The sequence below is a fragment of the Perca fluviatilis genome, chromosome 11, assembly GCF_010015445.1.
Source record: "Perca fluviatilis chromosome 11, GENO_Pfluv_1.0, whole genome shotgun sequence".
Lineage (NCBI taxonomy): Eukaryota > Metazoa > Chordata > Actinopteri > Perciformes > Percidae > Perca > Perca fluviatilis.
The window spans coordinates 16,751,243-16,812,190 of record NC_053122.1 but is presented as its reverse complement, the minus strand read 5'-3'; the positions used below and the strand labels follow the sequence as shown (position 1 = coordinate 16,812,190).

General features: G+C 40.7%; 2 protein-coding genes across 28 annotated transcripts; both read left to right on the top strand.

Annotated features, from left to right (window-relative positions):
* Positions 1–272: 272 nt before the first annotated feature.
* On the top strand, positions 273–55,860 carry epb41l3b (erythrocyte membrane protein band 4.1-like 3b). Of its 27 annotated transcripts, XR_005640632.1 has the most exons (28): positions 9,927–10,062; positions 18,655–18,824; positions 25,171–25,314; positions 31,917–32,021; positions 32,236–32,278; positions 32,362–32,437; positions 32,730–32,948; positions 33,664–33,751; positions 36,083–36,127; positions 36,707–36,859; positions 37,464–37,561; positions 37,995–38,170; positions 39,730–39,935; positions 40,418–41,002; positions 42,332–42,385; positions 43,535–43,570; positions 44,051–44,116; positions 44,832–45,017; positions 45,672–45,734; positions 46,345–47,073; positions 47,886–47,918; positions 48,172–48,249; positions 49,845–49,928; positions 50,395–50,493; positions 50,819–50,899; positions 51,230–51,345; positions 54,564–54,615; positions 54,856–55,860. XR_005640632.1 is itself a non-coding variant. In XM_039814995.1 (27 exons), exons 3-26 carry the CDS (start codon positions 25,261–25,263, stop codon positions 51,338–51,340), a joined length of 3,468 nt encoding a protein of 1,155 aa, XP_039670929.1. In that variant the 5' UTR covers positions 273–436; positions 18,682–18,824; positions 25,171–25,260; the 3' UTR covers positions 51,341–51,345; positions 54,856–55,860. The 27 variants fall into 27 exon arrangements, 26 of the variants coding, with proteins under 26 accessions (XP_039670929.1, XP_039670920.1, XP_039670928.1 ...); XM_039814995.1 differs by lacking the exons at positions 9,927–10,062; positions 54,564–54,615 and adding an exon at positions 273–436 and having other exon boundaries at positions 18,682–18,824; XM_039814986.1 differs by lacking the exons at positions 9,927–10,062; positions 54,564–54,615 and adding an exon at positions 490–691.
* A 1,564-nt stretch (positions 55,861–57,424) lies between these two features.
* LOC120568957 (zinc finger and BTB domain-containing protein 14-like) lies at positions 57,425–60,198 on the top strand. Its single transcript, XM_039816723.1, has 2 exons — positions 57,425–57,552; positions 58,180–60,198. Exon 2 carries the CDS (start codon positions 58,203–58,205, stop codon positions 59,373–59,375), a length of 1,173 nt encoding a protein of 390 aa, XP_039672657.1. The 5' UTR covers positions 57,425–57,552; positions 58,180–58,202; the 3' UTR covers positions 59,376–60,198.
* The last annotated feature ends 750 nt before the right edge of the window (positions 60,199–60,948 follow it).

Below are 60,948 nucleotides of genomic sequence, written 5' to 3'. Positions count from 1 at the left end.
ACAGGCCTATATGTTATCAACATTACCTATCGAAGTTCAGTCATCTTTCAGGGACATTGTCTTTGGTTCGCAGACTTTATCAAGAAGTATGTTGCTCAGCCTAACGAGGCCATCTAGTGTTCATGTACGTGACACAGATGATTATCTAACACGCCGCTCTTCCTGCAGGCTTCCACCAGGTGGCACTGTGACTATGCTGTCTGCGTCGTCATCGTGGGCGTGCCCGTTTAGGAGTACTATGGGGGCCGTTTTTCAAGGCAGGAGGGGCGGGGTTAGCTCGGTCCAGTCTCTGTGACGGTTTGCCAGAGCAAGCGCTTACAGGTGTCTGGTCCTTTCCACCCGGACGAGCCCCGCGTCGGAATTCCTTGGTCTCCGGTAACACGTACACAAGTGTCAGTTGGTGTTTACGGAGTTTGTTCCTTCTCATAAGAATCAGGTAAAGTGTTTATTTCAGTTGTTTGTGCGCTGCTGAACTTCACTACCTATCAATACGGTTACTGGGCAGTAGCACATTAACTAAGTTTTGCATGATTTGGGCAGCGTTGATATTGTTTTAAGGGTATTTTCCAGAACCTGACACGTGTATATCCACTCAGTTAATGTTTTGTTTCATTTTTCATTTGTTTCTCTGCTTCAAACACCGGGGGTTCCAACACACTGTGACCTGCTGCTTTTCTTGGAATGTGAAATGGTGAGTACTAGCTTTCATTCACAAAAAAACGGGAAGTGTGACACATAAACACTGAGACAGGTCAGACATAATAGACAAAGACATGTCTGCATATTAAAAGAGAAATCAGTTTTAGCGGCTCTAAGGCTATATAGGGTCAAACAGAAGGCCGACGTGTCATTTTGAGGGTTAAGGGTTACTAGAGGCATTATGAATGTTTCATTACCTCATTTTTTTTTAACTACCGGGTTCTACAAAGCGGTTAGTGAAGCAGCTCTTTACATGTGAACATATTTTAAAACTACTACTTCCTTGGCTTTTCTGGTGTTAACATTACTTGAGAATGAATTCTCTGCAACATTTGCTCTGAGACCCTTTCCAACATGCTAATTGAGTTCTTTATCAAAGTTTTTCTTATGCGGTTTCTTAACTAATGCCTTCCTTTTTTGCTGAGCAAGCAAACACACACACACACACACACACACACACACACACACACACACACACACACACACACACACACACCTGATAAAAAAATCTGCTGGGCACAGACAGAGAGTTCGGAAATAGGAAGTCATCACAACATGTGGTTCCACTTATAATCTCCCCAAAATAGAAATGTGCATGAATCAATGAAGGAAACGCTCTTTGTTTTGATAATCTCTTAACTGTACATGTAGACTAAGGAGTTACTTAAACTTTACTGCATGGTCATTTTGTAATGTCGCCGAGGTCCATATGTTTATGAAGCTGAATGATAAAGGTGAATGTACAGAACCAGGAAGATAAGGCTGGGCAAAGTCCATGGGACTTGTCTGTGTCATGTTCATTGGCTGGTGGTTGCGTGTACAATCCTGCAATTTCCACTGTGAAGCATTTGCTGAGCTGGTACTTTTGATGTCACCATGACTGACTTACTTGTCTTTAAGAGACCTTAGTAGGCAAAATGTACTTGCTATATGTCACGCCATATAAGCAAGGGAGGTAGTGTAATTCCCTTTCAGATTAATCTTGTATCATTTGAAATTGTCTGTATTTAGAGCTGGGGCATAAGGTTTAAACTAAAGACTAATAATAAATGATAATGGATTCCCTAAAAGAAGAGTGTTTCTCCTTCAAATTGTACTTGAATTTATTTAAAACTCTCTCACAACGAAAGCCAGAAACCAAAGCTCATATGCTGCTTTATAGAGATATATCAAAGTCAGAAATGTACAAGTGAACAGCCCCTAAACACCCCTAAAAATTGTGACTTCAAATCTCATTTGTTTGGCCTCTTGGGAGCAGCAGAAACAATTAGACATATAATCACCTTTCAAACTTGTTAGCAAACAGTTGCTTATTTACCCATCCAGCAGTGTGCAGCATTATAATTCATCTAGAGTCGTTTTGGTCTCAACCAACTCCTGAGGGAGATATGTGTCTTTAGCTGCAAAATGCTCCACAAAGTTCACCAGCTAATCTCTTAACTGTGAGCAACTGCCTGATGCTGCCAAAAACATCACTATTAGAGCAGTGAGAGTGAACCGTAGAACAGTAATGAACAGTAAAGTTGCGGTATAATAGTATTGATTATAGTCGCTTTAGATATTCATGGCATCCTTAGGTATTATTTGTTAAAAGTTTGACCTCAAAACTCAGTTAATATTCTTCAGGACTGTGAAACTGCAGTTTGATTAGATTTGATTGACAGTGGCCAAACACCCCACCAACTGTCATCAGATTCTGATTGCTACTGTATATCCTGATTGGTGCAACTGAGCCAGTGAGAAAAAGAAATGGAAAGTTGCACTCACAGATTACAGCGAGTAAACACTGTCATATATACTGTAAATTACGCGATACCAGCTGTAACTTGAGGACAGTGTATTAAAATGTTGTGGGTGACCATGTTTCTTGCCTGGTTTTTCCAAGCTGGGACACTTAAATGCAGGAAGGTTGTAATTATGGGCAAGCAGCAGGGAAATTCCAAACGGACTGAAATGCAGCATAATGTACAAAAACTGTCTGTTTCATCAGGTATTACATCTGAAGATGTTGTTTAGGTGCTACGATTGAAAGGGCAGTTTTGGGGACCTACAGTAGAGAACATCTTGTGACCCCAATTACCTTTGCTCAGAATCAGGAATGTATTCCCCTTAGAAATTCCCTTTTGTAATGCTATTTCATTCCTTGCCTAGTGTGAGGATGACATAACAAGATTAAATCTTCTTTCTGTGGCTCAAGGTCATTCATTCGTTCATGTTCATAATTATTGCTCATTCTGCTGCAGACATCTCTCCACAGGAGAGATTTCCTACTGCTGTTTTGATGTAATGTTGCCAGTGATAAAGACTATCTCCACCTATTCATCTTGGGAATTTAAATCAATTCTATTGGCAGATCAGTTCATGATCAATGGCCCTGGCATTGTACTGGAGGAGAAGACATTCTTTTACCTGATGCTCTTTGATGCTATGACTTATTGAGCTGTGTTTGATGAAATTAAGGTTATGGAAGGGCAATTGTGTGTGAGTCAGAAATTGGAGTTGAAGGTTAAAAGAAACAGTCTGCAAATCTCTGGTATTATCACAATTTAGTGATAAGACATGCAAAGGTTGGAGTAAAGTAATTTCTGTATGAATAAAAGGGCCGAGCCAACAATTGAATTATTACATTATACAACCTTCCGGATGGTGGGTCAATTATTATACTTCCAGTGGAATGAAAATTACCTCCTATGACACTTTAAAAGTGACATGAGCCGGGGAGCCTGGTTAGCTCACCTGGTTAGCTCACCTGGTTAGCTCACCTGGTTAGCTCACCTGGTTAGCTCACCTGGTTAGCTCACCTGGTTGAGCGTGCGCCCCATGTACAGATCACAGCGGCCGTAGGTTCGGTTCCGACCTGCAGCCCTTTGCTGCATGTCATTCCCCCTCTCTCTCCCACTTTCCTGTCTTAATCTGTCCTATAAATACAGGCAATAAAAGCAAAAAAAAAAATAATCTTTAAAAAGAAAAAAACAAACAGAATTAGAGCATTCAGCAAAAATTGTTAATTGTTTCAGTTTTTCTTTTCAAACAAAGAGGCCAAACATTTGCGGGATCCAGCTTCTCAAATGTAAGAACTGTCTGCTTTTCTTTGCCATATTTCATTGTAGATTGAATATATTTGAGTTTGTTGGTCGAACAAAACAAGCAATTTAGAACTCCATTGTTGAAAACACACACATAGCCCCGAAATAAACACCTGCACACACAGGACTTATAGACATGCCTTATTGTTATGGAGAGATGTCGGAGTGAGGGGACTGCCTTAGTCAAGCGCTCCAAGCAGTTCCCCAGGAGGTGCCTGGTCCCCAAGCCAAGTCCCTACGGACTAAGCTACTGCTGCCCATAATCCATAGTTGCTGCCCGAGAGAGACTTTTTGAACTTGAAAGCACTGAATAGTCACACAGAATTGAAAATTGAACTAAATTGTGATAGAAAACAACAGGATTGCTCCTGTGCTACCAGAAATTCCACCGGATCACGCTTTTTTCGCCCTGATGTCCGTTACCTTCTGCTTTCTTTGTGTTGGAATTTTAAACTGCGGTCCATTTCTGAGGACTATGGTTAACTGCTCCTCAGATCTCTGCAGGGTAAATCAAGACAGCTATCTAGACTATCTGTCCAATCTGAGTTTTGTGTTGCACGACTAAAACAACTTTTGAACGTACACGTTCCACCAAAACAAGTTCCTTCCCGAGGCTATTTTGCAGCGGCATTGTGGCTTAGCACCGCCCATGACAATTGTGATTGGATTAAAGAAATGCTAAGGAACCACAGCACGTTTTTCTCCCATACCGGAATGCTGTGTGGACTAGCCAGACCTTCCTCCGCAGCGCTGTGGAGGAAGGTCTGGCAATGCGAGACTAGGATCACTTCTACCTGCTCACTTGTTGTTTTTACTATAAAATCAAGAGCAGCAGCATAAAGTGCAAAATGCAAATGAAACCATCGACACAGATGTCTTGCCCTCAGGTGTGCAGTCATTCAGTCAGTTGAAGTGAGCTGAACTCGACACGTGAGTGCAGTGCTGCTTACGATCACCAAGGCCTTCGGAAGGCTGGCAGAGATAACATGTAGGCCTCAATCTTGTTGAGTGGAGAGATAAGCTTGTTGGGTGTTTCGTTATCTCCCAGTGTTGCCTGATCACTTGAGAGCAGCATGGGGCTGTCTTTGCCTTATAAAGCTACAGCTCCTGGGATGACAGAGTATTTATAGTGGAGAGTAAGGGTTGGACTGGGCTCTCTTTAAAGTCCTCCTCAAATGTGCTATTGTAAAGGAACTTTTGTTTCCTCTCAAAAAACTCCATTGCAGTGGTTTGCTATTTTGCTATGAACATTCAAGCACTGAATTTCCATTTGTCCTTGCTTAATGTTATCCGAACTACCATCTGTCCCACATTTTGTTTCTTTTTTTATTTATTATCTAACTAAACACCGAAAACATCAAATTGTTTACAGAAAAAAAAATATCGGCCAATATCGGTATTTTGGAGTGTGGTCCATATTGCGTGATATTTTATTTTTTTACATACATAACAAAACAAACAATCCACAAAAATGTTTTAAACTGTGACCAAGATATAAACTTTGTAAAGGTTTACCTCAAATCTTATCGGCCAACGTTTACACCAATACAATATACCTGCAATAAGCTAATATCCGCCAAATTTAGCACATTTTATCATGCTAACGTTAAACTAAGATGGACAGCTTGACATCGGCATGTTAACATTTAGCTCAAACCGGCGCTTTGCAGTAAAGCCTCATAGCCGCTTGCATGGCTGTAGACTCTTGTGTTGTTTTACTTTCTGTACATACTGAAGTGATTATTGTAATTTATTAAGGTTTATAAGATAAAAGTAAAAGTCTAGATGAAAACTGCACATAACAAGATTCATAAAAAAACAACCTGATTTAACATATTGTTTGATTTTACACAGAAAAGAGACCTCCAACTTGGACTATGTTGTCAAAATGAAATCAATTAAGTGAAGTTACTACCTCAACCACTACACTTCTGCTTGGACGTCAGGCTATTTAGATAGTTCTTCCAAGCTGAAATGCTGATATCCATAAAAAGGAAAGAATAATTCTAAATTTTGCTGCAGTTTTATTTTTTTCAAACCACACGTGCTGCCCCTCCCTTTCTCTAAAAAATGCCTGGTCTGCAATCACTTGACAGGCATAATCATTAGCCTGCTGCTTTCCAAAGGTTACAAATGCAGAGCACATTCACAATTCCTCGAGATAAGATGTGCTTCCTACATGTGAAAAACAAGAAGGGAGTGTCTTCCCCATTGTAGTAATAATCCGTTTTTACATTAATCTGCAGTATGTAACTTTGGCTTTACATGAAAGGGAGTCAAGATGAAAGACTTTTCTAATAGGCGGGTGTAGCGTCATATGAGTGTTCTCAAGATAGGGGGTCTATTTGGGGGTGTCAAAATCTGACTCTAATTTGGCATGTTTGCTTGCTGACCTGCATACAGCAAATAACATGATAACCATACATTCTCCATGCTCATTAGTACATTCATATATTAGACAATGGAGGGTTTTTAAGATTGAAACATCAGCCTGAGAATGCTCTAACTAGAAATTACTTTATTTCAAGACAACATAGGTTGACATACATTTAATATACATCATAAAGTGTAGAAAGGGCCCAGTAAAGTCACTGTTGTGGTGTCTCTGTGTCCACAAGCCCAAAGACAAAATGGAGATGTAATTCTGTGTTTGGGCAGAGACCCTTTAAGACCAGCAATTATTTTCCTCCAGACCCCGGGGATGGTAGAAAATGCTGGCTTTGACTATTTCTTTTTTATTTTTATTTTTTTTGATAAGATCACACAGCTGATTCGCCATGTATTGTAAGGAACATGCTTCAGTATAATTATGTATTGATGAAGTGCCAGGTTGCTCGATCTGACCGCAGCTCTGGAAATTGGATTGCTGTAATGCGGTTCATTAGATTACTAATTTTAGAGACGGAGTATATACACATTGCCATACACACTAGGATTTGCTGATTCAAATTTTATGTTGTTCCCCCCCAAAACTTGGTCTCAAAGATTTACATAAAAAAAAAAAAAACTGATTTCAGATTAATTGATTTCATATGCTTCAGTTGACTTTAACCTTTAGCACTTCATCATCAAGTGCCAACTTGCTGCGTAAGCAGGAGATCAATATAATGCAACTTCCTTCCTGTAAGATTTGAATCATGTAAATTAAAAGAGACAGTGGCAGTATTGCTAGTTAGTTTTGTGTGAGAAGGAAAACGTACTGTAACCTTATGTTCCCCAATTATGCTAATACTTGAGAGAAAACACATTGGAATTCAAGGCTACCCAAGTTCAAGGTCAGGCTTCGGAGCAGAGGAACTAAGTGTCTGTACGCAGCAGAAAAAAGTGAAGAGTTAAGCAGCCACATAAGCTCAGTAGAGTCCAGAGATCACATGTTGTCTGTCTTGTGTGGTATTAATCATTCTGCTGACCAAGGGCTGTTCTGGAGGCTCTGAGGAGTCATAGATTTGCCCTCACACTTATCTGCAAGTCACTATACATACAGAGAGTGAGAACTTGTAGACCGTAAAATACTCAGAATGTCAGTTATCTCTATGGAGGTGTGGGCCTGATTTGAATTATTATGAATCTTTGTGCGGCAAACATTTTCTTAAAGGGTCAGTTATCTGTAAGAGTGTTTCCATTTAATCTAAACTTCCCATAGATCATTTGTCAATTCCAGCACAGTGAACACTAAAAAGAAAGCATGCTTCTTGTTTTATATTACACATTGATCAAAAGATTTGTAAATAGAAATGAAATCTGCTTAAATATTTTCTGCTTTGAGTGCTATGTTACATTGGTTGTGTCAGGTTGGCTAGATAAGCCTGTGCTGCCTTGTGTCTTGTGTTTTTGTCCTGACTTGATATCTGCAGAAGTCAGAAAAATACATCCAACTACCAGAAAGATTCATAAATTAAAGCTCCATTGCAGTTAGCCGTTTGCCAGTCTGAGTATTGATATTTCCTTTGGAGACAAGCTAATCCTTCATTTCCAATGTAAGATTGTTTACTGCATTAGAGGCGCACAGTCACCACCCACTGGCCAGACGGACCATGATGAGCAATGTCTGATGACAATACTGTGCCAGACTCCACATGCTTTAAATGTAGATAGCTATTGTTTGGCTGTGCAGAGAGCAGACATTCTAGATAGTTGTTACTGCTTAATGTACTGTGTGTATTCTCAGAGAGACATATTGTGGTAATGCTCTAAGCAAGGTTTTTAATTGCAGTCATGTGACAGTGCTTTAAAAACAAGAAATTAAGGGGGAAGTGAAAGAACCTTTATAGAGTAAACTAACTAAATTATAGAGTTACAGTATGTGGTATTGGTATTAAATAGTCACAACTACTTTTATCATAATGGTCGTTGAACCTGTAAGGCTGTCTCTCCTTATATCGTCACTTAAGTAAAAGCACACTCATCCACCTTTTATGGTCACAGGAGCTATCACATTAGACTCAGCAAAGACACTGCCATGACTTATTACAGTGTCACATTGAAAAAACTATCGTCCTGACTGTCCTCCTCAGCTATTATTTCTCTTCCGAGTATTGAGGGTTGCAGGAATATTTTGTCACATCTATTGTTAAGCTACTGCAGCTCTATACCTCACTCTCCTTACTGATGGTGGCTTGTAAAGTTGGTGTTTTAGGAATTAAAATTTGCATACAAAGTAGCTCAATCACCTCGGATTGTGATGTGAATTATGTCTTCAACGTAAAACATTCATTGGTGGAGCCAAGTAGCCAGATGTCTAGCTGCTGTACAAAAGAGTTGCACTGTGTGTGTCATTACATGTACCCTCTATCTGCAAAACAGGCTTGCTATGTGTCAGTCACTATTTAGGGAATTCATGTACGACTGCAGCAAAAAATTCTTTAAAGTCGTAATGTGCTTGACTGTGTGTTTATATTTGCATAGTGTACTGTACTGTAAGTGTTGGCATGTGGTATACTTCTTGAGCATGAGTGCAATTAGATGAAATAAAAGTTAAATGGGTGACCGAGTTGGGTCAAGTTCCCACTGGGAGGCAGGAGGCAAAACCCTCAAATCCCCCAGAGGGAACAACCCAGACACTAATTAAAAACTTGCTTTTATGTCTGTATTTGTGCATGCACAACCACATGTATGAACTTCGAGGAGGGGTGTGCGTGTGTTCACTATATTGGCTTGTTTTGTTATGTCTTGGATTATGTTTTTCAATTTGGAGAATATTATAAAGTGCTCCAGGCTGGGTGCATACAGTCAGTAAGTCTTTGAGAAGCATTTGTATGTTGTGGCTGGTCCAGGATTAGCTCATTTTAACTACTTTAACATACTACTGAGTAGCTTAATCTTTAGCAACTATATGCATATGCTATATGTTTAATTGTATGTGTGATGATGGACTATTCAATTAGTATTCTTCTAATTTCTGCAGTTTTATACATTGTGATTGTGAAATTATTTTTTTTTTTGACTTTTTTGTCACATCATTTGAAAATACAGTATATTCATATAATTATTGTTGCGGTTTACATGAATTTGTGCCATCTAGGGCTGCAGATAATAATTATTTTCATTATCGATTAATCTGCTGATTAACTTTCTCGATCGTTTGGTCTATAGAATCTAGGACAATACTAAAAAATTCCGAGGGGGATGTCATATTATGTCCAACCAATTGTCCAAAATCCAAAGATCTTCAGTTTACTGTTACATGAGACACAAAAGCCTCACAATCAAGAAGCTGGAACCAGAGAAGTTTTGTATTTTTAGCTTGAAAAATGACATTAACAATGAATCAATTATTATAACAGTGGGCAACTATTTAGTCCTCAAATCAATATATCAGTTGACTCATTGTTAGCGCTGTGCTGTAAGTGGTGCATTGTAAACATGGCGTATATTAATGAATAAAGCTAATTCATCCATATGCAGTAGCATACAGTTGGATTACTCAATTAAGTACAACAAATTTAAAATTGTACTGGAGTACTGTAGCCTATGTGTTACATTCCACCACTGATTCAGTTTCATGTAACTACATTTCGCTGCCTTTTCCCAGTAAAACAACACATCTCGTGCCATCAATTGCCATGCTCTGCGTGTGTGTTCGTGTTATGTGTTGGGGGGGGCTGCTAAAAGAATGCCCCGGCTGTCCAGATATCCCACAATTCTACTCAGCTGCATAGTGGAGTTTGATAGGCTGGTGGAGAGGGGGAACTGCAGCAGAGTAGCACCGCTGTCAGGAAACAGAAGCCCACTACGAATGCAACTCGCATGAACCAGCTGAACGAGGACGGTTTACCTGGTAATAAGCCTTTCTTTTGCTGCTTTTCTCTTCTGATCATACACTGAAGCAACTTACAAGGGATGCACGATTCCCGGTTTGTTCAAATCTGTCTATTATTTCCACTCTTGCCATATTCGGGTCGTCTGACCACAACACCCGGGGCCGATGACAGATAATTAACGTTAAGATACACTTCTAATGTATACACTCAGGCGGAAAAGTCGAGTGGACCAGGCTAACCGTGTCAGAAACGTTGGTCGTAACCTTTTGTCGCGCTGTTTTTGCATTGTAGCCTTTTGGTGCGTAACATTGTAGCGTCATGTTGGTTTTGGTTGCTGAATGTGCTGCGGCCGTTATTTTGTACTAAAAGTCGGATATTTCAAAGCAACAAGCCGCTTAAGGTAGCCTACTGTAGGCTAACGTGCTCCAGTTTCGATGCAGAAAATGGGTGAAAACTAAACAGTAGAGATGCTTTTCCAACCTTGAATCCCCCGTGTTGTAGGCTACATAAGTGAATGACAGCGCTGAGTCACTGGTAGACACTGTAACATTTGAGTACAGTTAAATTGATAAAAATCCTTAAATAGTCGGGGGTTAAGATGACATACTTGGATGTTTTTGATCTGCAGTGCGGTAGGCGTGGTAAGGGGCAGGATGACACGTTATGGGTCCTTTTTTAGCATCCTCACATCCTTGTAAGCAGGGAATGCAATGGCCGGAGTCTGACTTGACAATTTAATTAAGATGCACAGTAAGCTGTTGTTGCAGTAGCATTGAAAGGCAGCCACATCGTCGGCCTTGTTTGGAGGCTTTCGTTGTTGATACATTGACAGTGTACCTTTTGATCACAGCCTAAATTTACTTTAACCTGTTTACACAGTGTGTTAGAATATTGAGATAATTGTCTTTCTGTCTCACATTTCCCCCAAAAAAACTGCTGACATTGTTTGATATTCTGTGTGTTTGTGTGTGTGTGTATATATATATATATATATAATATGTTTATATATATATATATATGTTTATATATATATATATATGTATATATATATATATGTATGTGTGTGTGTATATATATATATATGTTTATATATATATATATATGTTTATATATATATATATATATATGTAAAAATAAATATATATATAATATTTTTTTTTTTTTATTATATATATATATGTGTGTGTGTATGTATATATATAATAAATATGTTTATATATAATAAATATATGTGTGTGTGTGTATATATGTAAATATTCGATGATGATCAAGATATATCTGCAAAACCCAAATTCTGTAGGAATAGTGTAGCTTCACAGGCATGAACCACCAAGTCAATGCATATGAGCTATATTTATACGACTCAAAATCACAAATTTGTCTAAGAGGGTTTTAAGATTTCTAAAACATACAACACTCTCTGTCCTTATCCCTTATCCATACAGTAGATAAGAAAAAAATTACAAATAACGTGATTCGGTCACAGCAAACTTACTACTAAGCATCACAGAGACACAATGGGGTCATGTAAAGGTAAACATGGCCTCTTTTAATTGTTTTCGTCTGTAAAAGGTCAACAAGGGTGATTCGATTTTTTATTTTTTTTTATATAGCTTAAAATGCCATAAACTTAAACATTGTCTAGTTCCAGCTTCTCAAATGTAATAATTTGCTGCTTTTCTGTGTTTTATATACAGTAATTGTAAACTTAATATTTTGGGCTTTTGGACTGCTCATCCGACAAAACAAGCAAATGATTGTCTTTTGACTGTTTTCTGATAAAATGTAGGCAAAATGATGAAATGATTATTTGAGAATCAGCTGATTAACTCAATGCAAATGGCATTTGTTTGTCTGTAAAAGGTCAACAAGGGTGATTTGATTTTATACTAATATCTTATCTATACATTTTATCTGTATTTGGATTTTGCAATGTTGGATTGACTAAACAAGCATGTCAACTTGGGCTCTGGGAAATTGTAATAATGATTAGTTGCTGCCCTATTTCAATATCATATATCCTTCACGCTAAGCTGAAATATTTCCCAAAATAACTACAAAGTTGTGTCGTGTAGGCATGTCACATCTGATGTCAACAACCCATTTTAACATTGTGCTTTCCTGTGGACATTATTGGTAATCAAGTCCCAGCTAATTTACTGATTACCTATAGCTAATCTCATAAAATGCTAACTACCGAGATTTGATTTTAATCTTTTACATTGGAGGATTTTCCCCTTTGTCAAAGGAGCTATACAACTGGATTGAGTGCTCCTAACTCCAGCATACATGTATTTCAGGTATTTCCCCTGTCAGACTCATTGGTAATAGGTGTGCCGGGCTTTCAAAGGAAACCAACGATGGCCTTGAGGGCCAGCACGGCAACAAAGATGCACTGATCGTGTCGAATAATGAAGTGCACAGTCAAGTTGAGATAACAATAAGTTAGCTGGTCTGTCTGTTGTATCCCTAAGTGCCTTTCTGCTAGTGACTGTAATGCTAAGAATGTAAACGCAGCAAGCTGACAGGATTTATGGCGTCCTCAGCAAAAAAATGCTCTCAGCTCGGAGTCACCTTCATGTGACCAGTCTGCCTTCCGCAACTTCTGCTGTTGAGTTGTCTAGTTTGGTTCAGTCTGTAAGGGTTCAGTTAAAAGATTTTTGAAAATTAATATCAGGACTGGATAAAAAGCCTCTGAAACGGCTACTTAATTAAAAAATCAAATATGCAAAGACATTTTTGTTTCAGCTCTTATGAGACTGTTTTCATGGAAGTCTCATTTTAGCAGTGGATGATATGAATGGCTTAAACTTGCCAGTTTATTAGGTACACCTAGCTAAAACGAATGCAGTCTAACACACACATCCTGCCTTCATGAAGATTATAATGTTCTGTTTTTGTTGAAACTGTTTTAGAGAGGTGTTATCTTCTTCTTAATGATATTTGTTTAGGATATAGTTTGTTTGTGGTGCTGTTAAGTTGTATTGCGTTCTATTCAGAGCTGCAACGATTAGTCGGTAGACTGAAAAATAAGTGCTAACTATTTTTATAATCTATTAATCGTTAAGTAACTTTTCATGCAAAAATGGCAGAAAATGCTATTTTCAGCCTTAAATATGCAGGTTTCCTGCTTTTCTCTGTTTTAGCTAGGTGTACCTAATAAACTGGCCCCTGAGTGTATATGCCAAATGTGTATGTACAGTACACACTACTTCAGTGATAAGTAAAAACAAAAGCCAATGTCACAAAGCATCAGTCTTTACATGTTTTGCTGAGTCACTGATGTAACATTTCATAGCTTGGTAGGAACTTTTAGAGAGGGTTGTTTTATGGATTGGTTGACCGTTGGCTCTATAAATTAAATATTAGTTGCCAGAACTGCCTCTACCCTTAGTGCTGCACCAGAGCTGGAGAATGTTTTGGCTGAACCCACTGAGGTAGAAAACAGATCTGGGTTGTTTAGATTTCTTGAATTGTTGAAGGCAAAAGTAATACCGACCTCTGTTATTGTGACAGTACAACTTCTCACCACGAGTTACCATTAATAGTCTATTTGCATGCAGAGCTAATGTAACGTCTATTATAAGTCACTGTGGTCAAAAGTATTTACTGAATGCCACAAATGTAATGTAAATGTTAAATGACAATACATATTGAAAGTGGGCATGGTTGGCCTGGAATAGAACATCACATTCAGGACAAGACATATAAATACTTTTGTTTGTTGTTTTGAAGTCAGGACAGTTCAAAACACTTTGGGGATCTGGATCAGAGGTGTCTCACTTGAGTGGCCACATGGCATCGTGTGTGTGTATGTGTGTGTGTGTGTGTGTGTGTGTGTGAGAGACAGCTGTCTGCCCTGTAGTCATGTAGAGGGGTCTCATCATATACTGCAAGCCCACTGGGGATGGGCCTGGACGTGTCAAAAACGCCAACCATTCCCCTCCATGTTACCTCCACAAGCCCCAAGGGGATTATGGGTGTGGGGGCAGGGGTGACAGGGATGGGCCCAGCTGTGGTGTACTCCGGGTAATTGCACTCAGTACAGATGGCAGTCCCTCATCCTAGTGTGTGTGTGTGTGTGTGTGTGTGTGTGTGTGTGTGTGTGTGTGTGTGTGTGTGTGTGTGTGTGTGTGTGTGTGTGTGTGTGTGTGTGTGTGTGTGTGTGTGTGTGTGTGTGTGTGTGTGTGTGTGTGTGTGTGTGTGTGTGTGTGTGTGTGTGTGTGTGTGTGTGTGTGTGAGAGAGATTTGGACTCCATGTGCACAGGCCACTTTCCAACAGTGTGCATTACAATCACAAATGGACTTTCAAATGGAAGTTTGCATGCATGGGGCAGCACTAGGGGTGGGGGGGGGAAATGATTTGTAGATGCATCATGATTAGAGATTATGTCTCAATGCATATATGTTAAATATAAAATCCAATTCTCTACATCATGATCGGCTGCTAAGTGTGAGCATCCACAGATGGATTCAATCCGATAGGCACCCCCTGGCTTAAAAGCTAGTTTATAGAAGCATTTTGGCTTATATGAAGTTGAGGTGAATAGGGACTTGGAGAAGAGCCACACTGGATGCAAGTTGTCTTTTGATGCATCATCGATGATCGCATCGTAGCCCCCCGTTTTGGAATCAAATTATAAGGTTGCTAGAGATTCCCACCCACCCCTAGGCAGCACCACAGCATTTAGGGCCGGTGATCAATTATGCAATGTAGCTACATACCGATAAACCTCTGCTGAACTTTTGGCATAGACATGCATTTCTAATGCAATCGGTTGCCTTATTAGTTTAACTGATTAGTATAGTTTTTTTTATCTGCAAGTACAACTGAGAAAAACATGTGCTTTCCATCAGGTGACAGTTGATTTAAAAAAACAACAACCTCTGTTTAATGTGGTAATCTGGGAGATCAATTTGATGACATATTTGACACTAAGTGCTCATGGCTGTAGTGTTGTTTTGAGTTTCTCAATAGTCTTGTCATGGTGGCTGTCACTGTTCATTCAAGTGCAGAGTTCCTCTTTTTATTATTTTCTGAGATTTACTTCTGCAAGAAACATACACTCCAATAGCAGGTTCCATTTTGGATCCAGTTCCCAGTTGGCAAAATACCCGGATTCGCTAACAAATCTCTTATTAAACCTTTTGAATCTCCTCAATCTTTTTTTATTAGCAAAGAGCAATGGAAAACACATAGGTTGTAGGTACATGTTGTGAACATTAATTAGGCTGCCACTAAAAACCGTAGCGTTTCTGCCTTCTGAGCCAACAAAAGGTGATTAGACAACTTTGAGTTGTGGCTATTTTAGCATGCCTACTTTCAAATGTTGAAATGTAAACCCCATAAGGTATTTAAAATGATTCACATTTGATAAGTGGATTCAATATTTGATTTAAATCCATCCCTACTTTCTCTGTGCCTTCTGGATTTTTGCTGTTAAAATCCTTACCAAACACCAGCTGTCTCTGACAGCAAATGTAAAGCTTTCCATCACCTGAGAGGTTGAATCTGTTACACAAGATTACTCGGCAATAGAGCAGCAAAGAACATGTATAATTTATTTGAAAGCATGACAGATGATTAGATTTAAAAGGCTTTGTCTTTAGCTGAACCCTAAACTCAATATGATAAGGCTATATTGGTGCAATCATCAATCGCCCCTGTATGCTAGCAGTAGTCCAGGACACTACATGAGTTGTGAATACAGCTTTCTGAATGCATAATGTATGTGCCAGTCCATGGTGAGGGCCACACACAAGGCTACTGTGTGAGCTGTTGTGTGGCCCTGTGAAGAGTGCCTGTCACCAGTGACTGAACGTATTCTTCCTCCATTTCTATGGTGCGAAGATGTTCCTTTCCTCCCCTCCTGCCATAGTTCCTGTTTCATATAGGGGTTAAGAGAAGCAAAGGTTAGCTGTGCAGCCATCATCTGTTAGCTAATTACCGAGCCACTCCTCAACTCTGCCACACATGGCACAACAAAGTAGTAGAGAGGTTTTGAAAGGACTCTGGTTGAATTTGTCTTAGAGGTCTTTTATCATTAGTTATCCTCATTTGGAGAAAAAAAAAAAAACTTTTAAAAGCCAGGGTTGGAATTTGGATCTTGTGACTTTATCATTTCATTCACATTTCTGCTACTCAGGTCTGTAATCAAGATTTGAGATAATACTGTATGATATTGAATGATTGAAGATGTTTTTCTCGTTTGTGGAGTCTACACACTGTTAATCACACCACCGACGCTTTATCGGAGACAACAAAACCTTAATTTCCGTTCAGCTCAAAGTATTTTCAAGTAATGCATCTGTCACGGAGTGTAAGATGAACAGAAAAACACGGAGGCATGCTGAGGACATGGACTCCAACTGTTAATAAATCCAGCTATGTGCCTGCCAGTGGTGCTCACAGCAGGACACGTGGAGGTAGGCATATGGGCCGAATTCTCTGACTGAAGGTTTCTTATAACAAATTGTAAAATAGCTTTACTTTCAAAAGCAAATTCTTGCTTGTGGCAAATTAAAAATAATTAATACCTAGTGTTTTTTGTTGTTGTTTTTAGAGCAATTAGTTCTCCGTTGTTGTTGCAGTTTTTCATTCAGCATGTCAAACATTTTGGGGATCACCTCATCCCACAGTGTTGCTGTTGTTGATCCAGTGGCTGCTGTCCCCGGCTGGAAGCCAGAGGTCCTCCCACCCCGGAGTAAACACAGCCCTATAAATAGAGCTCCGAGAGAAGCAGGCCAACGGCAGAATGACAAGCATCCATACTACAAACCCCAGACTACCTAGAGCAGAGGCCCAGTGTGCTCCAAACCCCACATCCCAATGTCAAAGCCTGTGTTTACGGTTAGCACAGGGCCCACCAGTGGGATCCGTAATATCTGTCATCTTCATTTGGCAAAACTGACCGTTGGGGGTTTTCTCTTATCATTACCTACTCTTAGGACCTTGGGATGGCATCTGTTGCTGATATTCTGCTATTCACGGACATTCCAAGGAAGACGTGTACTGGTGCAGTTCAGATACTTTGGATGGTTGTGTGTAAATACTCACAAACGGGGGTGCCCATGAAAGAAATTATGCAATGTTTAGGAAAAGAAAATGCTGTTCTTAGTATTTTTATTAATATATATATATATATATATATATATATATATATATATATATATATATATATATATATATATATATATATATATATATATATATGACAAGTGACAATATAACACAAATTATTTTGCTGCTGTCTGTTTTAAACTATTGTAAACTGAATATCTTTGTGTTTTGGACAAAACAAAAGGTGAGCTTTAGAGTTGTGTATGAGGCTAAACCGGTTTGATTTTGTGTTAACTAACCGGTTGAAGCAGTTTCACTGACCCTTTCATGCAAATTTAAAAAGTAGCCCACATTAGCAACCCGTGTCGATTGTGTCACTAAATCCAACATGTATTGCAAGCAGTATTGGGCAGTAGCGATGCTAGTTTAACTTCTTCTCAATAGTGTCACTGTTTTCTGAATCAAATAGTTTTTCAGTAGCTTAGCTCTTTCATAAGCAGTGTGGTAGCGTCCACACAAGCTACATTTCCTCAAGCATTTCTGATGCGGTCTGAAATAAAACCGCTGAAGATCAGTGACGCCACTGCTAAACACGGGCACGCATGTCGTGTACATGGATGTATCAAAAAATACCTGTTGATCCTCTTAGTCTCACATTGCCAGACCTATCCCCTGTATGTCCTGGCTACACCACCTATCTATTCTGGGCTAGGGGAAAAAAAACACTCTGGCATGTTTGTAATTTCTTTAAACCATTCACAACTGTCCTGGGCGGCGCTAAGCCCCGATATCTGAGCTAGCGAGAGGGTAGGAACATCAGGCACGTGGGAGACGCGCCAAGTGGACTGGAGTCGCTACACTCTCATTATGGGCTTTCTCATCAGTCTCTCTCGGTAGTGGCTGAGTCAAGTGCAACACCCTATTGGTAAAATCCAGTATACCGGTGCGGTGTTTGGCTAGCCTGGATGCCAGCTGAACTTAGCCCCGCCCACAAGATTCGATGTGAGGTCGGGAAGTTCACATTCTGACTAGAATCTGAGTATGACGACGTCAGGCTAGTGTTTGGCTTGATATCAAACCAGTTTGAAAATGTTTACACCCGCTCAAGCCTAGTAAGCTTGCATTGGGGGAAATTGTGATGTACATGTTATACTATTTTCTGACATTTTACAGACCAAACGAATAATATAGAAAAGTGATAATGAAAATAATCCATAGTCCCTTTTTGAACCAGTTTGTATGAAAAGATGCATACAGTATATTGCAGAAGTTGTGGACGTCAGGGCACCAGCAGTCTAAGCCCTTTCCATTACATCCAGCTGCTGACACTTCTGAGATGGTTGAGAACAGGACTTCAGTGCACCTAAGCCACTTCAAATTAATATCACTCTTTATTCTGCTGACAAACAATATCCACAGCTCTGCATTTGCATCATAAAGGAGCTTACAGTATCATTACAAAGGGAAAAAAAATGACAGTAGATCAATTCATAATAAGTCAGCTGACTCATCCAGTTTCCCCTTTACCCTCCCCTTTCCCCCACTATAGCGTGATTTACCATGACAACTGAATCAGGCACCGACTCGGAGGCCAAGCAGCCACAGGAGAACAAGGAAACTGGGAAAGCTAAAGCAGCAGCCGAACCCACCTCACCTCAGAACCAGCCAGAGCAGCTTCCCGCAGCCGCTGGACACAGCACCCCGGCCAGGACAGAACAGGTCAGCCTCTTCATAACCACAGTCATCCCTTCATTTCTGTGTGAACTGGGCCTACAAAATAAGGATCCAGCAATTTTTCATTGATAGCTTGAATTCAGTGAAATTCATTCACCTTTTAACTTACTGCTCCATATTTTATTTTTGTAAAAAAAACACTTTAGTAATTTAATTGAGGTGTTTTTTATGATGTAAACACTGTATATATCCCTTTTTTGATTAGCTTGAATTTTAGAAAGCATACATACCATTCAACCCACTGCTTAATGAATTGTGTCTTTGTGTGAAAAGTGGATACAGACTAAATCAATTCTGACGACATGATGTTAGTGTTTACGGCCCCGCATCAGATGCATCTGTTGACAAGGGAACTTGTCTTTCAGTCGGTACGCTGTGCTGTCATTTTGGAAATTGGGTGAAACACAGATCCACGACATAGTGTGGATGTTTTTATTCCCTGAATTCCGTCAGCTGATTGTACCGAGTCACTTCACACAACTGTGGGAAGAATGCATAAACAGAGCTACTAAAGGGAAAACCTCATGGTTTTTAGCGGTTCTTGGTTTGAGACCCCTGGTTTAGGGCAATGAAATGAACACAGAAAACTGGGGCTGCAAGGATGACAGAAAATGAATTGTCAACAAGTATGATAATCGATTAATTGTCAAAGTAATTTATCAAGAAAAAAAGGCAAAATATTTTCCGCTGCTCAAAATATGAAGATTTGCAGCTTTTGAAAGCCGAAGGTCTTTGGGTTTTTTGACTGTTCGGTCAAACCAAACAAGTCATTTGAAGATGTCCCTTTGGTTTGTAAAGCAAATTAGTACAAGTCTTATTTTTCTTGTAAGTTAGTCAGTCTTACAATTTTCACCACATTGACACATAAACAACTATGATTTATGATTATTTGCTGTTAAATTTATTACAACATAAAACATGATCCACCTGCAGGCTTGAGGATTATATAGGCATTATAATATTCTTGTGTAGAAGAGTCAAAAAACTCCAGTTCAGTGTCTTTTTAAAACCGTGATCTCTGTTATGATGAAGAGTGTAGCCTGCAGCCTTTCCATTTTATGTCTAAGACAGCCCAAGTAGCCACTGATGTTATCTGAACACTAAGTGCTTGGCCCAAACATCCTTCTGGGCTCACTATCTAATTACTCCACAGATTGAATTTCTAGTGCTTCCAAACTGCAGGGCAACGGTCTCTGACTTGAGTCAGATTCCTGCTTATTCCCTAATTTACTAGTTGAAAGAAGACCGTGTCACTAGCTGTAGATGCAAACGGATTTGGTCTTCAATATGTGGCAGAAGACCAAATCGTTGGCAGTTTACCTGCACTAGCTTGAAGCCGCACCACCACTGGTCTGTCCATGGATATAACCTAGAGAGGAGAAAATCGCTTCACAATCCAAATGAAGAAAGGTTGTAGGAGGTTTGACAGATGTTTAGGGCTGTGGATGAGATTTCATGTCGTTTATGGAGAAGGAGAACCAGGAAATGAGTAGGGGGAAATGCAACGCTACCAAGCCACGGCCGAGCAACATGCGTGCACCTCTCGAAAAATGTTACTACACGTCGTAGCGACGCATGTCGCTCTGCTGTGGCTCTACCACACACTTCAGGCCACTTACGTAGGCTACAGCGAAATCTCTGCGTGGATCCTCCACATCACTATAAATCACGCTGACCATTGGTGATGTTTTTTAGCTGCCTTCCTCTATTCTGATGCACGTTATGCAAATTGACGTATTTTTGTAATCGATTACGTCACTGAATCGTCCCAGCCCTACCGATGTTCAGTATGTGAAGGTTCTCAGACCGAATTAGAGTGGGGATTAGCTCTGAGTAGGGGTGGGAATCACCAGAGGCCTCACGATACGATATCATCACGATATTTATGTCACGATACAATATTATTGCGATTTTAAACATATTGCAATATTCTGCGATATATTGCAATTTATTACCTTTTTTCCAACTTCAAATTTTTCCCAGTTTCAAATGATGTCCCCAAAGGAAAATTTTGTCAACATCGGTTTTATCTAAAGAGATACATTTCTCTGTCTGTTCATCTCACTTCAATTTTATTGCTGCAAAATGGGATCGTCAAGCAGACAGACTGACCAACACATATATCATAAAAGATCGATACTTGGCGTCTGTGTATCGATACAGTATTGCCACTAAAAAATATCGCGATACTATGCTGTATCGATATTTTCCCCCACCCCTAGCTCTGAGCTGTGCTGTCTTTGTTATTTTTACATTTATGTGATATTTTAGGCAAGTAGCCGGTGGTCTTATCTTAGAATTTAGAAAGAGACCAACACTGGATTAAGTTTTAAACTTGTAGATTTCTGTCATTTATAAGCAGCCAATATTAAGAAGTCAAAAGGCCAACTGTTCAAAAGTCACCACAGCCAGAATATAATATAGCTGTAGACAGGAAGAAAAAAAGCAGTGTTCGTTTTGAGATGTTTTTTCTTCTTATGATCTGCTGTTTGTTTAAGCATGTAACTGCAATTTGAGCATGCTCAGGCTCACAGCCCCACTGACCTAACAGTGTGGCTTTTATCATGGTGTGGAAAAATTGAAGTATGGAAATGTTTGATGTGTTCGATGAGGAGATGAAATAGAGCATGATTTGACGCGTGAATCATAACGGGCTGTAATGAAAGAGCAGCAGAAGCAGGGCGAGGTGATGAATAGATTCATTATGGGCTGGGCAATGAAGCAAAAAATTGTAACAAAATTTTAATGAAAGTTTTAATGTTTGTTCACAAAGCTGCACATGCATGACTTCAGCTGGCTGACATGATAATACATACCCTTGAGATGATAGACATTTTTGAAATGTTTTGCCATACTGTGTATACTGAGGTAACTACTTGATTAATGGCTCTGGTTGTATCAGGTCTCCATTGCCTTAGGATATTATTTGTTTACTGGATTAGCCAAAAACAGACATTCCTGTCTAATTGTTTTATTTACAGACATCTTTCTCCATTTAGGTTCCAGAAAGGTACTATATCAAGATAAATGTTGACGTTTGATATGAAATTACTCCTCCTATAAATTATCTACAGTACAGGCCAAAAGTTTGTACACACCTTCTCATTCAAATGCGTTTCCTTTTATTTTCATGACTATTTACATTGTAGATTCTCACTGAAGGCATCAAAACTACGAATGAACACATATGGAATTATGTACTTTACAACAAAGTGTGAAATAACTGAAAACATGTCTTATATTTTAGATTCTTCAAAGTAGCCACCCTTTGTTTTTTTTATTAATAAGGGGGGGGAAAAATCCACTAATTAACCCTGACAAAGCACACCTGTGAAGTGAAAACCATTTCAGGTGACTACCTCATGAAGCTCATTGAGAGAACACAAAGGGTTTGCAGAGTTATCAAAAAAGCAAAGGGTGGCTACTTTGAAGAATCTAAAATATAAGACATGTTTTCAGTTATTTCACACTTTTTTGTTAAGTACATAATTCCATATGTGTTCATTCATAGTTTTGATGCATTCAGTGAGAATCTACAATGTAAATAGTCATGAAAATAAAGAAACACATTGAATGAGAAGGTTTGTCCAAACTTTTGGCCTGTACTGTATATGGCCCACTCATTTACTTTAGAATGATAGCCAAATAGCTCACATTTCTCCTTGATTAACATATGTTATGTAGTGTTTCCAAAAACAAAAGCAAGACAAGGAGTCTACCGCCATGCTCGCCATGCTCTGTGAGGCTGTACTTAGACACTTGGTACTCGGCGATATCAAGGAACCATGATTGGACAATAGGGTTGGGCGATGTCCCCTAAATTGGCAGTTGACGATGTTTACAGTAAAACATCGTGATGGACGATGATATCGTCGTCGGGGACGGGGGGGGGTAGCTCATATCTCTTTACATAAATATTTTTAAAAAGGGGGAAAAACAAAAAAAAAAAAAAAAAAAAAAAAAAAAAAAAAACAAAGGGGAAAAGGGGGGGGGGGGGGGGGGATCAAAAAAAAAACAAAAAACAAAAAGAGAAGGAGAGAAAAGAAAAAAAAAAAGGGGGGGAGAAAAAAACAAAAAAAAAAAAAAAAGGGGGGGGGGGAAAAAAAGAGAAAAAAAAAAAAAAAAAAAAAAAAAATAAAAATAAAAAAAAAAATTAAAGTGTATGGGGGGGGAAAAAAAAAAAAAAAAAAAAAAAAAAAAAAAAAAAAAACAAGAGAACAAAAAAAAAAAAAAAAAAAAAAAAAAAAAAAAAAAAAAACCGGCGTGAATTAGCCTACTGTTGCTAACGTACATTCATAAATCCTGCGTAACATCGTCCCGTACCTACAGGACCTCAGACTTACTTATTGATGCACGCACAGAGTAGTGTCAAACTTTGTCCAATGAGGGGAGAAAGGAAAGTGTGATAGCGTTCCACGTTAACGTTTTTTTCTCTCTCACTCGTTTTTTTCTCTCTCACTCGAGACCGCTGCGTCCAACGTTATTAGAAGGTAGAGCAAGCTACAACTGAGAGAGAGAGAGAGAGAGAGAGAGAGAGAGAGAGAGAAAAAAAGAGAGAGAGAGAGAGAGAGAGAGAGAGAGAGAGAGAGAGAGAGAGAGAGAGAGAGAGAGAGAAAAAAAAGAGAGAGAGAGAGAGAGAGAGAGAGAGAATCACTACAGCCAATCCAGTCTGCTCAAAGCGATGGTCTTTTTCACAAATAGGTTGCACGTAAAGGGGGAAAAGTAGCTTCCACTTCAGGAGCCCTATGTCTTGTCTTTGTGTCTTTGCTAGTTTAAGACCGACGCACTTGTCAATTTCCCGTCCAGCGCCCGCAACTAGGATTAGTGTGTTTGACAGGGTGGGGGGCGTGGCATCACGATGGTGGCTCTCCATTGTGATGTCGGCCAGCCATCACGATGGACGATGATATCGTCCATCGGCACAACCCTATTGGACAATTTGAAAATATTAGCGATCGCCCAAGCCTAGTATAATGTTTATTGTGTTCACCATGCTAATATCAGTATGCTAACATTTGCTAAATGGTACTAAACACAAAGTAGAACTGATGGGAATGTCATTAGTTTTGCAGGTATTTGATCTGACCTGATAATGGCACTACAGTATGTGACTGGTCAGTGGATCAATGTTATTACAATTCATCCACTGGAGACCATGAATATATGTACCCAATTTAATGGCAATCCTTGCAGTAGATGTTTTAGGTGAACCAACTGTCTGACCGACATTCCCCTTCCTAGAGCAATGCCACTACCCCCCTCCCCCCTCCCTCCCTCCCTCCATAGCAGAATGATAATGGGTGCAGCCAGACCATTCTCCCACACTGTGGAGATAGGTCTGGCTATGCGTGACTACCTATTTAGTGGATCCATACCAGTATCCCTTTCAAATGTATCCACATTAAACAGCCCTCATCGTGTCACACTGAGGATGATGGATGATGCTGTGCCATTGTCGGAGCTGTATGAATTGGCAAGAACAAGGCTGAGACATATCACAGCAGTCTGACACAACACTATCAGTGTTTCCTGTGAGACATGCTCAGGCTGAGATATTTCTCCGGTCCAGCAGGGTGCATATATGAATAAAGTGGCATCAGTTCATAGTTTCAGTACTATGATTTAATTTTTTACATCTGCGGTGCTTAAATGTATCCTAATTCTTGTAATTTCTAACTAAATTAAATCTAAATTATACTGTTACTTTAATTCTCATGCTCTCTAAAGGTGACTAACTTGTTTTTGTTTAGATAAACTCTACATCTGAATGGGTCCACGGAAAGAAACTGGTCTGCATTAGCTACAATGTGATGGATACATAGACTGTATAAAACTGTATAAAAAAAATGAAAAAGGGCATTAAATCCTGTGTGTGGGTAAGAAAGAAAAATGTCTTGAAACCAAAGGCTTCTTCAGCATAAAGTCAGGAAGGGCTTTGTTTCCAGCGAAGTGGAAAATTGGATTTTCTCAGGTTATGACAAAATGTCAGAACACCTCTAGCTCTTCTCAGTGGGACCCGATTACATTAGCTCAGGGTCCAAGTCTCTATATTTAGGTTTTGGACAAGTGACAGAACCGGTGGGTTTGTCAAAGACAACTACAAGTCATTGACATTTAGGGCAGTTGGAGTCAGTCCGGTAAGGAAACGATGAGCAGGAGGTCTTTCATTTCTGGTCTGTGAACACTTTCAACCTAAAATCAGAATTCCATACATACAATGCAATACATGCAGAGACATCTCAATGAAGAAACATGTGGAAAAGTGTAATTATACATATAAATTCATCATTCAACTAATTACTGTGAAGTGACACTGTTTTCTTCCTCTCAGGAGCGGCAGGAGGAGGACCAGGTGTCCCACAGGTCATCCACAAGTCGTCTGTCCAGGTCTCCGTTGCGAGGAGTGAAGAAGGTGAAGATCATGCAGTGTAAAGTCACCCTGCTGGATGGCTCCGACTTTACACTCAATGTGGAGGTGAGATAAAACGCCTAACCTTTTGGTACAGGGTGCCCAGTGTTTCCCCTTTAATTGTACAAGACTGGTGGGCCAACAGGAGCCACAGGCAATTTTTAATGCCAACATTAATGGTATATATCTGTTGTGTTTCCTCTGTATTCATTCTGCAACCTAATACTGCACGGCTCATTTTGGCAGCCGTCGGTTTTAAACAGGAGATGGGAGCACCGCAAAGCACAGCCGCTTCCCTGTGGCACCCATGTTAACCATAGACTGTATGTGTATTAGGCTGTACAGACAGCGGCGCAGTGATCATGTCTAATCTATTTTCTGGTCTATTTTTTCCGTAAGCGATCTGGCAACACAATAAAACCCACTGTTAATCTATTCTAAACAATATAAATATATGATGTAACTGATTGGATTCGACACTTTTGCTTTTCACTTTGACACCAAATCGTCCGCTATCTTCTCGTCAGGTGATGAGTGAAGTCGGACTCCTGCTACTCTGTGCTGCGACGCTGCTGATGTACGGAGCGAAGCAGACACTTTTGCGTTGCCGCTGATACACAAAAATGAACTAAATGGGTTTCTTCCTATATAAAATATTAAGCTGAAAACAGTGGGTGCTGTGGGCAAGAAATTTTATTCCCAACCACCGTTAACACCAACCAACTACCACGGCAAGCCTATAAAAATAGAACATAACTGGGCTGTTCTGTCAGCCCTTCTTAGAAGTAAGGATTTAATGGATTTCACAGCACATTTACATTTGCATTGTGTCAAATTGCTTCGTGGGATTTGTTTCCCCAGCAAAGCTTCTCTATGTAGTCGAGAGAGAGAGAGAGAGAGAGAGAGAGAGAGAGAGAGAGAGAGAGAGAGAGAGAGAGAGAGAGAGAGAGAGAGAGAGAGAGAGAGAGAGAGAGAGAGAGAGAGAGAGAGAGAGAGAGAGAGAGAGAGAGAGAGAGAGAGAGAGACTATTTGTCGGCCTGGATAGAGCTGTGCTATTTTAATAATTTGTTCCAGGAGTCTCAACCTCTATTTTCTTTTTTTCTCTGATTATCTATAATTTTGAGTATTCAGAAATAACCCCAATCACCCCTTGAGCCCATCAAGGAAACATTTATTTTTGGTGTAAATGGGAGTGTCAGAGCTCATTTTTGATCTGAATAGTGAAATTATTTGACATTTCACTTTTACATATTTCCCTCTTAACAATAGGAAATTGAGCCTTTTCTCAAAGTTATAAGATGTTCAATTTTGTACATTCCCAAAATGTGTTCAGGCTGAACAGGGAGTACCGGCCCTTCCTCCCCCTAAAATCTCCTCTGAGCAGATTCCTCCCCATCAGGGGTTTGGAAAGAGGGATTAGCGGTCTGTTTTTGTGGTGGTGAGGTGAGGGGTTCAGACCGTGAAATGGGAGCATTTGTTGGAGGGAATCAGTGTCATTGACTCTCTGTGTTGACATAATTACTGGATGTCCCGCTGTGGCAAAGGAAGGATTCTTAAGGACAGGGATCTGGAAATGGGTGCGAGTCTGGACTTCTTGCCCTACGAGAAGGTGGCAGAAAGGGTTTCTGAGGTGCCGTTAATTTAGATGCTTTAGAAGCGGACAAAACAAGCCATAACCTTCGGCAGTGTTAAATTTTGATTCACATTTTTGTCTGAATTGCAATCATGTCTGCTTATTTCACATGGTCGTGACAGGATCAGCCACCGTTTCATAAAGAGTAATAATATAGCTGTGCTGGAAGATGCAGTTGGCATGAGTCACACCTGGATGACGCTGGCAGTTGGACAATACTCGCAATCACAGTAACCATAATGGTGTCTTTACACAGATATATTTTATACAATGGTCACACTAACTGAAAAGGTTTCTTTAAAAGAAACATTCATTACAATAAAAAAGCAAGAGACAACAAAAAGATAATTAGCTAATTAGTTGCTTGCTTACCACAGGAGTTGCCATAGCAACCAATAAGTCACAGTCATGACCAGTCGGGAGTGCTTGCATGAAACAAAACGCACACAAAAACAGTTGTCTGAAAGTGTCCTAACAGCTGAGGGTGAAACTGAGCAGACATAAGCTAAGTCAGCTCGTGGTGTCTGACACAGTGATACAATTGAGGTCAAAGGATCCTCGGGTAATTGCCAGGGAGTCCTCTTCCTCCTCCCTATCCCATTTGAAGTTAGTCCAGTGTGTCAAGATTTGACATTTTTATCCCCCTGACCTTGTAGTTTTCCAGCTCAACTCAATTTCAGCTTTCCTGTGGGAAAAACCTCGTTTCCTATCATCATTTGCTGTGTCACAGAACTGCTGAACTTCCTCTGCTTCACGTCAGAGGGTGTTAGTCTCAGTGGAGGGGGATACAAATCCCATATCTCACGGTGTTGTTGTTGTTGTTGTTATAAATCATAGGCATATTTTTGAAAATCCCTCTAGTTCAGAAGTACGTCTTTATCCTACCCCTAAAGTACATCGCAATGCATGCTAAAATTTGTCTTTTATTTAGACCTGCAACAATTAGTCGATTAGTTTATAGACCGCAAATTAATCTGTAACTATTTTGATAATTAGTTAATTGCTTTTTTCTTTTTTCTTTTTTCTTTTTTAAAGCAAAAAGCCAAACATTTTCTGGTTGCAGCTTCTCCAATGTGAGGATTTTCTGGTTTTCTCTGTTTTTATATACACTACCGGTCAAAAGTTTTAGAACACCCCAATTTTTCTAGTTTTTTTATTTAAATTTTAGCAGTTCAAGTCCAATGAATAGCTGAAATGGTACAAAGGTAAGTGGTGAACTGCCTGAGGTTAAAAAAAAAAGTAAGGTTACCCAAAACTGAAAAATAATGTACATTTCAGTATTTTACAAAAAGGCCTTTTTCAGGGAACAAGAAATGGGTTAACAAGGTAAAGCTGTTCTACAGCAATGGAGGTTGATCAAGCTTTGAAAGTTGGTGCTACCAATTCCCAATTGTCTGGATTACTTACAACCCCCTCGGTTTGTATAAAAGTATTGTTGGAACACACTGTGGTACCGTACCCTCGTGAGCATTATTTGAACAGTACTGTACTGCAGAAAGTAGTGTGTTGCTATAAAAAGGGTGGGAAAAAGGCAATTAACAATGGAAGAGAGACAGAACATCATAACACTTAAGAATGTTGGTCTTTCCTACAGAGAAATTGCGAAGAAAGTCAAGGTGTCAGTGAGTACAGTATTCTTCACCATCAAAAGACACTTAGAAACTGGGGGAAACTCTGACAGGAAGAGGTCTGGCAGACCCAAAGCCACAACCGAATCAGAAGACAAGTTTCTGAGAGTCAACAGCTTGCGTGATAGGCGGCTCACAGGACAACAGCTTCAAGCACAGCTTAATAGTGGTCGTAATAAGCAAGTCTCAGTCTCAACTGTAAAGAGAAGACTTCGAGCTGCAGGTTTGATGGGTCGAGTTGCAGCAAAAAAGCCATTGCTAAGACGTCAGAATAAGAAAACGAGGCTTGTCTGGGCCAAGAAACATCGTCAATGGACTACTGAAGACTGGAAGAAGGTGCTATGGACTGATGAATCAAAATTTGAAATCTTCGGTTCATCGCGCAGGATTTTTGTACGTGGTCGAGTAGGCGAAAGGATGGTTCCTCAGTGTGTGACATCAACTGTCAAACATGGAGGAGGAAGCGTGATGGTCTGGGGCTGTTTTGCTGGATCCAGGGTCTGTGATTTGTACAGAGTGAAAGGCACCCTGAACCAAAACGGCTATTTTACAAACAGCATTTTGCAGCGCCATGCAGTACCCTCTGGTATGCACCTAGTTGGTCAGGGGTTCATCCTACAGCAAGATAATGACCCAAAACATAAGTCCAAGCTATGCCAGAACTACCTTAGCAAAAAAGAACAAGATTGTAAGCTTAAAAACATGGAGTGGCCAGCACAGTCACCAGACTTAAACCCCATTGAGCTGGTTTGGGATGAACTGGACAGAAACGTGAAAGCAAAGCAACCTACAAGTGCCACACATTTATAGGAACTTCTGCAACAGAGTTGAGAAGAACTTTCTGAAGAATATTTGATTTCCATTGTAGAAAGAATGCCACGAGTGTGTTCAGCTGTTATATCTGCCAAAGGGGGCTACTTTGATGAGTCAAAAATGTAGAATACATTTTGGTTTATAAATTGATTCCATGATTTCTTTTTTAACTTAAATTGTTCATTTGTTCTATTCTTTCATTTCAGAGTACAATAAGACATTGAACTGCATGAATTTCAATAAAATCCTGGAAAAATTGGGGTGTTCTAAAACTTTTGACCGGGAGTGTAAGTGTAAACTGAATATCTTTGAGTTTTGGACTGTTAGTCTGACAAAACAAGACATCTGACAAAGTCAACAAGGACCCTCGGAAAATGTTCAGGGTATTTTTCACCATTTTACTTCAAATTGGTCTAAAAAATCAATGGATAATGAAAATAATTGTTAGTTGCAGCCCTTTTTTTGATATATAGTTTGGCGATGCAAGTTCCAGTACCTTTTTTTTTTTTTTTTTTTATATATATAATCGTGAATCTCTAAGCTCACTGCAGTGACTTCGATTGGTCTAAATTGAATCTTGAAATTGATCAAGAATGATGTTTCTTTTCTAATTTGAGATCAAATTTCTTTCCACTTCCCTCCTGATCTCATTCTCCTGAACAACCCCAGGGAAGACAGAATACGAGCCTGATCGAAGCCTCTGTCACAGCAAGGCAGCAATAGTCTGACACAACTCTGCTAATTCCCTCAGAGATGTTCTGGCAGGATTAACTCTCTGCCACCAGTGGCTTTATGGCTCTGTTCACAATCACGCACAGACGCTCCCGAGTCATAAAAAGGATGAGCGTATGCTTTAAGTGATGAAACGGCGTGGGTGGATGCTGGTAAAAATGTACCATATGTGTCGAAGACCGCACTGCTACTACTTCTATTACATGCTACCAGCCAGATATGTATGTTTATTTCCATCTGTACCCTCACGTCACAGACTCCATGTGGATATGACCGATGCATAGGTGTGTTGTGATTCCTGCTGCTAGAATGAGCTGTGGCAGTGGTTTTCAATAAATCCAGACATGAGGAGCTGACTTTGGCTCTGTGCAGGAAGGAGGCGTGTGTGTTGTGGCAACTCTGGTCTTAAAATATCTCATGTGAGCTGGCCAAATGAATCCGTGAAGTCCAACCGCCTCCAGTGGGGGAATCGACGGAGCTCCAGCTGATGACATCCGGCACTCAGCTAGAGACGTGCAATCGATTGGTTTTAAGCCTTCACATTGCTGATGTTAACCTTGAGCTCGGGAATTTGAATGTGTATTTATACTATCGTGCTTTTTCTAGAAGGAATTGATTCAGAGTCACCTAGTTGGTCAAATGTGGCTGCAATACCTTTGAGGTTTAGCCCCTGCAGGAAAGGCTCTTGAATGCATCATGAACTGCTTATGGACTAAACTTGCCTTTAAGTAATTGATTCTCAACACTTTGCCCTTTGCACATAGGGACCAGAACACTTGAATACTGTATATCTATATCTGAACTGCATTTATATCTGGACTGCTCTTAAGCCTGACTTATCTTTAATTTTCTCTGCACATCAGGTCTACCAGAACACTTGTATGTACCTGATCACTCAAATATATCAGGATTGCTTTTAACTTTAAAAAGACTTATCTTTTATTTTACTCTATTGCTATTATATTCTTATTCATCACTTTGCTATTCGAGCACTAGTATGTTTTGACTGTATCTTGAAATTATTTATCTTAAGTACCCTTTTTTTTTTTTTTTTTTACAACCAGACAATAACCCTACTTATCCATCCACTAGTCTTGCTGCTTATTCATGCTTATTTTTGTAGTGTCATCTTTAGCTGTGTTCATGTACCTGTTATTGTATTATTGTATCTGGCTGCTATGGAGATTTAATTTCCCTCCAGGGATTAATAAAGTCCTCCTATCCATCCGTCCTGCATTCCTTCCTTCGTTCCTTTCTTCCCGTGGGAAGACATGTAGTTGGTTGAAACATTACTAATAAAATTTAAAGAGAGCTGTGATTCCAATGTGCCGGCACTCTCTGAATAGAAAAATAGAAATAGAAAACCAATTCAGAGTTGAATAAATGCAGGTCTGCAAAGGACACTTGAGCAAGCCTTAATACTTTTCGTCACACAGCACTGTCTGAAAAGCAGTGTCTAGTATTGGCTATCTGTGCTGTTTTTATAATTGAAATTTTTAATTTCATGTTTTTTTTTTACTTAAATTATCTCAACATAATTAATCCAATGGCATCATTAAATAGCACAGGCTATGGCACAGTTATGTTTTATTTTTATTTTGCGTTGATAATTATTGAATATGGTGTTGTTTCACCAATTACATTACAATTCAGTTCATCTTATCATAAAATCAACAAAAAACTTAAAGCAGCAGACTAATCAGAAAAACGCTTTTCTCATGCAAAATAACATCCTGATTCTGTTTTTGTGGCATAATCCTTTTTAAATGATCCTCTTCTTGATCATAAAAAGTGTGATAATGCTGACTACTTTCAGTGTAGCCTGTGTTGAATAAGTTTTTGTCTGTCTGTTTCTCTCACAGAAACGAGCCAAAGGCCAAGTGCTCTTTGATAAAATATGTGACCACCTCAATCTACTGGAGAGGGATTACTTTGGCATCACATGCAGAGATGTAGAGAATCAGAAGGTAAAGGAAAATCTATATGATAATAATCAGTTGTTATGGAGTTGTTAACTGACGATATGAATTATATATTAAAAGCAGGATTGTGAAAGAGTCAAATATGCTAAATGACATTCAATAACACCAAAAAAGTGCGTTTGTGGAAGTCATTTAGAAGAAACTTTGGTTGTTAGTAATTTGATGATTAATGCTTTTTGTCTGTGGTTGTCTGTTTCAGAATTGGCTAGACCCTTCCAAGGAGCTAAAGAAGCAGATCAGGAGTAAGTCTAGTAATGTAATAAAGCCACTAAAGTGTTTTTGTCTTGAACAGCAGAGGTAATTTAATGTTCTCTCCTCGTCTCAGCTGGTCCCTGGAACTTTGCTTTCAACGTCAAGTTTTACCCTCCAGACCCCTCCCAGCTGACTGAGGATATCACAAGGTGAGTAAGCAGCTACGGTAATTGAGAAGAATGACGTGATCCCTGGCTAACATTGGCTTCTTTAATGTTTAAAAATGTATCGCTGTTCCTCAGTGCTACTTATATGTGGACTTTGAGTTTAATTTGGATTGATTATTGCCTAAATAATAAACGTAGTTTAATAAGGAAAAATAACCGATTATGCCGGTAAATTGTATTAAAAAGGCTTTCAAAGACAATTCAGACATTGGATTTGATAACAAAAACAAAATGACTTGACTGTTTTGTTTTCCATCTCTTCGTCCTTTTTTAGGTACTATCTGTGTCTGCAGCTGAGGGATGACGTGGTTTCGGGCCGCCTGCCCTGCTCCTTTGCCACCCACACGGTGCTGGGCTCCTACACGGTGCAGTCTGAACTGGGAGACTATGACCCCGAGGATTTAGGCAGCGACTACATCAGCGAACTGCGCTTCGCACCCAATCAAACCAAAGAGCTAGAGGAGAAGGTCATGGAACTTCACAAGACCTACAAGTTAGTCTCGGCATCATTTCCTAAACATCTTTTCATACTAAGCTTGAACTGTCCAGCACAACTTTTAACACGGTCACGGACCTGCCAAGAATGTACAGTTGGGTTATACACAGAGCTTCCTCTGGGAAAAGAATGAATAATAGACGGAATTCAAAACGTACTTTTCTGAGAAAGGTAATAGTAAAAAGTAATTCAGATGAGCATATCAACATTTGTATCAACACAGAGCTTCTCTCATCTGGATTTTAGTGGTTGAACAGCAACCTGAGTGAATATTTGCAACCTGAAATAATAATCCGTTCTGAAAGGCAGCATGTTTCCAGACATTGGATTTGTGTTTTCCTATAAATGGATATAGCGGACTGTCCTCTGTCTGAGCCCTTCATTCTCCCTCTATAACAATGATTTGTGTGTAATTTGATGCAGACCTGTGTAGCCTACTGGATGGAGTAAGACAATGACAGGGCAAGGATTAGGGTCTCTCTAAAGACCCATCTATGCTAAAAGTGGATGCGCTCATGATATTCTGTTAAAAGCCTCCATAAAATCCACAATGTTCCAAAAGCTTTTATGCAATAAAACTGAATTATCCCCGTTTTAGATCTTATTGGACTCTACCTCTTAAGTGTTGCATATTTACATTGGTCAGAAAGCATCAAATCTCTTTTCTATACTTGATTGACCTTGTCTCATCCGTTATGTTCTGTTCTATCAGGGGAATGACACCAGCCGAAGCAGAGATGCACTTCCTGGAAAATGCCAAGAAGCTGTCAATGTATGGCGTAGACCTCCACCACGCTAAGGTAACCAGTCACTGCAAACTTTATTGTCTCTTACAAGTCAAACTAAATATCCAGTGAAAAGGAATTAAGATTTGGACACAGTTCATCACAGCTGTAGATGTTTCTCGTTTCTACATTGTTAATATCAGGGTGAAAAATCATACATTTTGAAGTTGTTACTTTTTTTCACAAGTTAAAGGTGCCGTAGGTAGGATTGTGAAGATCCAGGACTTAGCCAAAAAATTTGAACATCGACAACTTCTCAGTCCCTCCCCCCTTTCTGCTAAAGCCCAAAACATTCTCCTAAGCCCCTCCCCCCACAAGGGAGAATGAATGCATGAGCAGTGATTGACACGCAGTTAGACACCCCCCCCTCCCCCCGGTCCTGATTGGTGCATCTGAACAGGGAGCTGTGGAGTTTAGCAAATCGCACTACAGACTGGTGGTGGTGCCAGAGGAGCCGGATTTTTTTTATTATTATTACCTGCTTCATATAGCTCTACTCGAATATAGGGTCAGTTTCAGCAAATATGACAGGAAGTTAGTTTTATAAGTCTTACCTACTGCACCTTTTAACATGGGAAATGATTTTTAGTAGTTCATAAAAAAATCAACTACAATGTCCTTGAAGTCTCCATGAAATTTAATATAATATTTTGTATTGTCTTTAAAAGAATAGTTCAACATTTTGGGAATTACGTCTGTTCGCTTTCTTGCTGAGAGTTAGATATAAAGATTCATAACCATGTATAATCATCTTCGTACACAAAATATTAAAGCTACAGTCAGAATTCTGTTAGCTTAGCACAAAGACCAAAAATGGGGAAATTGCTCTGTCTAAAGGTAACATAATCCACCTGCCAGCAATTCTATGGCTCACTAATTAACATGTTATATCTCGTTTTTTTAATCCGTACAAAACCAGTGTAAAATCAATACATTGTGGTTTTACAAAGCTTTAGAGGTGTGTGTGTGGGGGTTAACCTTTGGATACATCCAGGCTAGCTGTTTCCCCTTGCTTCTAGTCTCACATTGCCAGACCTTCCTCCACAGCGCTACGGAGGAGGGTCTGGCTAGTCCACTTAGCATTCCGGGATGGGAGAAAAATGTGCTCTGGTTTATTGGCATTTCTTTAAACCAATCTCAATCGTCCTGGGCGACGCTAAGCACCGAATGGAGCAGCGGTACCTCTGCAAAATAGCCTTGGGAAGGAACTTGTTTTGGTGGAACGTGTACATTCAAAGGTTGTTTTATTCCTGCAAAAGAAAACTCCGATCGGACAGATAGTCTAGCTAGCTTTCTCGATTTAACTGGCAGAGATCTGAGGAGCAGTTAACCATAGTCCTCATAAATCAACCAGAGTTTAGAATGCCAACACACACAACAAACGCGGAAGGTGACGGACATCCAGCCGAAAAGAGGGACATCCGGCGGAATTTCCGGCTGCACCTGAACAATCCCGGAGGTGAAACGTCGTCAATATGGACTACCTTGCTTCTAGTCTTTATGCTAAGCTAACCAACTGCTGGCTGTAGCTTCATATTTACAGATACTAAAGCAGTATCCTCCTTCAAATTTCACTCTCGGCAAGGAGGAAAATAAGCTAAGTCATTTCCCGAAATGTATTTATTCCTTCAAGTAGTAGTACACTGAATCAGTGTACTAGAATGTCACTCATGACTTCAGTATTGGTGGGTGTTTCCAAGATGCATTACGAAGTATGCAAATGATTAAATATAAATGTTTGTATTATTTTTATGCTAGATGAGACTAACATTCCACTCATGCAGTCAACAGTGACGCTTGCCACCACAACACCGCTGCTTAAAAAACATCACAGCTGCCACAGTAATGCCTCAGTTAAACATGCCACTGCTGTTTCGCTGATTGACTGACATGTCCCTGCTGCCTCTGTGGATTTCGGGGCTGAAGTGTAGAGTGGTGGTGGGGTCTGGACCCCAGCTTGACTTGAAGGATTTTCTTGCCATTTCTAATCCGTCAGCCAGATGGGATCAAACACGTCGGTAGAACACAGACAGTAAAGAAAGAGCTGGATTACAACTGCAGGACTGCTGTCATCATAAAAGAAAATTACAGTCATCAGTCTTGATATGAATCAGTTATCAAAAGCGCTTTGAAAGTCAAAATGGGTGTAGATGTGAGCGATGGAGAGGATATTGCCTTCACAGAATGGAGGAGATGACAGAGATGAGGAAGCGGCCTTGATCAAACTGAGTAGACATCAACGCTCAGTGTTGGATATGCGAGTCAGTTTTGATACACGAGAAAAATATGTACATATCAGACCAGCATCCCTCTTTTGTCTTCTCTCCTCTCTCATTAAATGCAAAGTTGGTAGGGAGTCTCTATGAATGCTTGGCTCCAGCTGAGGGAGAGGTAAGAGGCTGCATCCCATGTGCTTACCTGCGTGTGTGTGTGTGTGGTTTCTACTTGTGCATGGTTACATACAAAGTTGTAATTTCAACATCCCATTAAGATTGATTGTTCCTGCTTTGGACCAGCGCTTCCCTCTCAAAACATCATCATTGGTTTCACCTGCTCATCTCATGCTTGCAGTGAAGAGCATCATTCGTGCTTCAACCACCATTTCCCAAGACTTCACTGTTTTTTTTGCCACTCGGTGCCCCTTGAGTCTTTATTCAGCGTCACTACAGCCTGCATAGAGAAGATAAGACTACCATGTGCCTGATTCCACTCTCCACCTGCCTGTTTTACCCTGTTTTTTTATCACAAACTTGGCTCTGTTAAATTCTACTTTACCCTGCTGTGCACTAGCTCCTGGGCCTCCTGTAAATCCTGTAGAGTTAAGAGAAGAGCAATAATGTGATCAGTGGCTTCTTCCTTGACATTGTCAAGGATCCTGTGTTACCAAAGTCACACGTGAAAGAATTTCATCAAACTAATGTTTTATTGTTTGCCTGTTTTTGCAATTTCTTTGCTGTGTGTTGTTTCCAGGACTCTGAGGGCGTGGAGATCATGTTGGGAGTTTGTTCAAGTGGCCTGCTCATCTACAGAGACAGGTTGCGGATCAACAGGTTTGCTTGGCCCAAAATCCTTAAAATCTCCTACAAAAGGAATAACTTCTACATCAAAATCCGGCCCGGCGAGGTAAGAACAATAACCGTTATACTGTAGATATTTAAATACACAGTACATTTTATTTATAGTGATGTCCAAAGCTGATCTGCTGAGTCAGTATCGGGGGTAAACAAGGCATTTATTTGATCTGCTGCAAAGCCTGATCCAGCTCCGATTCTTTGTTAGGTGTAACCAATTTGGCTCCTGTCAAATTGGCCTCTATTCAGCAACATTTAATAGGTGCACCAAACCTCTAAAGTGCTGCTGTTCGTTGTTCTGAACTTTCTGAAGAGGAACAGATGCTGTCCTACTTCTGTCTTAACATTTCCTATCTTAAAATTTCCTGACCCAACAGACCCACACTGATATCCCTCTCTTTACTTAAATCCTATAAAGGAAATCCTCTGATGCTGTATATCTTATATAAACTGGCTTTTCTAAGTGGGCACTTGGCTAAGAAAAATAATGGGACTGGGATATCACTATTTATATAATGTTCATATTAAAGCAGTTACATTTCGATGTAAACAATTAGTAACATGTTAGCATTAACATGGAAACGTAACGGAAAAATAAACGAGTTCAAAGTTGCCTGTACAGTTAATCTGACCACAGTATGTTGTCCCTCTTGCAGTTTGAGCAGTTTGAAAGCACAATTGGTTTCAAGCTTCCAAATCATCGCGCTGCCAAACGGCTCTGGAAGGTCTGTGTTGAGCACCATACCTTCTTCAGGTAAGAAACAAGATCTTTGAGTCTGATAGGAAACCGCTTTAAAGCTGCTGTAGGTAGCAAGAAAAACAACTTTTTAACCTGTTCTGGTATATGGTCACTGATTTTAAAAACATTCAGCCAATACTCTTTACAGTCCTGTAAACATGAGTTTATTGATAATCACCATAGATGATTTTTGTGTAGTGAAATAGAAACAGTGCTCAGGCTGTTAGTAGCTGTTGGCATTTGGACAACATGTGAAGCTGCTTTGTGCTGCTTTTAAGCAAAAAAAAATGTCTCTGGGGTTCTTTTGAGTAGCGAGCCAAGCCTGAAGGCCCTCTGGAGACTATTCAAATGAGTAGAAGTTCTAATGTTTTACAGAGCATAGCGTAAATCTGTGTTGTTGTTGTTTCTGTTTTGATTAATATGCATTTGTATTTGTAACTAATGGCAGGCTTGTATCCCCCGATGCACCCCCGAAGAAGTTCCTGAGCCTCGGCTCCAAGTTTCGCTACAGCGGCAGAACGCAGGCTCAGACCCGCAGGGCCAGCTCTCAGATCATCAGACCTGCTCCGCTCTTTGAGCGCTCCTCCAGCAAACGCTACAATATGTCCCGCAGCTTAGATGGAGGTGAGGAGCAGTTGAGAGTTTTGATTAATTGGCAGCTAAAGTGCCAAGTTGATATGTCGTTAACCAAGGACTAGGGTGGTCGGGATAACTGAAAACGAAACAGCGTTTGTTCCTGGGAAGATGGATCCGTGCGTCCCGCCTCCTGTGCGCCATGGATGTCTGAGCCTCAGCAACTAAAGACTCACAGACACTATTGCATTTTCCGTGCCGATCTTTTTGTTGCCAGTAAGATATTTCATCTATGGGAAATGCAGAGGATGACTGAAAGTTTTTTCTAAGTGGATTTATCATTTATTTCCTGTCCTCATGTTTAACAGAGATTATGTTTTTTCATAGACAACGTCACAGACGTATGCCAGTAACTGTAGTGGAAACTTTATTTTGTAATGTTTGGTGATTTTCGGCACTTTTCAGTTAGAATTCTCCACATTACAGAGCCAGAAAAGACTTTGCGTGACGGCCCGTGTGTGTGTGTGTGTGATGAGAAGAATAGCTGTGAAAATGTCCGAGGAAATTGACATTCTTATCCAGCCTTATATCCGCCATTAAATCGTCTTAATTTGGCAGTGTGGGAGCATTTGTGGACCAAAACTCTCCGGGAGTAGTTCACAACGTGTTACTCTTTACTTTTGGAATCTTGCAGGGATATCATATGACCAACTGAGGGGCTGTCATTCACGCTCTCGGTCTGTGTAGCCCACATTGTAAGTTCCCCCATTTAAACGTATAGCTGATTTTTAAAAAGCTATAGTTATAGTTATAGCTATAGTTGATGATAATAATATTTTAGTTCATTAGCTATATTAAACAATATTCTAAAATTAGGTATACTTTAGGCCTCTCTCTTTTTCTCTCTCTCTCTCTCAATCTATCTCTCTAAAACATGAATTAAGATAATCATCTTCATTTTTTGGTTCACTTTTTAATTCCCTGATTTATAATCGTGATATCAAAATATCATATCATGAAATCCCTACCATGAACTTGTGTTCATTTATCCAGTTTATTTTGATCAGGGCTATTTTTAGAAGCTCCTTTGTGTTAGCTGCACACCTTTTCAGATGTTCCTAATTTTAGATGATTGTTTATCATGTTTTTTCTGAACTTTCTTAAGTTTTCTTTTTTAATTTCTTTGAAAAGGAAGAAAAATGTGCCTTGCAAAGATAAAATGTTTAGCACACTTTTGCAGTGCAGTGACAGTTTTTACAAAAATTATAACAACAATGTGCGGGAGCAAATGAAACTCTTTATGCCCCTGCTCATATTTTTGGAATTAAAAACAGACCATTGGTGTCCAATAAACGTCACTGATTTGGGGCGGCCTCTATCCCCCCCAGTAAGAGCGTTCGCCCCATGTTGGCTGAGTCCTGCAGCGGCCCAGGTTTCGAATCCGACCTGCGGCCCTTTGCTGCGTGTCATCCCCCATCTCTCTCCCCCTTTCATGTCTATCCACTGTTACTATAATAAAGGGAAAAGCCCCAAAAAAATTATCTTTTTTAAAAAATAAAACAAATGAACTTCACTAATTCCAGCCCGTAACATCCGTTTTTGTCCTTCAGCACCAATTATGGAGAACCATGAGACTCTCATGAAGGACAGTGGCACTGACGGGGCGGCCAAAGTCATCGCAAAGGGAGACATCATCACCACGGTAACGACAGAGAAGAAGGCAGAGGAAGAAAAGGCGGAGCAGGAAGATGCTCAGATGGATGCTGGAGAGACACCAGAACCCATGGCCACCACACCGCTCAGACAAGACGCAAAGGTAAACCGCTGTCTACCAGATGTGCAGTGCAGTCAGAGCTGCATTTAATCTGGATAAAGGGACTTTCTAGATGCTTGAGTTGTCTTTGTATTTGATCTAAAGAGAGCGATGATGAATGAATGTATACAGATATGCCGAGGGTTGTCAAAGAAACAGATGTTTCTTAGAAGCTGCTGCAGTTTTGTCTTAAGTCCTTTTTTTGAGATTTCAGTTTAGTTTTCTCTTTTAATAGACTTATTAATGGCTGATGAGAATTTCCCAGTTGATTTCACCTTAACCCACTGCAGCAGACTAGGCCAAAGTGCTTCTTCTCATCTTGTGTGCGCTTTACTAATTTGCTTTTCTTTTCTTGTCCTTCCTTTGACCCCACACTATACTTGTGTGTTTGTGTGTGTGTGCTCATGCGTATTTGCCCCTTTCCCCTTCGCTCCTCTCCATTTACACACACACGTCATCTCTTCGTTGACATTTCCCTACATCAGTGCTCCCCTCATGTATACACAACCGACCCCCTCCGCTCTGAGCTCTCACTCCCCTCATCTCCTGTGTCATCAACTAAAGTACGGCGGAGGCGCAGGGAGAATGCGCGTAAACGGGCCTCGTCAGTCAGTCCAGCCAAGAGCAGCGCTGGGTGCCGCCGCCGGCAAGCCCTTGCCGACCGCAAAGCCGCCCTGCTGGACGAGCAGGTGCTGCTGCTCTCGGCCCGCAAGCAAAGGCTGGAGCAGGGCAAGAGCCGCGGCGGCACACTCTTCTCCTTCTCCCTGCACCTGCCCGACCTGTCCGCCTACCTGGACGAGGACGGCTACATCACCTTCCCCGATCTGTCAGAGATGCGCTTCCTCCCTCTGTGCGCGCAGAACTTCCTGCCCATTAAGTCACCTTCACTCATCCCCTGCTTCCTCTTCATCTTCTTCTTCCTGCTCTCCACCTCCTTCTCCGTCCCCTACGCCCTCACCCTCTCCTTCCCCCTGGCGCTGTGCCTCTGCTACCTGGAGCCCAAGGCAGCCTCCCTGACCGCCTCCTTAGCCCAGGGCTACCATGACCATGACAGTTCAGAGGAAGAGGAGGTGTGTGCGTACGTCTGTTTGTTCAAGTACCCGCCTCTGGCTTAGATTGACAGCTCACTATAACCGTACCACCCTTATCCTGTCCTGTATCTCGCTCTGCTGTTTCACCAGTTCAGAGCCGACCTGGAGACAGTGTCTGTCCCAGTGTCTGTCAGTTCTCCTACTTTCAGAACCTCATCTCTGCCCGGTCACACCCTCATCCTATAGAACTACATCCTCATCAGCATCACACAGAGATGAACCTGCAAGTCTCCCCATTTCATATTTGATTGGCTTGCATTTACACCACCTAAACAAGAGGGTTAGGCACAAGTATTGGGGACGTTTACTCGCATCAGCCTGAAATTTGACTTCTCAACACATTTACAACATTTGTCCAGAAGCGCTATGCAGCAATATAAACAATATTTTATATATATTATATATTTGACCCAGTGTGTTTATTAGAGATAATAAGGATTTGAAGAACTCTCCTATTGTCATTTAGTCACTAATCCTTCACCAAGCCTTATATTTAAAGACATAGCTATGTGCCTAACCCATCTCAGTCTTATCATTTACATTCACGGCTTCACTGTATAGAAATGGACTGCTATGAGATCAACACCAGCTGCATGGAAACCCTTCCATATTTATCTATGCACTCAGTCTCTCTGCATTGATATCGGAGTCAAGTAAAGCAGCACAAATTAAAATGAATGATTTAAATTAAACCTCTGCTAAAAAGGGCTAAAAGCAGCTTACTGCAGAGTGCCAAGATGTGTTTCCCTCTCAGACAACACCCTTTTGAATCACAGATGTAATGTACTGTAATGCATGTTGTGTTGCAGAGAGACTGTGACAGTTAAATGCATCCAGATCACCCCTAGTGTCAACATGCATGGAGAGGAGGGGGAGGGCCTGAAAGTCAGGTTACTGTTCGTCGAATCAAATTTTTATAATCCAGTGGAGTAGGTTTGACCAGCAACAACACAGAAAGCGTTTTACCTACTAATATACCAGGATCCAGCCCTGTCCAAATCCAAAGCAAATTTAACAATACACTTAAATGTCAAAGTGACTGACCAAAGGTTTCAACTTCCTCTGAGTCTGTTTTGCTTGCTTACTTTTCATTTGCTTTTTTTCTTTCTGGTTTTCTCTCCCTAACCTTATCTGCAGTGTTGTCTGTTAACGTGTACCTTACAGAAACAACCAGTGCATTTCCATTTGTTCCATTTGTGGTTATGAAGAATCTCTGACGATAAATGCATTTTCAAGGGTTTACAAGTTGGATTCTTGTTGTTTTCTTGCTTGCCACTCGGAACGGTTTTGGTCTGTTTGTGAAAGCAGACTGACAGCGAACAAACAGACTTTGCCTTTGACGGAGAGATGACCGCCACCGAGGTTTGTACATCAAAGAAAGCTGTCATATTTAAGGCATGCAAAAACGTACAGATGGAGACGCAGGGAAATGAAGTGATGCTGAATCATAGATGTAATGCCCATTGAAATATTTAGGAGACATTTCTGCACGCGATGCATGCTTGCATCTCATTATGCCCATTTACTTCTTGATTAGTTTTCTCCTTTTGTAATGTATTGTAAACACATGTTATGTGTGTATTGACATGGCTTTTCCACTGACCTTTTCCCTTTTTTAATAGGGAGCCAAAGTCATGGCGTCCCATCCTGGCTCTTTCACTTCAGCTCTCTGTATACAGTAGAGTAGACCGTTCGCTAAACCTCGCCCCCCTTAGTTAACTTTGCAACACCTGTCAAGCTTCGATTTTTCTTGTGAGCATCTTGTAAAAGGGGTCTTAAATATGCAGTTGATGGCTACATACATAATGCCATGCTAAAGGACTGCGCCTAAAGCTGCATGTCTCAGGCAAACAGTCAGCATCCTTATGAGTAATAAATGGAGTGTAAAATCACACTCTAGCATAAGTTGACCTGTTTAGCCACTTTTGACAGTTTTTAAAGAGCTGCTAACGTTACACTAAAGTGATAAAAACAAGAACTGGCTTCCACACAATACAGAAATAGTACGTGGTGGATGTACTAGTCCTTTTTTTATTATTATTTTTATTTTATTTTTTTACATAACTTGTCACCCCAGAAACTAATGTAGTCCAGTTACTGGTGTGCTCCAGGGCTTGGGTGGTAAGCTAATTAGCTGTACATCCTAACGGTTGAAGCGTATGTTATAGCAAACAAACACATTGTTTAATCCATTCCTTACATGCTTGCTTTTCTTGTAACTCCGTGCACACCTCTTCAACCTGTGGAGAAATTCAATGCTTGACAGGCATCATGCCTGCCTAGTTACGGTTGCTAAGTTTATGATTGTGCAGGGGTTTAGTGAATGCTCAATTTCCGTCACAATATTCTTTACTTTTTTAATTCAACCACCATCCTTACCCTTACTCTTATCTCACTGTTGCTCATTTTCTCTTTCCCTTTACCTGCTTCACCCTTGTGTGCCTCTTCTTCTTTAATGACCAATTTCCTCCTTGTCTCACACTCTATCTTCCCCTCTTTGCTCGCCGTCAGTCGGACGCAGATGAGGACTCTGAGATGCGGACTCAGGTACACTGGGCTCGCTTCATGGCCCTGCTCAGTGCATCACACCACCCCCTCCACCAGATGCACTGAGCCGCTCAGACATCAGTCACTTTGTGCCGTCTCTCCACCTTGGCTTGCCTGCTGCAGCTTCTGTTGACATGCTCACTATCCCACCACACACCAGGCCAACCATTCGCTCTTGCCTGAATTCACTTCACAGACTGCTGCTGCAAAGCTGTCGCTGCTTCTAAACACTCCATTCCAGCTCATTTTCAAGTGCTATTGTGTAAATGGTGAAGTCATATTTCTTTTCCTGTTGCTGCACCCAAGAGTCAGATTTCAGTTTTTTTAATCCGTGGCTTTTACAGTGAGTGGATTTATGCCATCACGTCGTTTACAGCCATACCGTAGAACACAAAGCTCCCAGTATCTCATAACAAGAGTCTATATTTAACATGACGCAGCTCCTTTAACGACAATTCCTCTCCCCTCTTGTCTTTACAGTATAGTTTCAAAAGACGAGTAAAAGGGGAAAACGTTTTTATCAAGCATAGTAATCTGATGCTAGAGGTTGGTAAGAAAACCATGCATGGTTGAAATATGCATGCAGGTGCCTTTTTTTGTATGAAGAATCCTAACTGATAACAAATAATTAAACGTACCAGTAGCGTAGATTCTGTTTTCTGGTGTGCCTGTGTGAATTGGAGTGATTACATTTGTATTAACAGATTTTTTTGCTGTGAGCATCCAAATCATTTTTTAGTCAGAAATAAAGCAAGACAAATTAAACGGAAATAAATCAGTGATAGTAGAGGTCCTAACTTCTTACGAGATTTGGGAGTGTTGTGCTTAACGAAACCTGTAAAACTAAATCTGTGAATCTCTGCATGAAATCATTTATTTTCAATTAAGCTGGTCCTAAATGCTCTCTTAGCATTTAAGTACACGCTGCCAGTCTCTTAGTTAACAGCTGCCATGTGAGTGGACATTTTGTCATTATGTTGCTGTTTGTGCGAGCTGTTGCACAGGTAGCCTGCACAGCCTCCTACGCAGGCCTGTAAACAATACAAACAACGTAAATAATGAAGCTTATAATGCAGTCGATCCCAGTCTGCATTGGTTTATTCCAGACCTTTTCAGAACTGCATTTTTATGCTTCTCAACGTTTTTTGTGGTAATTTATTGGATATGCAAGCTACCGTTGCATACATAAAGCATGGCCGTCGTTCCCTCGTCGCTGCTCCTGGCCTCATCTCCTTGTATCATGATTGACCGGCTACTGCAGGACACCTCGCCTCCGGAAGAGATGGTCAAGCACCAGACCAACATCAGCGAACTGAAGCGCTCCTTCCTGGAGACAGGCGACAGCGCGCCGGGCCTGACCGAATGGGAGAAGAGACTGTCCTCGTCCCCTGCGCACTCACCCAGAGCAGACGAAGCACCAATGATAGTGCCGCTGGAGCCGCAGGATGTAAGCTGCAGTCCTCAGCAGACTGAATGACGGCGTGTGTGTGTGTGAAGCATGACATCATCGAGGAGATTGTTGCACAAACAAAGACAGCGATCTCAAGAGTGTTTGCGTAATGGATCATAGTGCAGTAAATTCAATAATCATATCGGGGCTAGAGACATATTTTCTACATCAAATTGAGTCTGGTGCAATACATTGTATATTCCAAATGGCTCTAGTGCATAAAGAAGCACCTTGATGGAGTAAATGTATCTATCTCAAAGTAAGCGTGCAGAAAAAATGTGTCTCTCTTTGTCGCTCTCACCTCATGTCTTTACTATATCATCAGCTGATTAACATTTTAATTTGTCTCGGTAATGGATGGTGCAGTCATTAATCCGTTATAAGATTGTTGTGCTCAGTGACATTATGTGCTCGAGGTAGGAGCAGTTTTATCAGTTCCTCCTTTACTCTGAACATAGTCAGATGAGCTCACTAATTAAAGTCTCTGAAGACTAATCACTGACATCAAACGTGTCTGACTGAAATGAAAAGAAGCTGATTCACTGGAAGGGCTTTGGGATGTGGATCCTGTCCATTTGAACATGTCCTTTCTTTGTCTCGATCTGTGTGTGTGGCCTTTATATTTATTTATGCATTTCTTTCTTTCTTTAGACTCAAGATGAGCAGCCTGCAGGAGAAGGGACTAAAGAGGAGGTGGAACCTAAAGCCACGGAGGTAAACTCCTTCCACTTTGTTTTCACATGTAAAACCCCTTGTGTCTGTGAGTGTGGTGTTGTTTTCTCCTTTTGTTTCTACCTAGCTCTATACATCTAGACACTGGCACAGTTTGTATTTTGGCTCTTACTTCTTAACATGTACAGTCTCCACTTTATTTTATTTATCTGCCCTTTTTATTATCTCTTTACATTTGAATTGAAGTTTGAAATTTCCTTTTGTTGAAAAGAACACTTTTTTTTTTTTTAAATCTGTAGCGGATATGAATCAATCAATTATCCAAAAGAGGAAATTAATTCGGTCAGAGGAGGGGACAAAAATAAAGACAGTCCATAAAAGGAACTGTACCTGAGAAATTAAATGCAAATTACTTTTCACTTATTTCCATAGTTCTATAAGATCTAATACAACCTTATATGTGCAGAGAAACTAGCTTAAAAGCTACATCTAAACGGTGCATTTTTGTCCAAGTATTTATGGTGCTCAGTCTGTCTATGTGTCATTTCTAGATAAATGGTCTCTTGAGCTTATTCTCTCCGTCTTGGCTTTGTGATGCCCTCTGTCTTTTAACTTGAACGATCCATTTCCAATAAGCCGAGTGTCTCCCCAGGCGGCAGGATATCTGGTCAAATATGTGGTGGATAGTATTGCAACAGATTTGGCCACCTCCTCGGGGCCACACGGGATTAGTCTGTCAACCACAATGGACGACGACGTCTTCATGGACGGGACCCTCAGGGAGGTGGACGAGAAAACCCCCGACTCCCAAGAGGAGGTGTCGGAGAGGGCAGAGATGAAGGTCAGCCCCGGAGCTGTCAGACAGGAAGTGTCCCAGGCCATCAGTGACAAGAAAGGGACGCTCATTATCTTGAAGGAGGCGGAGGATCAAGTAGACACCGAGGGCAAAGAGACAAGTGCTGCGGATGAAGAAGAGGCGCCTGTTGTCCCTGGAGAGGCCGAAGCTGGGGAGAATGAAATGCTGTCCTCTAAAGAGAGAGAATATATCAAAGAAGACACATCTGTTGTTTTAGAAGCCAAAACCACAGTAGTCAAGACACAGAGTCCAACGATGGAGATAAAAACTGATGACATGACTCAGATTAAAGGTTCTGGCTCGCCTAAAAAGGCCATGGCATCGTGGATATCTGAGGAGGTGAAGACCGGCGCTTCAGAAGTCATCGGTGTGTCGAGAAAGCAAGTAAAAGAGATGAAGACTTTTGATGCCATGCAGCAGAAAGCAGAAATCTTCACCTTCGTCGAAGAGGTCCAAACGGAGAAGTCAAAGTCCAGCCTGACTCAGATTACAGTTTCTGAATCTTCATCTGCATCCTTATCAGTGGTACTGTATGAAAACTAAAAGCAACAATCCGGTTTTGGCTGTCTCCCTCCATATCTTCACCAACTCCCACAAGCCTACCCCATTGCCTTCCCTCCAAGCAGCCAGTCTAACAACAGTGTAACCAAACGCTCTGCATGGCTACCAGTCCCTTAACACCCAGCGTTTACTCTCACACTTGCCAAACCGCAGTTTTCTGTTGCAATTAAACCCGCTGCTTCTTTTTTGATACAACTGTTTTGGGTTTGTTTTTGAGTTTGTTGACAGCTACGACAGCTCACCTTGCCTTAGCAGCTGGCTCCCGCGGCTGATAAGGAAAGAAATGGGAGCTCTGGCTAGCTCCTGTTTGTTTTCTACCGTTTTGCTCTGCTGCACCATTCCTTTCTTTCAGCTCTGTTATCAGTTCCCTGAAAGCAGTGACTTCATAGCCCTGGCTCAGTGCCACCGCTGCAGCTTTCCCCACCTCATCCTCCAAAATCCCCCTCTGCCTCCGTAACAAGTCAGGAAAAGAATTGTATGGTTCTACCTGAAAAGAGATTTTCACCCTTCTGAAGTTAGTTTTTCAAAAGGAGATTAGTGGAAATTTGCTGCTGGTGGATTCAGTGATCCCAAAACCGGATTTTCGTTTTAAGGCTTTAGGTTCAGTGGATTTAATGAGCTACAAAATGGTATTCCATACAATATTTACTTTTTCAACCTTTTATTTTTCCGCCCCGTCTCCCTTTGCTCTTTATCTGGTGTTCACTGTGACTTTTGACTTTCCTCTCTTGTCCTTTCTCTCTTTCTTGTGTCCGTCCATCCCTCTGTCCTATCAGTCTACGCTGGGATGGGTTTCCTCCTCTGAAAAGGTGACCACTCCTCTCTGGTCCTCACAGATTTAAAAAACAAACAAAAGAAAAACACTTCAATCTTCATTTAACTAAAACCTTAATTGTCTTACAAAAAAAATATGCCTCTTGTAGTCTGAAAATGTGTAACCCACATAACCATTTCTCTCTATCAGGTGTGATGTGAAGCCGCCCTCTGCTGAGTGGATTTTTTATTTTTTTTTGTCATGGTGAAGCAAAAACATCATCTAATGGTACAATTTCTCATTCACAGGCATCAGCTGAACCGGAGGAGAAGGCGGTTGTTGCCACGGAGACAGAGGCAGCACCAGTGGAGTCGACAGGGCCAACGGTGAATATCCAAACCACAGAGGCTGCAAAGGCCGAGCCAGTGCACACTGCAGCTGAGCTCACAGTCAGAACGATGTCAGCAGATTATGTAGTTGTGTTACAAGAGGATATTGGTGGCAATACTTTAGAAAATCCACCAGCAACATCTGGTATTCCCGGCAATGCACCATCTTTAGAGCAACTTCAAGCGTGTGCGTCTGTAAAGCTGGTAGCAGAAAAACAGCCAGTAGCAACCCATTCAGGGTCAGATGAGCGCCTGTCTGGCACTAGCACTTCGCTGGGGTCTGCAGTGCTGACCTTGGCAGCAGAAAAAGGAAATGAGGAAGTAATAGATGAGAAGGGAGAGGATGCCGGTGTGAAGGGGATGGCGTTGATGTCACAACACAAAAACGATGGTTTCAGATTGACTGTTGCTCATGCCTACATCAGAGATTGTAAAAAGGAAGAGAAGCTGCCTTCAACGGAGGAGGAACACAACAAAGGGGAAGCAGCAGAGAGTTGTTTGCAGGCTTCGGAAGTTGATCTAGCCGATTGTAAAAACGCAGGGGAGAGAAAGCACACAGAAGTAGATAGCAAGAGAGTCCAGTTCTCCAAAGAAGTGCAGTATTTTGTGGCACAAGAGTTCCCCACAGAGTTAGAAAATGGTATTGAGGAGGTGGATGAAGAGATAGATGAGTGTTCACATGCAGAGGGTGAAGGACAACGGAGCTTTTCAGACATCTTGAAACTTTTGCCCTCTGAATGCTACTATGCACAGATGGACAGCTCAAACAAAGAAATGGAGAGAACAGAGGAGGAAGAGACAGATGGGAAGAAGGAAGAGCTGGACCAGGAGTTTGATGAGGAAGAGCAGAATTTGAAACTGGCAGATGACTGTGATGACGAAAAGGCTTCAGAAGATGATGTGGCATCAGAAGAAGTGACAGAAGAAGAAATGGACAAAGCTGAAGTGCTGAAAAAAGAAGCGATCAAGGAACAAGACCAGAAGTTTAGCCCACACCAAGTGACTCTGACTGAACCCCTTACTTCGGACGCCCTGCTTGCCCCCCCGCCTCCAGCCGCGTCTCAGTCGGAGGTAACCCTACATCAGCTGCGCTGGCCTCAGCCTTGGGCCCTGTAACCTCCCCTCCACCCTCCCCTCCTGCCGACACAATCTGCCACTAATAATCAAGGGCAAAACTCCACAAAAAGCATGGATATGAGCCTAACGTCACGGTTTGTTGCTGAGCAGATCAAGGGGACCTTTTTAACGTTTTGTGGCCACAAACTTGATCGAAACCTTGTGATTTGCATTCTGCAGTATCCACTCCATCACTAGACTCCAATGTGTGACTGCATGCTCGTTTTAGAGATGTAAGCCCCTCAATCACAGCCTTTGGCTTAGTTTATTAACATGCGGCATTTATTTGTGTCAATTGAATTTTATGTACAACTGTGTGGAGCTATTTTAAGAACAAAGGCCTTTAACAGTGAACACCTACAGCAATTTGTTCCTAACACGACAGATAATTGAATTAGAGCACATATGGTTTTGGTACTGCTGTACTCCCTCTGCGTGCATTTATTTTGTGCCCATTTTTCCTTTTTGTCCATTAGAGTCTTGACGCGATGGAGGTGGGAGCCAAAGAGGTGCCTGTAGTCCACACAGAGACAAAAACGATCACTTATGAGTCTGCAGAGGTAACAACAATTGACATTACCTCCATTTTACATCCTGCACCAATTTAAGAGAGATTATCAGCGTTAATTACTGTATACACACTGTGGATATAGAGCTTTATTGGCATTCTTTCAGAGTTTTTATTTTTATTTTTTTTTTTAGTCCAGCTGATGAATGTGAGGTTCAATATTTACACATCTGTATAGCTGTTTTGCTCTCTCCGCTACCTCCTGAGGGATTTGTCTGGCAAAATCTTCACCAGTTAGTTGCTAACTTTTATTTTTCTTCCGTTTCATGCTGAGCAGATGGTACATAATATTATATAAATATCGACCTGGCCATCACCAGATGACGGACGAAGTTAACGACTAGCTGGTGAACATTTTTGTCGCTTTTAGCATCCAATTAAATAAAGCCATTGTAGTTTTTCTTTACTTTACAAATATAAAATGCAATTTCAAAATGGAGGGTTTTGCTTATCCCCAGGTTGACACTAATGGAGACGTAGACCCCGGGGTGTTGCTGAGTGCTCAGACCATCACCTCGGAAACCTCCAGCACCACGACAACCACACACATCACAAAGGTCATGGTTCATCTATTGTCCCTTTTGGTCTCTCGGCACTTGAGGCCTCAAACACGGCTGCAGCCTTTGCATGTCTGCTTTAGCATTTCTAGTTTCTGCCGCCCACGTGAGGAATTTTAAGAAATGACAACAAAACTGTCGGCGCGTCCACATGATAAAAGTCCCCTCCCAGGATTTACGTAGACTGAAAAGAAAAGGGTACTTTTTAAATCAATAAAAAAAAACATATAGTGTGATAAAACTTAAAAACGTCGCTTTAAGAGGATATTTGTTGCCATATCTTTTTGTGTTTGCGTTGATTTTAAAGTCCTCTCTCTGTTCTTAGACGGTCAAAGGAGGAATATCAGAGACGAGAATTGAGAAAAGGATCGTCATCACAGGAGATACAGACATCGACCATGATCAGGTCTCTGAGTTTCTATACCGTTTCTCATTTATTCTCCACTATCCTCAGTAGTTTTCTTTTGTCTGTAAAGTTAATGAATGGATTTGAGCAATGAACTTTTAAAAAGTAAAATGCTAGTGACCTCTCAAGACCTTATCTTGTACTTTGCGAGCATAGTACAGCAAAATAAAAAATACATAAAAAAAAAAAAAAATGTATGACAAATGTAACTAAACTTGGCTTCCCTGTTGGCATATTGACTCACAATCAAACATCCCCACTCCCTCCCCGCCTTCCCCATTTTCTGTCTCCCCCTGGTGTTCCCTCCTGGCACTGCACTCCTGTATATAGGCTCTGGCTCAGGCCATAAAGGAGGCTAAAGAACAGCATCCTGACATGTCAGTGACCAAAGTAGTGGTACATAAAGAGACAGAGATCACGCCAGAGGATGGGGAGGACTGACCCAGGTAAGACAACAAGGTCCCAGTCCTGGTCCCAGCCCTGTCCGTTTTAGTCTAGTTAACTGGTCTCCATTTTTGGGCATGCTGCTTTTCCCATCAGCACTTCTTCTCACCGGTACAGACAGCCCTGCTTCTGTAGCACTTACAGCTAATGCATCATGCTGTTGTCATTTCAGCTCCGCTCCCCCTGCAGGGAAAAGGTCAGCAGATGTGCGTGTGTGTGCACGCAGACCGGATATTATAGTCTCAACTCGTAATGACAAGGCTTAAAAACCTTCACTGTAACGCTCCTGGCAGTCTCATGCGATCTCTTGTAATTCGACTGCAACAGTCTCCCTCCACCCCCACCCCCCTGCTGGACAGAAACACAATTCCTTTATTTTATTTTTTTTTAATGAAAGTGTGTACTGAACGCGTAACGCAGACCTCCTTGTATAGACAATTGGGTTTTCATTTTAAAAAAAATCTAAAAGCAAATTAACCAAAACATGAATACTGCTTCCTAAATAAGAAAATGTGGAAAACATATATATATATATATATATATATATATATTTTTTTTTTTAGTACAGAAAAACAAGTTAACAGGCTGTTACCTGCATGTCGTGCACTATTCTGTAAAAACATTGAGTATATGTTGTTTTGTCTAAATTGTGGCGCTTCACAAAGGGGTAGTGATGAGCGATTAAATACCGGCTGAACCGGCTTCTGCTTCTCAAAGCACTCCGTCTGTATCTGCAAACAAACCCGTATCGCCTGAAATCTGATCGGAGGTGAACACAGACGTGCTTTAGTCTGTTTCTACAAGACAACTCCTATGCGTTAACCCTCCTTATATTTCCAAATATTACCTATTAGTTACAAAAACTATGAGCATAAAAGGAATTTTAATGCAGTAAAACATTCATTTATGTTGGTTTGCATAAAAACAATGCTCATGTGTACACATGTACACTAGAATGTAGTCATATATATTATAATATAATATTCTGCAAATAAAAGGTCAATAAATTAAGTTTACATTGGCTGTTATCCAACAATGTTAGTATAAGTATCATTTACTCGTTAATACATCAAAAAAAGAAGAATAGTTTTGCACTTCACGGCAGCCTATCTACGCAGTCTTTATAGGGAGAGATGTTCACGCGTGAGGTGAATCCCTGACATCTTGAAACCGTGTCTCTAGGACCCTAGTGTTTAAAACAATATGTGGCACACTGCCCCTTTCAGTTAAATCTTCCTTTCTGTGTGGGGGGGGGAATAAATAGGTCATCAGTTACTTGTGGCAGTGTTTCTGCAAACTTCATAAATGCAGCCATTTGTGTTCCAACTTGTCCGCTGGTAGTATTGTGAGGATTATTTCAGGTGTGGAGCTGCTTGAGGGAACCTCTCATTCTATTGCACCCACAGCATGCCGTAATTAAACCCCTCCAACTTCTCTCTCAAGCATTTAGAATCTGGAATTGTCCAGTTCATTCTAATTCACATTTTGGCTCTGAAGCTTGTTATTCCGCTAGCTTTTAACTGTATCCATCCCAAGGCGTGCATGTCTACTGGCGTGACTCACCAGATGGGAATGCTTGGCTTTGTTTCTGCTGCCTTGCCCTCAGCCGTGTGTGTGTGTGTGTCTGTGTGTCTGTGTGTCTGTGTGTCTGTGTGTGTGTGTGTGTGTGTGTGTGTGTGTGTGTGTGTGTGTCTGTGTGTGTGTTGTGTGTGTGTGTGTGTGTGTGTGTATTAACATGTTACTAAATGTTTTTTCTCTGGTCTTTTGGACGCTTGTCTCTTACCACTGTAGATACACACAGAGTGTTGGGACTAAACAGTGTCGGAAATATTTAGAGTAGCATTGTACACAGTTAGAATTGAACAAGGTCTTACTTTGAAAACACACACACACTGAGCTCCAGTTCAAATCCTTCAAAATTAAAACTCATCACCAGCTCACCACTTCTTCTTTTTTTTTTTTTTTTTACCAAAGTCACCGGTCATCTGGTCTTCATCAGGCTGGTGGTTTCCTCATACTGTTACTAATAATCAGCATAAATACCATGTATACTATATAGAACTTCATTCACAACATCCCCGTCTTTAAAAATTACTTTTAGTCTGAAATATAAATGACCATTAATAAAGAACATATCATATCACAATCATCTTTTCAGAATATTATATATATATATATATATATATATATATATATATATATATATATATATATATATATATATATATATATATATATATATATATATATATATAAATAAATACTATCTTTGGGTAAAAATGTTAAATATCAGGTGAAGGGCGGGGTGTTGTAATCAGTAGTTTTTATTGTTTTTTAACAGGAAGAAAAGACATGACAAATATCCATTAACACAAGGCTATAGGAAAACCAAGACAAGATGCACAGATTGGACAATGATATAAAATTATATTGACAAACAAATCTGACAGATGGAAGAAGAAAATGAACAGTAGACAATAACTAAGTAATTAAAAAGACATGCATTACTCATACATACATACATACATACATACATACATACATACATACATACATACATACATACATACATACATACATACATACATACATACATACATACATACATACATACATACATAACTATACTTTGGCAGATGTGTAGATAGTTAAGTGTCACATATCACTTTTCAATATAATGAGGAATGGAGCCGAAATGTTGTACAGTTGTGTTAGGGACCTTTGATAAAGGAAATGTAATTCCCCCACTCAGCACTGTATTTCTCCAGCTGTTTGGTCAGTCTGAAGGAAAGGCCCTAAATATCAGGGGTTTTTTTAATATAAGGCAACACATTTATTTTTTCAGTCACATTCAGTATATTATAATTCTTTGTATCAATTAGCATTTATGAATAACTAACTAATCTCAAAGTGCATCTGTTTCAACTTAACACATCCATCCCATGAACTAAATAGCTCATGGTTCTCAAACAAATCCTGTAATTTTGCTTAAAGTGCTGCTTTAGAAATCCAGAATGCCTCTTGTCTTAAGGAGCAATATCTCAACCCCCTCCCTTCTCTATGATGAAGACCAGATAGCAGATTTGTTGTGTGTTTTTAAAAAGCATGGGGTACTGGAGGATAGTTGTGTGACATGTTATAAATTGAATGGACTAATATAAAAATTCTAACCGCATCATTACAGATAAGAGAGTGATGGTTTTCTGTGTTTGTTCCTCAGCTGTGACACCACCAGCCTCAGTGACACATTGCTTGTGGTCATACTCAAAATGGCGAGTATAAAAGTTGAGCCATTGGGACCTTTGTTATATAAGTTGTATAAGTTAGTTATAGCCAGAAAGTACCCAAGACGCCTGTGTGTATCTATGTTGGGTGGGCATTCTTGGTGGTAACTGCCATAACCTTTTATCAGGCTCATTTTCGGTCTTTGGCAGGGTGCACAGTGGCGCTAAAGGTTCATATGTGATTGAATATGCAGGATGTACTAACTGCCGTTTCCTCTGTTCTTCCAGGAGTAACACTGAGGGCTGTTTTCTGTTCAACCACCTAGAATCCAACATCCAGAACACCACATATTACTCCGGGACTCTCAGAAGTTTAGAAAGGCTCCTACTCTCCAAATGCTGCAGCTAGTCGCAACCATTACCTGCAAAATAAATAAATGCATCTTGCATGAGAAGGACGCAATGTTGCATTATCAAACAAATGGCAAGATTATACTGAAAACTGTACGATTTTAAAAATGGTTCTCCATCCACCTGCACGCCGAATCCCTGTGTGCAGCAAGCAAACGGTTTGCTTTCACTGCCTTATGACTTTGATGCATTTTTATGATTATTGAGAATAATTATTGTAGCAACGTTTTATTTATGAAACAAAGCCATCACTCCAGAAACTTAAATCGCTGTAGGCTGTATATGTTTAGGAAGCATACACTATTTAACCTTGCTGTAGAAGTGCCAACCTCATTTGCAGCATTGCCTCACTCACTCCAACAAGCCGATGAATTTCCGTCAGGTCTGCCACCACAGAAATCACTACAGCGCAGTTCTGTACAAATCAAAGCTTTCCTAGGATAATAGAAATGTATCTTTCACAGTTGATTTTTGTCACGTCCACTCGAATTGCATTTCCCTTTTTTATGATCATTTCAGTATTTTATAGTTTCCTCATCAATTGATTCCACCCAGAAGGTCTGTTTTGGCAAATGCCAAGGAATCAAGATTTCTGTGCAAGAAATAGATTTTTATGTGCCTGTGTAGGCTTTGAATGTTCCCCAGGGTAGATGGTCGGCTGCAGCACAAGTCCCAGGTTTGTGCGACTGTGATGCAAAGGGCTCAGACTGCCGAGCTCTGCCCAATTTAGCCAAGAGAGATCTGTCAAAACACCCCACCTTCCCACCCAAGACATGTCAACTGTATGCCTCCCTCATCTGTTCAACTGTATCTGAATAACCGAGTATTGTCCGTGTACAGCCATGTTTTCCTCAAACTGGTGAAATAAAAGTGGCAAATGCATTTGTTTTTATTTGCTGTTTTCTTCTCAAATGAATAAAATGTTGACCACAGTACTGGAACTTGTCACCATTAGACCCATTGATTGAGAATTGATATCTTTTAACACTGAGCTGTTGAGTCGGTGTAAAAACGTGAGTGATAATTCAGATAAGGGCCTAAACTGTGGTTGTGCTCAATAAAATTAGACACTAGTGAGCCCATGAGATCATATCGCAATAACATCCAAATGATGTATCCAGCTATGTGATACTGAGCCCTTTAATAGTTCGAATTAAAATATTAAATTTGCCTAATTTATAAACTGGGAGGTTGCCATGTCGTTTCTTTTTCTAAATTCGGATTTTTTTTAATTTTTTTTTTATTCATTTGTCATAGCCTACATAGTTAAAATATATCTGTTCAGGGTTACGCAACCTGAGCTATGAGAGCCAAAATAGATTTCATAACCTCAGGTAGGCCTACTGAAATAACCTGATGGAGAACGTGATTATTAAAATAATTTTTCAATCTTAAACATTAGTTTGAAAAATAAATAGGCCTACATTAATGGAAGGGGGTTGAATTTGTTTTGAAGTTTTAGTCGATCGTTCATTGTTCATTAAACCAAATGCTCGAAACACTCAATTGTCCTGTTTAAAGAAGCGCCCTCGGGGTAATTAAGACAGGGTTTTTACAGCTATAGGTAATTATGTTGAACTCACACGAGCGTTTAAAGCTCCGCACGCTGTGTACGTGCGCGTCAGCCAGAGAGAAACAAAAGGTAAGAGCTCTCACTCGGCTTCTGTTGCTGGGTGCGAGGGAGACACAAAAAGGAGGGCCAGTTGATCTTTTTCGATTTGCAGTTCTACAGTATGTCTTAAACCCTTTTTATTTAGGCTACTCAGCAGTGTGTGACTAAATGGAGCCCAACTGTATTGATCTGATAAATTCAAAGAACATTTTCTTTTGCTTTAAACATATGTTTTACAATAATTGTCTTATTTTATTTTGTAGATGGACCTTTGGACATTTTATAACAGTTATACAGATGCATGATCATGCTATTTAGAAAGCTATTTAAAAATAAAAATAAATAAAAAAGGACAGATGGACAAGTGACATTTGCAATTAGATGTCCCTTAAGAGGCCTAACTGTAACAGCCTATTTATAGGCCTACATGCAATGACAGAACAAGCTCATAATTAAATCATTCAAATTAGGCTAGATCATAAAAATGCAGTAGTCCAGTTTGTAGGCTACATCAGTGTATGAGTATATGGCAAAAAGTTCAAGGATCAAACCTGTGATCGTGTTGCCAGACCACTGTCAATCAAATCTTATTGTACCACAACCCACATTAGCTACGTTTTTAACTTTTAACAGTAAATAGTGCCATTTTTCTGTTTAAATTGTGTCCCGTAAATCAGATTGCATATCAGTTTTTCGATTTCAAATACGTGAGAGACCCTGACAAAGCTGTTATTGAGGGAGATATTCAGTGCTCGGACAGAGCCGCGCGGAGTGAGTCGTCTTCTCGAACATAGGCGATCTTTGTGGAGTACCCGCTCCGGTGCTGTAGGTGGCGGCAGATCAACGCGCCGCTTCCTGTGAGACCAACAGTAACAACAAGAGGAGGAAGAGGAAAAACGACAGCTCTGGATCGTCGTCGACTGCCTTGCGTGACAACACAGGGATCGCGTTCAGGGCTTCGGGTATTAAGATTTCTTATTTTCTCTTTGTTGCTTCGGACGGCACAGGAAAACACACGGCGGTTTTTTGCCCGCCGTGTGTTCGCCTGTTCGTTGCCGTGTTCCCCGCTGTTTGGGAACTGCTTTAAAGACACCAGAAACATGTCAATGGAGGCTTGCTGACCAAAATGGCTGGGCGCAGTGAAATGTGAAATAGTCAGGTTATCCTATCTGCACGCAACGCGATTGTCACGCGAACAAAGCGGCTAAATTGCATTACTTAAGTTAAGAAAGTGTATTTGTTTTTTTGTTTGTTAGCGTGTAGGCTATGTATAATTGTATTAGCGTTACTGCGGCTTTTATTGCTGTCGGGCCTGTCGTGTGTGGGTTTTTTTTTTTTTTTTTTTTCAAAAATTATGCATGGTTGATTTTAGCTACTTTTGTTAACTCCTGCATTTTTGGCGGTCATCTGTAATCAAATGGAAGTTATTCTTATAATTGCGCGTGCATGTTTGTTCCTATATGCAACCTGTATGTATTATCATAAGAAGCATGCAAATAGAGCGCCACCCCTCAGCTTTGCAGGTTATACATGCCCGATTTATTGTGCAAAGCAAAAATATCTGACTTTTTCCTGTTTTTCCTCTGCAGGTTGCTCTAAATTGACGTGCAACATGTCTGATTTACTGAGATATATCGACTATGACCACAAAGCCACCTTTCTAAAGATGCTCAACCAGCAGAGGATGGAAGGTGAGCACTGTGATGTGGTGGTGGTGGTGGAAAACATAGAGTTCAGGGCTCACCGCTGTGTCCTGGCAGCCTGCAGCAACTACTTCAAAAAGCTTTTCAAGAAACAGAGCGACGAGGACAACTCCATCGTGGAGTTGGACTTCATCCGCTCTGATATCTTTGAAGAGGTGCTGAATTACATGTACACAGCCAGGCTCGCTGTGAGGAAGAAGGACATCAATATGATGATGTCATCCGGCCAGATCCTGGGGATCAACTTCCTGGACAACCTGTGCACCCAGAAACGTGAGCTGACCAACATGAAGACCCGGGAGAACCAGGCTCCTGGGGACCACGGGATGCGAGCTCAGGACGCCATCCTGAAGGAGTTGGCAATGGAGGAAGTGAGGAAGAACAGCTTCTATGATCAGGGGATGGATGGTATGGGCCCCGGGGGCTCACACGTGTCTCAACCGCACAACTACAACACCAACATGAGCAAAGATCCTCACAGCCACGGCTGGGGCTCCTCTTCCTCCAGCGACATGAAGCTGGAGTACCTGCTGTACGGCCACCGCGACCACGGCTCCTGCCAGAGCTCAGGTGCCAAGCCCATGGACCACAACGCCAAAAAGGAGCGGCTGCTTACCGCCAACCGGCCCTATGCCTGTGAGCACTGCCCCAAAGCCTTCACCACTGCCGCCCACCTCAAGGAGCACCTGAAAATCCACTCCGGCTTCAAGCCTCACCGTTGCGTCGTGTGTGGCAAGGCCTTCATCAGGGGCCCCGACCTGAAGAGGCACGAGAGGGTCCACAGCAACGAGCGGCCCTTCGGCTGCCAAATCTGCGAAAAGGCTTTCAAGCACAAGTCTCACCTGAAAGACCACGAACGGCAGCACCGGGGCGAGCGGCCATTCAACTGCGGCTCCTGCGAAAAAGCCTTCATCAAAGCGTCGGATCTGAAGCGCCACTGGAACACCATGCACAGTGGCAACCCCCGCAGACAGATGACCCTGTCTCCCGCGGCCTCCCAGCACGGCCAGGCAGAGGCCACCGACCAGAGAGACTGGAAAATGGAGACCGGGCCACATTCGCATAACTCTGGGGACTGTTGAACCTGCAAACGCACCAAAACACACTCGTACTGACATACAGATGCACATACATCCACAGCAGTTGTCACTTAAAAACATGTATACACACTGACACAACACAACCCTGTGACAGGCTGGCGGCCTGACATCACATGGACAATGATCGGAGTGAGTAACGAGATCACAGCATGTTCATAAGACTGTGGGGCTGTATTATTATTATTATTATTCTAAAGAGTTATGTCAAAACGATGTTTTCTTTCCACCTGTAAAATCATGTAAATGTTTAGTTCACTCTACATATATTTTTCACAAAAAGCATCGTTGCTATCTAGACTGAGGGTTCTCATTACATTATTCTCTTTTACTTTTATGGGATATGTAACATTTAAATGTTTGTTTAACCTTTACTGAATTTTATGGAGATAAAAGAGAGAAACAGAATGAGGAGGAGGGGGGTGGGAGGGGGGGGGAGATTTTTCTGCATAACATTTGTTGCATTGAGTATATTCATGTGGATGTTTTTAATGGATGTGTTTAGTTGTATTGATTGATATTACACTGTAATAAGTAAGATTCACCATTTTGCATTTGATGCAGATGATACCAAAGTCTTGGGCATTTGACGGATAGTCTTTAAAGGCTGTCCTGCCCAAGCAACCGGCCAACTAGATTTACTGTTATACAGTATAACTGTCATCCAGCTATCAACTGTTAATGATAGATGTCTGTATATACTGTAGCTTAGTTTGTTGCACAATTAGAGTACACAATAATGAATTATGCACATATAACATTGTCCTACTCCTACACTTTGACAATAAACACCATTTGCTGTGTTTTATTGTCTTTGCAAAGTTTGGTTTTTTTGTTGAGAGCTCAGTGAGCAGGATTTGTTTCCTGGAGACTCGCTTATTATCAGTGGAAGTATCTGTGCCACACCCAAAACAACCTGAAAGCACCTGAAAACATGGTTTCAGATCCTACAATTTCCTCTGTTATGTTGAAAATGTGGAATGATACAAGCAACAGCCGAAGTTTATTAAAAAACAGGTGTGTTCTGTGGAGATTACAAGTATTCTGCAGTTGCCACATTGGTTAAAGTGGTCAAATGTTGAGGTAGTTGGTTTATGTTTGTAGTGAAAAGGTTTTTGGACCTTAATTTCCCACCTTTTAAGCTCACAATTATCTACAGTACCTGTGATGTGTGTGTCCAGTTGGATAAGACCATAACTAAACTGTCAAGTTTCTTGATTTTAAATTATTTAAAAATTAAATTCTAACTACTCCATAATGATTTGTTAACAGTCAAACTAGGACACAGGGCGCTACAGGTGTGCATAGCAACACAATGTTGGTAAAAACTGACTATTTGACTCAATTGCAAGCGTTGCTGTGTTTGAAAAGTGAAATTGCTGCTTATAAAGCTGGGTTGTTCGGTTCTTTAGTCTACAAAATGACATCACAACAAAAATGCACCTGGGACAGCAATATATTAAACAGGGCTGCAGCTAATGATTCTTGTTATTATTGATTCATCTTCCGATTACTAAGTTAATTAATCGTTTGGTTTAGGAAATGTCAGGAAAATGTC

Excerpts from the sequence above, each read along its gene's own strand:
- LOC120568957 (XM_039816723.1), top strand. The coding sequence starts at position 58,203 with ATGTCTGATTTACTGAGATATATCGACTATGACCACAAAGCCACCTTT.
- epb41l3b (XM_039814986.1), top strand. The coding sequence starts at position 18,666 with ATGACAACTGAATCAGGCACCGACTCGGAGGCCAAGCAGCCACAGGAG. Across the intron at positions 44,117-44,831 it reads ATAGTAATCTGATGCTAGAG|GACACCTCGCCTCCGGAAGA; the intron begins GTTGGTAAGAAA and ends CGGCTACTGCAG. Across the intron at positions 50,900-51,229 it reads CAGACATCGACCATGATCAG|GCTCTGGCTCAGGCCATAAA; the intron begins GTCTCTGAGTTT and ends TCCTGTATATAG.